The sequence below is a fragment of the Phodopus roborovskii genome, unplaced genomic scaffold, assembly GCF_943737965.1.
Source record: "Phodopus roborovskii unplaced genomic scaffold, PHOROB, whole genome shotgun sequence".
Classification (NCBI taxonomy): domain Eukaryota; kingdom Metazoa; phylum Chordata; class Mammalia; order Rodentia; family Cricetidae; genus Phodopus; species Phodopus roborovskii.
Genome location: NW_026126529.1, coordinates 318,593 through 390,681, shown reverse-complemented (window position 1 = coordinate 390,681; position 72,089 = coordinate 318,593). Strand labels below are relative to the sequence as shown.

The following is a 72,089-nucleotide window of genomic DNA, read 5'->3' as shown; positions in this document are numbered from 1 at the left end:
CATAATTCCCACTGCCGAGGCATCTCTGAAGCATTATAACCATTTTGAAAGCATAATTTCACATATACAGATGATTTTCTCTCCTGAAATTTTAAACAAACCTGAACATAAGGTTTTTAATGCCAACAAACTGCAGAAGATGATCAACTACTAGAGTTTCCAAGGAACAGATAACAAGCACAACATGGGACTGTGATGGTGCCAGACAGTGCTGTGCTGTATAATACTCATTCCAAAAGAAAGGAAAGCTGCAGAAGTTTTTTATTTCAGCATCTTTGGCTCCCTGTGTATATTTCAGTTTCACAAAACACCTCAGGAGTGATGAAAGCTACAGTCCTGCATCAATTCTATCCAGTCAGAGTGCTCTAACTGCATATACAGCTGTCACTTGACACACATACCTGCACTTGATAGGAGCAAATTGTTCTCTCCAATTCTTCTTCGATATCCTTGGCACGCCGTCTACATGGAACAAATAGTTACTCCACTGTGCTGACATATAATAAAGAATAACAGCATGTGGCTACAAGAATATTACTGAGTGTTCTTCCTTATTTAATTATAACCACAAGACTCCTCTTTTGAGAGATGCTGACAGGTATTAAAGACCATCTTCTCCTCCCCTAAGTCTAATGTCAATTAAACTATGTGAGCACTATTACTTGGATGTGCCTAACACAATGTCACAAAAATTTACACAGTACAGAAGGTCTCAAGCAGCCTGTTCAGGGGCTCAGTTACAATCTTACCATGCCTCCATCCTAAGTGCAAAAGTCTCAGGCACATGCAAGCATGCTGATCATCTGGTTTTCATTTTCAGGACTCAAAATCATGAAAGATAAACTCAGATCCTATAAAATTAACAGAGTCCCAGAAAAGGAAATCGTTTTTGTTTGTTTTGTTTTGTTTGTTTGTTTGTTTGTTTACTTCAAGACAGGGTTTCTCTGTAGCCCCAACAGTCCTAGAACTGGCTCTGTAGACCAGGCTGGACTTGAACTCACAGAGATCCACCTGCCTCTGACACCAATGCTCAGCTCAGGAGAGGAACTCTTAAGAGGTAAAAGTATAACTAACTTACTGTCTTTATGAAACAAAAAAGTAATTTGTCCTTTTAGACAAAGCCCAAACTTACCCTTCCTAAGGTTGATAGAAGTGTCTTATGACTCAAGTTGCTGTGGTGATCCTCTAACAGACATTCTAGTGTTTCCTCAGGTCCACTGAGGACTGAACCAAAGACTAGCTAAGCATTTACTAAAATTCTAAGAGTGGCTTGTTCATTTCATGGCAAACTTGCTGAATGCTAATACTGTGTATATTCTTTCCCAGCTGAAAAAATATTCATGAATGAGCTTGAATTAACTGCTCATCATGTCCTTCTTGAAGACAGGGTCTCATGCAGGTCAAGCTAGTTTCAAGCTCACGATTTAGCCAATATTGGTCTTGATCTTGTGACCATTCTTTTCCACCTCCCAGTGCCAACACACACAACATCCATACCTATTTATAAACTTCTTCATGTTAACATAAAATATGCTTATACTTATATGTCAAAATCCCCAAAAAGAAATTTTTCCTTTTTATATTCTCTGAATATCAACAAAATTCCACGAAATTCAAATACAAAGTAATGAAACAAAAATATGCCAATTCACTGAGTAGTTGTGTTAGGACACACAAGCCTTTAGTCCTAGCACTTGGTAGGCATAGGCAGGCAGATCTTTGAGTTCAAGGCAAGTCTGCCTCCAGAAAGAGTTCCGGATGGGTCAGGGATACAGAGACCTTGTCTGAGATCAAACAAAACAACAACGCCATTTTATTTTACTGCTTCCTGATGCCAAGCATCAAAATAAGAAAGAGGATGTCTTACCTATAGGTGTCTAGTTCTTTGTTCACATGGTTGGTTCTCTTGTTGACTTTGAAAATTCTTCCTCTTTTCTCCAATCGACAATTTTCCTCCACTGTTATTTTCCTTAAAAAAAAAAGAGTTTTTCATTCCTTTTAATGTATGTAATCAATATAATCAACTACAATCACAAATAGTGTATCACACAAAGCAATTGCCATACACCACAGCAAAGGCCATGTGCAAAAAAACAAGAAAAAAAAAATTGTGTGTCTCTGATATGAAATTTGGCACTGGGAAAAAGTGTGGTTCCAACAAACCCTCCACTTCTGTGGAACTTCCTGGCTCTGCTCTGAACCCACTGGACCCACCTATCCACTCAGGTACACCTTGATGCTACACTTTGAACCCCACCAACTGGCCTCTGCCAGGGGGAGCAATCTCCAAGAGAACTTGGATTATCCATGGTTGCAGACATCGAACTCCTGACCCAACTACATTCACCAGGACAGCAGCGTAAAGAGAGACAGAAACTCCACCTTCACACACTGGAATAAGTGATGGGAAGACAGAAATAGAAGAAAATGCCCAACAATAGAAAGAAGAGTATGATAAACCAGAATCTAGGGACTTGACACCAAAAAGAACTAAACATATCAAAACAGATGAAGAAGAGTATGACTTAAAAAAAAAAAAAAGTTCTTAAAAATAACACAGGCCCTCAAAGATGCTATGAAAAAAAAATCCCTTAAAGAAATGGAAGAAATCCAGACTAATGTGGTTTGATCAAGCCAGACTGCCTGAAACAGAGTACAAGGTGATCCTACATTCAAAACAGCTGGACAAAGCAGCCTTACAGACTTCTGCCAGGATTTCTGAATCTTCTTCGAATCCCCCGTGACTGCGCCCCTTACCAGCAGGAAGTAGTTTGGAAAGAACGCCCAAATTCCCAAATATTGTGTATATATGTTTGTTTTCATTTAAATGGACTTTGTTATATAAAATAAATTAAGAAAAGAAATGCAAAAAAAAACAAACAATAAATTGGAAGAAATAGAGAAAAAGGACACAGAATATATGAATGAAATAAAAAAAATCTCTTAAAGAAAGTATAGAAAGCAAAGAAAAACAATAAAACAGATGAAGGAAGCAATTCAAACTGTTCAAGACCTGAAAACTGATATAGAGACAATAAATAAATCCCTAATTGAGGGAACGCTTAAAACAGAAAACCTGGGTAAATGATCAGGAACTACAGACACAAGCGTAACCAACAGAATATAAGAGATTGAAGAGAGAATCTCAGGAGTTGAAGATAAACTACAGGAAATAGATTCATTGACCAAAGAAAATCTTAAATCCAACAAAACATAGTAGAAATGTGGGATAACATGAAAAGGCCAAACCAAAGAATAATAGGCAGAGAAGAAGGTGAAGAACCCCAGCTCAAAGATGCAGAAAATATATTCAAAAAAATCATTGAAGAAAACTTTCCCAATCTGAAGAGAACTTTTCCAATTTGAAGAAATTATGCTAATGAAAATACAAGAAGCATACCCAAAACCAAATACACAGGACATAAAACAAAACAAAACAAAACAAAAAAACTCCCCTTGACTCATCATAATCAAAACATCTAACATACAGAATAAATAAAAACTATAAAGGACAAGAAGAACAAAGGCCAGGTAATTTATAATGGCAGACCTATCAATCAAAATATCAAAATTACACCTGACTTCTACATGGTAACTCTCAAGGCCAGAATGTCCTGGATAGATGTTCTACAAGTTCTAAGAGTTCACAGATTCCAGCCAAGGCTACCATACCCAACAAAACTCTCAATCACTGTAGATGGAGAAAACAAGTTATTTAATGACAAAGCCAGATTTTCACAATACATATCCACAAATCCAGCCATGGAGAATGTTCTGGAAGGAAAACTCCAACACAAGGACGTTAACTACAATAACAAACAGCTAGCCAATCGATAACACCCCTTCACCAGAACCCAAATGTAAAAGCATAGGAAATATACACAACAATACCACTGCCAACAACAACAAAATGAAATCTAAAACAAATAAGAATTAACAATTAATGAATGAATGGTCCTTACTTTCCACCAACATTAATGGTCTTAACTTGCATATAAAAAGACACAGTCTAATAGAATTGACCTGAAGACAGAATCTACCCTTTCGGTGTAAAAAAGAAACACATCTAAGCTTCAAAGACAGATACTAACCTAGAGAAAAAGGGTTGGGGAAAGAACTTCCAATCATTTGGGCCCAGGCAGCAAGAAGGTGCAGTTATCCCAATATCTACCAAGTTAGACTTCAAACCAAAATCAACCAAGAAAGATAAAGAAGGCCATTTCATACCCATCATAGGAGAAGTCCATCAGTACAAAGTCTCAATTCTGAACATCTATGCTCCATATACAAAGGCACCCACATATATAAAATAAACACTAATAAAACTGAAAGCTCACATAAACCTCACACATTACCAAACTTTTTATGGGGCTTGTTACACAAGTCACACAAATGCACAAATAAGAAAGAGAACTACAGACCAACATCACTCATGAACATTGATCCAAATATACTATATTAAATACAGGTATATTGAATCCAAATTCACATCAGAGGACTCATCCAACATGATCAAATAGGCTTCATCCCAGGGATGCAGGGATGGCTCAACTTACAAAAATCTATCAATGAGACCCACAATAAAAACAAATGGAGAAGGAATAACAACATTATAATCCCACTAAGATGCTGAAAAGGCCTTTGAAAAAATTGAACATCCTTGGAAAGATCAGGGAAAACAGAAACATACCTAAATATAATAAAAGCAATATATAGTAAACCAACAGCCAACATCATACTGAAAGGACAGAAGCTTAAGGCAATTCCTCTAAAATGAAGAACATGACAAGACTGCCCTCTCTCTACATATCTCTTCAATAATGTACTTGAAGTTCTAGTTAAAGCAATAAGAAAACAAAGGGAGAACAAAGGGATACAAATTTGAAAGGAAGAAGTCAAAATGTCACTATTTGCAGATGATATGATAGTTTCCATAAGTGGTCCGATAAACTCTACCAGGGAACTCCTATGGCTGGAAAACACATTCAGCAAATTACCAGGATACAAGATTAAGTTTAAAAAAAAAAAAAAAAAACCTTATGTCTACTATATACAGACGATGATGTGGCAAAGGAAGAATTCACAGAAATATCTAATGGATCAAAGACCTCAACATAAAACCAGCCACACTTAGAAGAGAAAGTGGGAGGCACTCTTGAACAAATTGGTACAGGAGACAGCTTCCTGAACATAACACCAGTAGCCCAGTCACTGAGATTGGTAATCCATAAATGGGACCTCCTCAAATTGAGAAGCTTCTGTAAGGCAAAGTACACAGTCAGCAAGACCAAATGGCAGTGCACAGACTGGGAAAATTCTTCACCAACCCAACATCTGACAGAGGGATGATCTCTACAATAGACAAATAACTCAAGAAACTAGTTACCAAAACAACAAATGAAGAGAGAATTCTCAATAGAGGAATCAAAAATGGCTGAAAGAGACTTAAGAAAGTGCTTAACAGTCTTTTAGCCAACAGGGAAATGCAAATCAAAACAACTTTGAGTTACCATATTATTCTTGCCAGAATGACTGAACTTAGAAACACCAATGGCAGCTTATGGTGGAAAGAATGTGGGGAAAGGGTAACACTCCTTCACTGCTGGCAGGAGTGCAAATTTGTACAGCCATTTTGGAGATCAGTATTGTGGTTCCTCAGGAAAATCGAAATCAGTTTACCACAAGCCCTGGCAATTCCACCCTTGGGCATATACACATCCATGTTAACAGAGACATCTGATCATCTGTGTTCATAGCAGCATTATTTGAAATAGCAAGAATCTGGAAGCAACCTAGAAGCCCCTCATCTGAAAATTGATAAAGATGTCCATTTACACAATGGAATACTACTACTCTGCTGAAAAAAAAAAAAAAAAAAACAATGGAATCTTGAAATTTGTAGGTACATGGATGGAACTTGAAGAAATCATCCTGATTGAGGTAACCCACTCATAAAAAGAGGAACATGGTATTTACTCACTTATATATGGATTTGAGACATAGAGCAAAGGATTGCCAGCATATAATTCTCACCGCGAGAGAAACTAGTATACAAGGAGGAACCAAAGACAATAATACAAGGTCCCTCACAGAAGGGGAAAGGACAGGATCCCCTGAGCATATTGGGAGTGGGTGGGGTCAGTGAGTGGAGTGTCAGGAGAAAGAGAAGGGGAGGAGCAGAGCACATGTGGGACCAGGAAGATTAAATTGGGAGACTAATACATGAGAGAGAAAAAGAAAGAGAATATAATAGAGGGAGCCATTATAAGTTTGAAGAGAAAATTGACTCAGAGACCTACAAGGATAACCCCAATTATCAATCTGAGCAATCGTAGAAAGTCTACCTTAAATTCCCTTCCCTGATAATGAGATAGATAACTAATTTATATGCCATCATTAAGCCCCCACCTAGTAGCTGATGGCAATACAAGCAGAAACTCACAGCTAAACACTGAGCTGAACTCTTGGAATCCAGTTGTAAAGAGGGATGAGTGATAAGAAAAGTGGTCAAGACCAGGCTACTGAAACCAACAGATACAGCTAACCTGAACAAGGGTCAGCTCATGGCCCCCAGACTGATAGCTGGGAAACCAGCATTGTACTGAATCAGATCCCTGAACGTGGACCTCAGTTAGAAGGCCTGGGCAGTCTAAGGGACCTCTGACAGTTATACCAGGATGTGTCTGTGGTGCATAAAAGGACTTTGGGGAGCACATTCCCCGTGGAGGAATACTCCTTTAGCCTAGAAGCAGGGGGGAAGTTCTAGATACTACTCCAAATGATTAGACAGATTTTGATGTCCCCTCTTGGATGGCATCACCCTCCCTGTAGAGTTGGGGGGGGATGGGATGTGAGGGTGTGAGCGGGCCATTATGGAAGGAGGGAGTGGGAACTAGGATCAAGTTTTATTATAGTAAGTCACTATGTTTGTTAGTAAGAGGGCCAATAACTACAACTATGGCTTGTGTTGTTTTGTTTGGTTTTTATGACAGTGTCTCATAATGTAGACCTGAAAATCACATTTTAAACCAGATTGGCCTCTAATTCACATAGATCCACCCGTGTTTGCTTCTTGAGTGCTTGAAGTAAAGGTTGTAGACCCAATATTTTTAATTGGTAGTCAAAAATAATAAGAGAGTGAGCCCAATCCCCACAGAGGGATAGTCTCTTAGCCTAGACACAAAGGGGAGGACCTAGGCTTTGCCCCAAATGATGTGACAGACTTTGATGATCCACCATTGAAGGCCTCACCCTTTCTATGCAGCAAAAGAAGGATGTGATGGGGTCTTGGGAAGATGGGACGGAGAGAGAACTGGGATTGATATCTAAAATAATATTGTTTCTAATTTAAACTTTTAAAAAGGAAAAAAAGAACAAGAGAATAAATAATCCCAGCACTAGCACTAACCCTGCACTACTTTTTTTCTTTTACTAACGAGTAACAGGTAAATTATTGAACAGTTACTGTGTGCCAGAACTGTTACGAGACATTTCTGTGGGCAATTAAACTAGTCAACAGCCATACAAAACTATTATTTCCATTGCATAAAAATGAAAACAAGGTACAGAGAAAGCAGTCAGATACCATGTAACAATAAGTCTCTGAGAAATGAAGCAACAAGGCATTTCATCACTGTGTGGACATCAGAGTATACTTAAAGAAACAAAGATGGCAAAGAATCAATGGGTGGCATTGTCCTATTTGTGGTCCATTTTGTACCACCATGTTATTATATGACACATGATTGTCACCGGGAGCAGGCTTTGGGAGCATATGGCCTCTTCCTACTTCTAGTTTTATCCGTCTTCTTCAACTTTAAGGGGGTTATGATCTCTCCTCTTCCTGCTCTAAGAACATGCTCCCATGCTCCCCTCACTATCATGGGCTCTCCCTTTGGAACTGTACACCAAAACAAGTTCTCCCATCTACTAGTTGCCTTGACCTGAATAGTTTGGTATTTAGGTGCTTTTGTTTGTTTGTTTGTTTTCTTTTCTGCCATTGTATTTTATCACAGCAACAGAAAAGTAACTAATACAACCTAAATGTTGAAATTTAAACTCTACTGATAGAACTTCGAAGAGAAATCACATATATAAAGCAGTATACTAAACTTCTAGATTCAAATATTTCACTTCTTCCCAATATTAAACTTAAAGAGCTGAACATAATGTATCAGTCATGAAAAAAAAAAAACAAGAAAATAACGTGAATGAAAAAAAGCAATATAGAAAATAAGTTAACCAAAAGTATAGCCTATAGAGGCAAGAACTTATTCTGATATTTATACAGTTTTACAAAGTTTCTATGTCCTACCCTGAAGAACAGCTTGTGGCATAATTCAGCTTGATCTGTGAGTTGATTCAGAGCAGAATATATAATACTATTCAAAATAGACATACTCATTGGGCTTTTTGTCAACTTCTCACAAACTACAGAAACTTGGCAAAAGAGAATCTCTACTGAGAAAAATAACTCCCCAGGACGTGCTTGAGGCAAGCCTGTGGGCATATTCTCCATGACTAATTGATGTAAGAGAGACCCCAGCCAATGCAAGTGGTGCCACCCCTGGGTTATATAAGGAAGCTGATCAATCCATGGAAAGCAACGCAATAAACAGTCCTCCTCCATGGCCTCAATTTCAGTTGTGCCTAGACTTTTCATTATGACCAGTGTGATCAGGACAGCAACAGAAAATAAAGTAATACATTAAATCACAGTGTGAACACATACAAACAGAACACAATGCATATTTTCACCACTACTTTGAAAATGGACAAAAAAAAATGTGTTGCACCTTTGAATTTTTAAGCATTATTCATTAACTTCATTAACTCATTAACCATTAACTGGTAAATTAGCAAATACTGGGGCCACTGGTTCCTGGGGTAATACAGGATTACTTCTCTGTTGATCACTTTTCATGAAACATATGATGTAAAGAATACACAACTTTGAATCCTGTGTATTTTATTTAAAACTCGCCATGGGACTGGAGAGATGGCTCACACCTAAGAGTGCACAAACTGCTCTGGCAGAGGACACAAGTTCAGTAATCAGTAACCACATGGCAGCTCACAAGCATTTGTAACTCAGTTTCAAGAGATCCAACGCCTTCTTCGGGCCTTAGAGAGCACCAGGCACAGGCATTGTGCATAGACATACATACAGGAACTCTCACATACACATAAAATGAAAATAAATATCCATGGGCAGGAGCAATAGTTCAGCCATTAAGAAGAGTACATCCTGCTCTTGCAGAGGACCTGAGCTCAGTTCCCAAGACCCATATCCAGTGACTCATAATAGCATGTTATCTACAATTCCAGGGAGGGCCAACATTTCTGACTTCTACATGCACCAGCACTTATTTTTACAGGTTCACACACACCATACATAATTTAAAAGAGCAAATCACAGTTTTGTTTCTTTATTTTGCTTTGGTTGATAAGATGGGGTTTCTCTATGTAGCTTTGTAGACCAGACTCACAAAGATTCAGCAGCCTCTGCCTCCTGAGTGCTGGGATTAAACGTGTACACCATCCATGCCCAGCATAATAAATCATTTTTTAAAACTAGATAAAATCTACAATGGTGGAAAACATCTGTTCCAAGCACTTGGGAAGTGACAGCAGAAAGATCAGGAGTTAAAAGTCACAGCTGACTGTAATCAGGGTCAAGCCAGCATGGACTACATGAAACAGTCTCGAACAAAATAAAACACATCTTGGTTAACATAAGTTGTGTATTTCCTAAAGTAAATTCCCAACCAACAGCACTGTAAGTTAAGACAAAACAAAGTTAATCTTATACATGGCATTTTTTTCACAAAGTATATTATGGCCTTCTCACCATCAAGAACACGTGACAGCACTCAAGCACATGCTTGGGTTCTATGTGAACAGGTACCTCACCAAATAAACAATTCTAAAAAGAAGAGGTAGTCAGAGAAGACAATTGTTTACAGAATGAGAACTGAAAGAAATTGCTGTGTTAGCCCTCAACCAGGAGTTCTCACACTGGGCCTCTCAGAATCTTCATCATTCTCAGTTTACAAATGGGCGCAAACCGGGGAAAAAAAACAGGCTTTAAGGTTACAAACAAATTTAACAATGGACTTTACATCGCACACACACATACATAAATACATGCACACTTAATGTATGAAGGAATAGGACAGACAAGGGACTTCCAAAGGGCAATAAAAGTCAAAGTGTGCTTGGTTTTATAATGAAAACTCTAAACTATAATTCTTATTAGGAAATCTGCAATTGCAAGATTGGTATCACAAGGGTCTTTTCTCTGCCTTCTCTGGACATGTCAGGGCAATGTCTCATATTGCCATCAATATTTAAATACACTGAGTACAATTTTATTTACTTATTTTCATTTTACATATTAATCCCAGTTCCCCCTTCCTCCCTCCCTGTTTCCCTCTGTTCATACCCCCATGCCCCCCGACCACACTCCTCTCCCACCCCCACTCCACATGTAGGGTGATGTCTTCCAGGAGGGGTCATCTAAATCTGACACATCATTTGGAGTAGGGACTAGGCCTTCTCTCCTGTCTCTAGGTTAAGGGAGTATCCCTCCATGGGGGATGTGCACCCAAAGTCCTTTTGTGCACCAGGTACATATCCTGTTTCCACTGTCAAGGTCCCATAGACTTCCCAGGCCTTCCGGCAGAGACCCATGTTTAGGGAGTCTGAGTCAGTCCAATGCTGGAATCCCAGCTATCAGTCTGGGGGCCTAGTAGCTCCTCCTTTTTTCAGGTTGGCTGTCTCAATGTATATTTGTAGCCTGGTCTTGTCCTCTCTCTCTGCTTCTGAATTCCTGTTTTGCTCAGTGGTTACTTGTGGGTGCCTGCTTCTGTTTCCATCTGCTGCTAGATGATAGCTCTATGATGGTGGATAAGACAGTCCTCAATCTCATTATCAGGGAAGGGCATTTATGGTAGCCCTTCCATTGTTGCTCAAATTGTTACTTGCAGTGAGACTTGAAGGTCTCTGGATATTTCTCTAGGTTCATTTTTCTCTTCAAACATATAATTGCTCCCTCTATTATGTTCCCTCTCTCTTCTCATCTATTCCTCCCCTGACTCAATCTTCCTAGGCCCACATGCTTTCCTCTCCTCCCCTTCTCTTCCTCCTAGCTCCCTCTCCACTCACTGCCCCACCACTCCCCATATGCTCAGGAGATCTTGTCCCTTTCCCCTTCTGTGAGGGAACTTATATGAATCTCTTAGAATCCTCTTTGCATCTTAATTTCTTTGGCAGTGTTAATTATAGGCTGGTGATCCTTTGCTCAGTCTAAAATACATATATGATTGAGTACATACAATTTTATTCTTTTTGTGACTGGGTTACCTCATTCAGGATAGTTTCTTGAAGGTCCATTCACTTTACTGCAAATTTCAAGATTCTATTCTTTTCTTTTCCGGCAGAGTAGTATTCCATTGTGTAAATGTGCTAAATCTTCTTTATCCATTCTTCAGTTGAAGGGCATGTTGGTTGCTTCCAGATTCTTGTGATTACAAACCATGCTTCCATGAACATAGTAGAACAGAAATCTGTGTTGCATGGATGTGGATCAGTTGGGTATATGCCTAAGATGGCGATTGCCGGGGCCTGTGGTAGACTGATTCCCATTTTCCTGAGGAACCGCCTTAATGATCTCCAAAATAACTGTACAACTTTGCACTCTCACCAACAGTGGAGGAGTGTTCCCCTTTCTCCACATCCTGTCCAGCATAAGTTGTTCTTGGTGTTTCTAATTTTAGCCAATCTGGCAGCAGTAAGATGGTATCTCGAAGTTCCTTTATTTGCATTTCCCTGATAGCTAAGGACTGTGAGTACATTCTTTAGTGCCCTTCAGCCTTTTAAATTTCCTCTATTGAGGGTTCTCTATTAAGGTCTGGACCCCATTTTTAATAGGGTTATTTGGTATTTTGTTGACTAGTTTCTTGAGTTCTTTGTATATTTTGGAGATCAGCCCTCTGTCAGATGTAGGATCGGTGAAGATATTTTCCCAGTCTGTGGGCTGCCGTTTGGTCTTGTCAACTGTGTCCTTTGCCTTATAGAAGCTTCTCAGTTGGGGAGGTCCCGTTTATTAATTGTACATCTCAGTGTCTGTGCTACTAGAGTTATGTTCAGGAAGCAGTCTTCTGTACCAGTTTGTTCAAGGGTACTTCCCACTTTCTCTTCTATGAGGTTCTACGAGTTTCAGTGTGGAAGGACATATGATGAGGTCTTTGATCCACTTGGACTTGAGTTTTGTGGATGGCGATAGACATGGGTCTATCTGCAGTCTTTTACCCACCATCATCCAGTTGTGCCAGCACCATTTGTTGAAGATGTTTTCCTCCTCACGGTATATACTTTCAGCTGTTTTGTCCTAAATCAGGTGTCCGTAGCTGTGTGGGTTAATGGCAGAATATTTGATTTAATTTCATTGGTGACCTTGTCTATTTTTGTGCCAATACCAGGCTGTTTTCAGGACTATAGGTCTGTTGTAGAGCTTAAAGTTGAGGATGGTGATGCCTCCTGGAGTTTCTTTATTGTACAGGATTGTTTTAGCTATCCTGATTTTATTTCTTTTTCTGTATAAAGTTGATTATTATCCTTTCAAGGATATTGAAGAATTGATTGAGCACAAATATTGATTGGAAACCCACTATTTTCCTTTCAGTTTAGGCACTGGGAATATAAATAAAAGTACCATACTTCTTACAGAGTTTAAATTAATGTGAAGCGGAGGACATGATGTTTAGAGAACAAAACAAGATGTGACGAGAAATAACGAAACAAAATAAGAGATATTGGTTTAGTTAGGGTACCGAGAAAGCCTTCTTTAAGATGACAGCGGGACCCCACATCTGAATGAAACAAAGATTCAAAAATGCAAGCACATAGAACACCACATAGTGAAAAATAAAAAGAAGGAAAGAAAAAGCTTGAAAGATGAAAGACCTTACCATACAGATGTGCTGGGCACACCAAAAATGAAGAAAGCCAATGGCAATAGATAGCAACAAAGAAAAGAGACATAGAATAGTCTATAGCTTCTCACAAGGTGGGTATGGTAAACTTGGTTCTGAGAATCTTGTTTTAAGTCTGTTTAAAACATTTGAGGGGGTGCAGGAAAGACTGTGACAGTATGCACAATTTATGTTTTAGGAGTTATTCTGAGTTTACAGAGAAAAGACAGTGTAGGAAGATATAAAGACATTCATAGGGCTACTGTAATGAACCAACTACTGCTAATGATGGCTTTAACCAGAGTATTGGTAGATGATAAAAAGCCATCAGATTAAAGGTTAAGAAATTTGACAGAATTTGATGATAAGACAAACAAATATGGGACACAAAAGGGGCACTGAAGGATGACTAGCCGCTGCCCTGTTCACAAATACAATGATACTGCCATTTAGTAACTACAACAAAGAATATTAAGCAAGACTAACTTGCGCAGAAGAAAGGAGTCAGTTTTATATACAATAGGAAGTTCCATCCAAAGACACCGCTCAGATTCCTGGACCCTGTATGTCAGCATGAGTTTAAGGCAATAATCTGATAAATGTTACCAGATACTGAGAAAGGTAGCTTGGGAATTCCAACATATTTACATTTTGTTCATGAAGAAAATCGTCCAAGACAAAATAACATTCTTAAAAATGAATGATGTAGCCAGGTGATGTAGGGCACTCCTTTAAAACTAGCAGTCAGGAAGCAAAGGCAGGTGGATCTCTCTTAGTTCAAGGCCAGCCTGGTCTACAGAGTGAGTTCCAGGATAGGCTGCAAAGCTACACAGACAAATCCTGTCTTGAAAACACAAACAAACACCAAATTAAAAAAAAAAAGACAACATGAATGATTCTATGTAATTGATAACATCCAATAATCAATGTGTAAAGCCTCTAATACATAACATGCATTTAAAGACATTTCACTTGCCATTCACTGGAGTTACCAAACACCTCTCACCTGTGAAGCATCCTTTCATTGTCTTGGTACAGCTCCCTCATCACTGTGATTTTCCTTTGAAGCTTCTGTTTCTCGATTTCAAGTTGTGTATTACCTGACTGCAAAGACACTTGTTCAGACTTGAGACTTCGCATATGCTCTAGACAAAGGTACAAAATCATAAAGAAACTAAAGGAATTAAAGAAATTCTTCAGTTCTTAATAAAGAAATTAAAGGAATTTCATACAATTAAAAACATATTAAAAATATTAAGGATACACAAAGTTGGTCAGATCACTGTGACTTCAAAACCCACCTACTTTATAAAGATACACAGAGAAGCCTGTCTTGAAAACAAAAATCCTTAATCACATGCCTAGTGTTTTTTAAATGTATATGGAATCACTCAGACAATATACAATTAAAAATATGTCTTAAATTTTTAGTGGCTAGAGATGGTAAGGGGAGTGTTTGTTTTTCCAAAGGTCCTGAGTTCAGATCTCAGAAACTACATGGTGGCTCCCACAATCTGTAATGGGGTCTGGTGCCCTCATCTGGCTTGCAGGTGTGCATCCAGTCAGAACATTGTATACATAATAAATAAATAAATCTTAAAGAAAAAAAGATAATTGACAAGATTGGACATGCCCAGGGACATACAGCTATAGACAATTACTATACACAACAGTTCAGTTACTAGTACCATAATAAATCAGTCTTTTTTTCAGTCTAAATTGTTCATGTGCTGTCATTCAAACTAGCTGATAATAAGTGCTCATTTCCACTTTCCTGAGAGACCAAGACTCAAACAAAATGAAGACTGGAAAGAATAATGACTTTTACATTATTTCAACTGCTATACTACTGAATCACCCACAAAATTGGGGAGATAGCTCAGTCAGTAAGGTACTGGCTAAGCAAACATGAGGACCAAAGTTTGGGTCATGAGCACCCATATAAGACCTGTCTGAGTGCTGAAAAGGGAAAAAACAAGATCCCTAGGGCTTACTGAGCAGCACAATCCAGGTTTAATGACAGCTTTCTCAATGAATAAGGGGGAAAGCAAGTGAAGGAAAGCCTGAATATCTACCTTTGTCCTCTATATACATATGAATACAGACACACACAAAATGGATTAACAATTATAAGTGATTGTGAATTCTGTATGAACTAGCACACCATTATTTTTACATATCTCACTTTTCTTTCATTATGATTAATACAACTCTACACAGCTCTAATATTAAAATGAGAACCTCAACTCTGACCTGCTCTAAGGTATCATTCCCAAAACATATGTGAACCAATCGAATACAAGAAAAAAATGCACTATACTTCAAAAGGGCAGTTTCAAAATCATAACAAGGAAAAGTTTAGTAACTATGTGCAATGGGATGTTATTATTCTAAAATGCAAGCTAAATAAACATATGGACCAAAAGAAAAGTTTGTGTCGATACAGTAATAGCAAAGGGAAAATGTACAGGAAATCATGAATAGTTGACTTCTGCAAAAATTGTAAAGCTATATCAGAAAAAAAAATGCCCATCCATGCTGTCTGCCAGATCTAACAAGTCACTTATCAAGAAATCAATGGTCAATACAAGCTGTAATATAATTGAATCATACTAATGCAAAGAAGCCTTAAAAAACAACACAAATTATTTTACCATTATACACTCAAGCTCTTTTTTCTAGTGTCTTACTTTATCTCATTTTAAAACTTTTAAAACTAAGTGTTTGGGAGACGTGGAGGGCAGGGGCTCAGAGGGAAGGGGACTGGGAAAAAGTATAGCTCAATTCAAAAAACGTGTGTGTGTGTGTGTGTGTGTGTGTGTGTGTGTGTGTGTGTGTGTGTGTGTGTCACACCTCAGCCTGCATGCCCAGGTGGGCAAAGGTCAGAGGACAACTAGCAGGGGTCTGTTCTCTCCTTCCACTGGAGACTGAATTCAGACCATCAGGCTCAGAAGAAGGGGCTTTTATGCACTGAACCCAGACACTATAATAGGGCACTGTACAGGCCAGGTGCAGTAATTTTAAGCCTATATAAAGCAGACATGTGAGAAGCTGAGGTAGAAATGTGAGGACTTCAAGAAGCCAGGGGTTACATAGAAACATGCATTTAAAGGAAGAACACACCAAAAAGGCCAGAATCTATGGGAGATGAGAGATGGTTAGAGAAAAATGCTCCCATATGTTAAAAATTAATTATTGAAAAATTTTATGACGCATTAAGGAAAGAATGTTGGGGCTGGAGACATGGCTCAGCAGTTAAGAGCAATGAAGGCTCTTCCACAGAACCTTGGCTCAATTCCGATCACCCACAGGGCAGCTCAAAACTGTCTGTAGCTCCAGTTCCAGGGGATCTGACACTCTCACACAGACATATATGTGAGCAAACTCCCAATAAAGTAAATAAATAAAAAACATTAAATAATTTTTAAAAACACCATGGAAAAAGAAAAGGTGGATTTGGAGGAACGCTCTACACACACAAGAGTTTCCAATATTATTTGGTGGGGGGGATTAAGACTGGCCAAGAGAAGGAGTAAACAATGGAATAACTGGGGAACTAATTGCTTGCTACACTGGTACTTCCTACTAAGATACATGTACGTTAATGTATGCCTCGATAAAGCTGCCTTGAAAACAGAGTGCCTATTCCTCTCTGTATCTTCCACACTGTTACTACTATTCTTCTCAGATAGCAGCATTTTTTTAAATTAGACTAGTGTTTTTTCAGGTCTAATAACAATACAATTACTATAATCAGTGAGTAGGGCAATTTAATCCAATGGTTCAATCTTTTTTAAGCATTTTGCTCATTAAAAGTCTTAAAGGCCTTTGAGACCCATTTGGTCTTTTTCTCATCAGATCTCAACCCTGGTCGTGAAGGTTATAAAGAAGATAAAGTACACTGAAGCTGGCCTCACAACGATGAAGTCTGGTATAGAGCATAGGTCCAGATTCAAATGGTTCTGGCTATCGTTTGGAAGACAGAATAAGTTAAGAATGAAAAGGAAGAAATGTGAAGTTCTGGGCAGCCGTGGCAATGGTTGACTACATATTGACGTTTCTTGTATTCATTGAGAGGATTATTTTGTTGATGTTGATTTCTGGTATGTTTATATTCAGCTGTGTAATCAGTGAAGGGGCTTTGCCTGTGATCATAGGTGTAGAGTTAGAAACAGGCAGGAAAAGCATCAGGCAGGTAAAAATGAAGCTCTACAAGCAGAAGCTTTTGTCTTATGTTGCATCATTTAAGCAAGTGTAACAGGATCAATAAAGCCTGTTTTGAAAAGAAAATATAGATGAGGAGAAATAAAAAAAAAAAAAGATGCCTGTGGTTCCATTCTGAGTTAACCAGCACAGACATTTGAATATGTCCATCCATTCTTTTCAGATATAAAAATATGAATTTATTTCATTAACACAGTGAGATGTGATATACCTTTTACAGCACAAACACAACTGGCAAAAACTATTTTTCAATGTGAACAAAATCAGCAAACTTTTTTAATGCTTTCCATAAAAAATATATTTTTACAGGTGTAAAGCCACTCTTGTGTATGCTAATAAATTATATGAATATATTAAAATAGTAGACATTACAAGCTCAAGTCCTGAAGATCACTTTCTCAATTTTAAAAAATGTAAGGAAAAAATTAAATTTAAAACTTTTTAACATCTAAAACTATATCCAACATTGTACTCCTTGTGGTGGCTTGAGTGAAAATGTCACCCTAGGCTCAGAGGATGTGACACTATTAGGAAGTATTGCTTTGTTGGAGGAAGTTGTCACTGAGGGTGAGCTTTGAGGTTTCAGATGCTCAAGACTGACCCAGTGGCACTCTTCCTGCTGCCTGCAGATCTAGATATAGAACTCCTGGATCTTTCCCCAGCACCATGTCTGCCTGTGTGATCTTCTGCAGTGCAATTACTATGGAATACTACTTTATGGTATACTTATAATTTGCAGGCCCTAGAACTCTGAACTATAAGCCAGATCCAATGAATGTCTTCCTTATAAGAGTTGCCATGGTCAAGGTGTCTCTACATAGCAATAGAAACCCTAACAAAGATGCACCATACTCCACATTCTTACATACTTTTAATAATTTACATAAAAAGAGAAAATGGACTACGTTACCACTGACAGTAAAACTCAGAAGTAATTCATTCTCTTTAAGGAGACATGCTCATCAAGAACCCTTACCTGTAAGATCATCATTTGTTGCATCTATTTCAGATAACTGAGTATAAATTTGGTTTCTGTCTCCTTCTAGGGTTTTTAATGAAGCACTTAACTTCAAAGAAGGAAAAGAAGAAGAAAAGCAATTATCAATTACACAAAAGAAACACACATCCCCAATATACCCCATACTACTGTTCTGCAGTTATTTTCCCCGTGATGATGTTATCATGGACAACATAAAGACATCAGTGCAGCTGCCAAAGCAGCCTTCACCCTATACAATCAGGACTTTTTACACAGATTAACTAAGAACTGACAGAGGGAATAAACCAGAAGAAAACACAGCTATTATTTATTTCTCAAAAGAGTATATAGAACCATTGGAACCAGAAGAAAAGAATGCACATGGGGAATGATTAAATAAAACAATAATATTCTGAAGATATCTTTAATGGAAGAAATGAGTGTACAATTTGAACATTTCTAAATACTATAATTATAAAAATTTCTAAAGTTGATATAAAAAAAGAAATTGATAAGGAAATCCTAGGGGCTGGAGAGATAGTACACTGGCTGCTCTTCCAGTGGACCTGAATTTAAGTCTCTACACGCACATGGCAGCTCACGACTGTCTGTAGCTCCAGTTCCAGGGAATCTCAAACCCTCATAAAAACAAGCATACTGCCAAACCACCAATGCACAGAAAATTAATACATCAAAAGAAAAAGAACATTCTAATCATTTATCATATAACCTTATACAAAAAATTAAAGCAATCTTTAAATTAGTTACTAAGGACACACAGATTTCATGTCTGCTGTAGGTCCTGCTCCTTCTCATCTAGATTTTTACATACTAATACAAACCTCAGTAGCATATATTAGCTTCCTCAAAGCTCCCTTAGGCTGATTACCTACAGTGAAAAATAAAACCATACTTAGTGAACACATCCAAATGAATACATTACTTCTTTATCTAGTCTTGCAACCCCTCTTCTGGCCAAAATTAAATAATTTGAGGCTGAGCTTACTTGCTCTTGACTCTAATTCCAACATTTCACAGCTAAGACAAGGGGATTCCCATGAGTATAAGGCCAGCCTGGACTCCAAGGTGAATTCCAGGCCAGCTTGACCTACAGCAAGATGTTGTCTCAGTAAAAAGAGTAATTAAAATAAAAATAATAATTTATATAAGGTAGAGTGATCTACACTCAGGAAGATAGACAGTGTACTACAGAGACCCAACAAGAACTGAATATTTACCTAAACAGTGTCCATGGACTTAACTATGCTTAGATTCTTATGGCATTACAGCATCCAGGTTAATTAGTCAACCGTGGCTTCAACACTAAAATTATTAATGAACCATGGCTCCAAGTTAAGTACTATTAAACATAAATAGAATATGTTTCTTCTATTATAAAATAAAAATGAAAAATACAAATATTTTATATTACTATACCTTACTATAGTTCCCCTTTTGTTATGGAACTTAAGAGCTGTGTTGTTATAATGGAGAAATATAGGCTATAGAGAAGAACAAAAGAGAAGAAGTCTACAACTCTGAAGAGGTAAAGAAAGATTTACACAAAAGACTAGCTAAATAAGGTGGAAAGGGAGTGTGGTATTTCATGAAGATAGACAAAATGTGCCAAGTCTAAGTATATGAGGAGCTCGATACACATGTGGAATGAAGAGGAAACAAGGAGTCAGTCGCCACAAGTCAGTGCACGTTATTCTCTAAGTCATTGTTCACTTCTACATCCAGATTACCATCATCAGTTACATCTTCCCCAAGCACAGAATTCCAGTCTTTCATCCTTAGCAGGCTCTCCATCAGAGACTGGATATTGAGTAAAAAGAGAAAACAAAAAGAGAAGGTAATGACTCATGATAATAGCTTTACAATTTAGAACTTAACTCATCTGAAATTCAATCCTGAGCCAATGAGATGGCTCGGCAGGTAAAAGCATCTGCCACTTAGACTGATAATCTGAGTTTAATCCCCAGAACCCACATGGTAGGAAAATTGCCTCCCAAAATTTGTCTTCTGAACTCCATACCCACATCATGGAATGCACATACCTGACACATACATACACAAGTAAATTTTTAAATATTATAATTTTTTAAATCAATCCCCATAAATAAATAATCCTTTTGTACCCTAAGTATCTGTCTGCAATTGAGATATGTAAACAGTTGGTTTTATCTTCTAACTCCACATTTAGGGACTATTAATCCTGAAAAACTAACTTGCTGAACATGGTACATCTTTTACCCCACCACTCAGAAGGAATAGGCAGGCAGATCTATGTGAGATGGGAGCCAGCCTGATATAATAAAGTGAGTTCTGGTAAGAAAAAACTACCTCTTGAAACACTGTATGCAAAAATAAATATTATGGATATTATGGTAGGGAGGGATGGAGGAAGGGGAGGTAGTGAGGGAAGGAAGGAATGAAGGAAGGATGAAGAGAAAAAGGAAAAGAAAGAAGAGAAAACAAAATCAAATACAGTGTTTTATAATGGTTCATTCTTGTTAACTACAAAGCAATAAAATATTTTCTTTTGTGTGTATCATACACACATGAGTATGCAGGTGCACATACAGCTGCAAGAGCATGAGGCAAGAAGATGCAAGTGTCTTCTTCCATCATACTCTACCTTACTGCCTGGAGACAGGACCTCTCATGGAATAAGAACTCCACTATCTCAAAAGCATGGCTGCTCAACAGGCTCTAATCTCCACTGTCTCTGTCCCCTGTGCGGGGCTCTCAGGCATGTGCAGCCATGCTCTTCTTATGTGGGTGCTTAGAATTCAAACTCAAGACCTTATGTTTGCAGACCAGGTGCACTAACCCACTAAACCATCTCCCCACTCCCTAAAATACTTTCTTTTGACATTCTTTATATTTTTTTACTAATTTACAGTTGGACTGGAGAGATAGCTGAGCAGTTTGGGACTTGTTACTCTACTAAAGCATCTAAGCTCTTTTCCCAGCACCCACATCAGATGGGTAACTTGTAACTCCAGCTCCAGGACATCCAGTGGTCTCTTCTGGCCTCTGTGGGAAGCATGCAGTGGCCAATAACATATGGAGTGGGATAAATGTTGTGTGGTGTTTCATCTATCTCCGAGACATACAAAAGCTATAAAAAAGATTCATACAAATCTATGAAAACATCATAGACATCTTGGGCACTGCACTCAAATGCACATTCCTATACATGGGCACATACAAATACACACCAACTAAAAAATTAACATCTCTGGCTGGAGAGATGGCTCAGCTGTTAAGAGCAGATATTATCTTGACAAAGGCCCAAATTCAATCTCACTACCCATATCTAGCATTTCTCAACTCCCTGTAACCTCAGCTGCAGGGACTACAAACTTTCTGGTTTCTGAGGGCCAAAAAACTCACATGATTATACCCACAAAAAATTAAACTACAGATTCTTGATTTATACAAGGAAGTAACTAGCTGGAGAGTCCAACTGAGACAAACAAAGACACGTTGTAAAATATTTTGAAGGAGTACTGGAAGACCATCAACTGATTTTTCTGCTGCTGTTGATATTTCTTTTTTTTTTTTTTTTTTTTTTTTTTTTTTTTTTTTTTTTTAAATCCGCCTATATCTGAGAGTCCACCTGAGTTCCTGCCGCCGGCAAGATCCTTGACCCCTAAAGCAGGGCCTCTGCTAAAGAAAGAGGCCTCAGCTGGAGAGTCCCAGTTTCCAGTGAGATCAGACTATCATGCAGAAACTTCCCAAGTTTCAGCTCAGCCTCTGTCCTCCTCCCCCAGCCATTGACTAGAGCCATTGGCTAGTGGCATCTTCTACATTATCCTCAGCCCTGACCCCATCCCTGGGTCCCTGTCTGTGGAGAGACTTCCTATAGAGCTTGGACTACCCAGAGATATAGATATTGACTCACTGACCACAAAATCCCACTGGGGAAGTATCATAGAGAGAGGGGGAGACCCCATCAACACCTACTGGAAGAAGCTATGAGAAGATGGCAATACAAGAAAACACCTAAGAACAGAAAGACAAACATGACACCACCAGAATCTAGGGAATCTACACCAACTAGAATGGAACACAACAACAAAGCAGAGGAAGCAGAAGGGAACGACTTAAAAATTTCTGTCATAAAAATGATAGAGGCCCTCAAAGAAGATGTGAGAAAAATCCCTTAAGGAAATGGAGAAAAAAACAAACAAAAAGTGGAAGAAATGAACAAATTCCTTAAGGAAAGCAAAGAAAGTACTGAAAGCCGCCAAAAAAAAAAAAAAAAAAAAAAAAAAAAATTAAGCAGGTGAATGAAATGGTTCAAGACCGAAAACTAAAATAGAGAAAATAAAGGCAACACAAACTGAAGGAATGCTGGAAATAGAAAAACTGGGCAAAAAATCGGGAACTACAGGCACAAGCATAACCAATAGAATTCAAGAGATCGAAGAGAGAATCTCAGGTACAGAAGATAAACTAGAAGAAATAGATTCATCGACCAATGAAAATCATAAATCCAACAAATCCTTAACAAAAAACATACAGGAAATGTTGGACACCGTGAAAAGACCAAACCTAAGAATAATAGGCATAGAGTAAGGTGAGGAAGCACAGCTCAAGATGGTGAAAGCATATTCAACAAAATCATCGAGGAAAACTTTCCAAATTTGAAGAAGGACATGCCCATGAAAGTACAAGAAGCATACCGAACCCCAAATAGGCTGGACCAAAGAAAAAAGACCCCTCCACATATAATAATCAAAACACCTAGCATAAAGAATAAAGAATATTAAGCGCAGTGAAGGAAAAAGGACAGGTAACATATAAAGGCAGACCTATCAAAAATACACCTGACTTCTCCATGGAAACCCTCAAGGCCAGAAGATCCTGGATAGATGTTCTTTAATATTAAGAGAACACGAATGCCAGTCTTGGCTACTATATCCAGCAAAACTCTCAATCACTATAGATGGAGAAAACAAGATATGTAATGACAAAACCAGATTTTCCCAAAACTTGTCTACAAATCCAGCCGTACAGAAATTATTGGAAGGTAAACTCCAACCCAAAGAAGGTAACTACGCCCACAAAAATGTAGACAACAGATAATCCAACTACACCAGAAACCAAGGGTAAAGAAGAACTAATATATTCACAATATCACTGCCAACAACAAACCTAAATCAAGCAAGCATCAACAATCAATGGTCCTTACTCACGCTCAACATTAATGTCCTTAACGCACCAATAAAAAGACACAGGCTAACAGAATTGATACGAAGACAGAATCCATCCTTCTGCTGCATACAAGAAACACATCTAAGATTCAAAGATAGACATTACCTCAGGGTAAAGGGTTGGGAAAAGATATTCCAATCAAATGGAACCAAGAAGCAAGCAAGCATAGCTATCCTAATATCTAACAAGTTAGACTTCAAACCAAAATTAATCAAACAGGATGAAGACGGTCATTTCGTATTCATCGTAGGGGAAATCCATCAACACAAAGTCTCAGTTCTGAACATCTATGCCCATAATACAAAGGCACCAACATTTGAAAAAGAAACGCTACTAAAACTCAAAGTTCATATAACACCTCACACACTTTCAGTGGGAGACTTCAATATACCACTCTCAACACTAGACAGGACCACCAATCAGAAACTCAACACAGAAACAAAAGAACTAACAGAAGTTATGTCTCAACTGGGATTAACAGACATCTATAGAACATTCCATCCAAAGAAAAAAGAATATACTTTCTTCTCTGCTCCACATAGAACCTTCTCTAAAATCGACCACATACTAGGTGACATAACAAACCTCAACAGATACAAGAGAATAGGAATAGTCCCCTGTATCTTATCAGACCACCATGCTTTAAAATTGGAATTCAACAACAACACAAATAGCAGAAAACCTGCAAACTCAAGGAAACTGAACAATGTGCAATTGTACCACTCCTAGGTCAAAGAGGAAATAAACAAAAAAATTAAGGACTTTCTGATATTCAACGAGAATGAGGACACAACATACCCGAACTTATGGGACACCTTGAAAGCATTGCTATGAGGGATGTTCATTGCACTAAGTGCCCATATGAAGAAAGCAGAGGATAGTCACATAAGAGAATTAACAGCGCAACTGTAAGCCTTAGAACAGAGAGAAGTGAACTCACCCGTAGAAGTAGATGCCAGGAAATAATCAACTTGATGGCTGAAATCAACAAAATAGAAACCAGGAAAACAATACAAAAAAAAAAAAAATCAATGCAACGAAGAGTTGGTTTTCTGAGAAAATCAACAAGATAGACAAACCTTTATCCAAATTAACGAAAAAGCAACCTCGAAAAGCGAGAGAGAATATGCAAATTAACAAAATCAGAAACGAAAAGGGGAATATAACAACAGAGGAAATGCAGATAATTTTCAGGTAATACTTTGAAAATCTGCATTCCACAAAAATTGAAATTCAAAGGAAATGGACAAATTTCTGGATAATTATAACTTACCAAAATTAAATTAAGAACAGAAAAACAACTTAAATAGACCTAAAACCTGCAAAGAAATAGAAGCAGTCATCGAAAGCCTTCCAACCAAAAAAGTCCAGAGCCAGATGGATTCAGTGCAGAATTCTACCAAACACTAAAGGAAGAACTAATACCACTACTCCTCAAACTATTCCACAAAATAGAAACAGAAGGTTCATTGCCAAACTCTGTTTATGAGGCCACAATAACCTTGGTACCCAAGCCTCACAAAGACACAACTAAGAAAGAAAACTACAGACCAATATCCCTGATGAACATCAATGCAAAAATACTCAATAAAATACTGGCAAACTGAATTCAAGAATACATCAGAGAAATCATACTCCGTGACCAAGTAGGCTTCATCCCTGGAATGCAGGATGGTTTATCATACAAAAATCTATCAAGGTGATCCACCATATAAACAAACAGAAAAAGAAAAACCATATGATTATCTCCCTAGATGCTGAAAACTCTTTCTACAAAATTCAACACCCTTTCATGATAAAGGTCTTGGAGAGGTCAGGGATAATAGGAACATACCTAAACATAATAAGAACCATATACAGCAAACCAACTGCCAACATCAAACTGAATGGAGAGAAACTTAAGCCAATTCCTATAAAATCAAGAACAAGACAAAGCTGCCCTCTCTCTCCAACTCTTCAATATCGTACTAGATGTTCTAGCTAATGCTATAAGACAACAAAAGCAGATCAACGGGATCCAATTTGAAAAGGAAGAACTCAAACTGTCTCAATTTGCAGATTATATGATAGTTTATATAAGCAACCCAATACACTCTACCAGGGAACTCCTACAGCTGATAAACACCTTCAGAAAATTAGCAGTATACAAGATAAACTCAAAAGAAATAACAATAGCCCTACTTTTTTTCAGACGACAAAGAGACAGAGAAAGAAATTGAGAAGCATCACCCTTTACAATAGCCACAAGCAACATAAAGAATCTTGGTGTAATGCTTACCAAACAAATAAAAGACCTATATAACAAGAACATTGTGGCTCTAAAGAAAGAAATTAAGAAAGACACCAGAAAATTGAAAGATCTCCCATGCGCTTGAACAGGTGGGATAAACATAGTAAAAATGGCAATCTTACCAAAAGCAATCTACAGATTCAATGCAATCCCCATTAATATCCCCCCACAATTCTTCACTGACCTTGAAATGATAATAATCAACTTTATATGGAAAAACAAAAGACCCAGGATAGCCAAAACAACCATATACAATATAAGAACTTCAGGAGGCATCATCATTCCTGATTTTTAACTCTACTACAGAGCTATAGTTCTGACAACAGCCTGGTATTGGCATAAAAATAGACAGGCAGATCAATGGAATGGAATTGAAAATCCTGATATTAACCCACACACCTAATGAACACCTGATTTTCGACAAAATAGCTAAAATTATACAATGGGGTGCAGACAGCATTTTCAACAAATGGTGCTGGCACAATTGGATGAGGGTGTGTAGAAGACTGCAGATAGACCCATGTCTGTCACAAAACTCAAGCCCAAATTGATCTAAGACCTCAATCCAGCCACACTGAACCTCTTAGAAGAGAAAGTAGGAGGTATCCTTGAACATAACTCCATTGGCACAGACCCTGAGAAAAACAATTAATAAGGGACCTCTTCAAACTTAGAAGCTTATGTAAGGCAAAGGACACAGTGGACAAGACCAAATGGCTGCCAACAGAATGGGAAAAGATTTTTCACCAATCCTGTATCCGACAAAGGGCAAATTTTAGAACTCAAGAACCTAGTCAACATAACACCAAATAACCCTATTAAAAAATGGGTTACAGAATGAAGAAAGAATTCTCAACAGAGGAAATCAAAAAGGCTGAAAGACACTTAAGAAAATGCTCCACATCCTTAGCTATCAGGGAAATGCAAATCAAAACATCTTTGACATACCATCTTACTCCTGCCACAATGGATAAATTAGAAACACCAATGATGACTCATGTTGGAGAGGATGTGGAGGAATGGGAACACTCCTCCACTGCTGGTGGGAGCGCAAACTCATACAGCCATTTTGGAGATCAGTATGGCGGTTCCTCAGGAAAATGGGAATTAGTTTACCACAGGACCCGGCAATACCCCCTCTTGGGCATATACCCAAATGATCCACATCCATGCAAAAAAGACATCTGTTCAACTATGTTCACGGCAGCACTATTTGTAGTAGCAAAAACCTGGAAGCAGCCTAGATGCCCCTCAATTGAAGAATGGTTAATGAAGAAGTGGCACATCTACACAATGGAATACTACTCTGCAGAAAAAAATAATGGTATCTTGAAATTCGCAGGCAAGTTGATGGCACTTGAAGAAACCATACTGAATGAGGTAACCCAGTCACAAAAAGAGGAACACAGTATGTACTCACCCATATGTGGATTTTAGACCTAGATCAAAGGATCACCAGCCTATAATTCACACCACCAGAGGAACTAGGATAGAAGGTGTATTCTAAGAGATTCATATAAAGTCCCTCACAGAACTGGGAAGGGACAAGTCCCCCCAGAGCTCAGGTGAAGTGGGGGGGGGGGCAGCAAATGGAGAGAGAAGTAGGAGAAAACAAGGGGGAGTAAAGGAAAACATGTGCGACCAGGAAGATTGAGCCCGGTTAGGAATAGAAGATGAGAGAGAGAGAGAGAGAGAGAGAGAGAGAGAGAGAGAGAGAGAGAGAGAGAGAGAGAACATAAAAGATGGAGCCAATAATGGTTTGAAGTTAAATTGAACACAAAGAAAGGTCTAGAGAGCTACAAGACTGCTGCCAACTAACAATCTGAGCTTCTGTGGAAAGGCTATCATAAATGCCCTTCCCGAAGAGTGAGATCAACAACAAACTTATCCATGGAGTACTAAACTTGTGCCTGATGGAAACAGGAGCAAACACCCATACATAAACACTGAGTCGAAGTAGAACCCAGATGCAGATGGAGAGGACAAGACCAGGCTGCAGAAACACATAGAGACAGCTTACCTGAATAAGAAGGAGCTAATGGGCCAGCAGACTGATAGCTGGGAAGCCAGCATGGGACTGACTCAGGCCCTCCTGAATATGCCTCTCAGCCAGAAGGACTGAGCAGTCTAAGGGACCTCAGACAGTGGAGCCAGGATGTATCCCTGGTGCACAAAAGGACCTTGCGAACACATCCCCCATGGAGGGATAACTGCCTTAACCTAGAGACAGGAGAGAATCCCTAGTCCCTACTTCACATGACCTGTCAGATCTACATGACCCCAACTGGATGGCATTCCCCTACATATGGAATTGGGGTGGGGGGATAGGAGGGGAGGGTGGATAGAGTGCATGTGAGAGGGCAGAGAGGGAGAGGGAACTGGGATGGACATGTAAAATAATAAATTAAATTAAAAAAATGCTTTGACTCCAAAATTTAAGCTCAAGGACAAGTTACTGGGGAAAAGGATTTCTATTTTTGTTTCCACAGAAAATGAAAAGATGTGGATTCCTTCCAGACTAATGTGGTTTGATAAAGCCAGACTGCCTGAAACAGAGTACCAGGTGATCCTACATTCAAAACAGCTGGACAAAGCATCCTTACAGACTACAGCCAGGATTTCTGCATCTTCTTGGAATTACCTTGTCAGAGCCCCTTACCAGCAGGAAGTAGTTTGGAAAGAGTGATGCCCAAATTCCCAAATATTGTCTAATGTTTGTTTTCATTTAAATGGAATTGGTTATATAAAATAACAAAAAGGTAAAAATCATTATTTTATTTCTTTATTCATGAACACTAGGCTAAAATACTGGTGAACAAAGACATGGAGTGCTAACATATATATTACAAATCTATGTATGCTCTAGAAGCATTTGAAATGTAACAAAAAGACACAATAGCAAATAAAAGCTGTTAAAATTATTTGAATTTACAATTAAGCATAAAATTGTGACCAACTAGTGACTAAACCCAACAAGCCATTACCTTGATCTGATTTTCCTTAACCTTTAGGAGTTGCTCTGCCTGTACGTTGGATACTTCGATTGCTATTTTCTGTTTATTGAGTTGATTCATTTGTTCTTTCATGACTTTAGCTTCTTCTAAATACTGACAGGAAAACAATAACAACGATGTGAAAGATAGCACAATGTTTAGAAGAATTTTTTCAATATCATTAAAAGATACTAAATGTGTTATTAAATGATATTAAAAAAAGATAGGGTTGCTACGTAAATAGGGACTCAGATGTGGTTCCTTTTTATAAAGAACTTTCAAAGCAGAAGACTATAAAATAAGAAATATTCTTCAATTGATTTACAAGGAAAATTTTAATCAAGTACACGATTTTGACACATACTTGTATGAAAAATCTAGTCAATTCTTTCTATCTTTGTACCCTAAATACTCTGCTACATCTCATTACTTTTGTTTGATTGTTTGTTTTGTTTTCCCAATAGAGTTTCTCTGCATTGCTTTGGAGCCTGTCCTAGAACCTACTCTGTAGACCAGGCTGGCCTGGAACTCACAGCAGAGATACACCTGCCTCTGCCTCCCAGGTGTTGGAAAAAAGGTATGTGCCACCAATGCCCAGATATATATATATATATATATACATATATATATATGTATATATATATATATATTCTGATATATATATTCTGCATATATATCTGTATCCTGAAATATATATATACTGCACTGTGATTTCTATTTATATATATATATATATATCCTGATATACATTAGGACTTTGAAGTGAGGATGACTCAGTTTTTATTATAGTAAGGACAATCAACACAGGAGTCCTCACCACAGTGTTTTCTAAAACCTGAGATGATAGAACAAAGATGTGAAAGGAGAAGGCATCAACCCCAAAAGAAAATGGACAAACAGAAGGAACACATGTGAGACAAAACAATCCACAGACAATAGAAGAAACATAAGCCAGTTAGAAAATCCTAAAATAAGATGACTTGACACAATACAGAGAGGCTCATGATGGAAAGCAGCAGTAGTAGAGGGAGGAATGGAAACCAAAAGGGAAGAATTAGGGAACTGGAGAGACAGTAGAGTAGTTAAAAGCACATACTGCTCTTGCAGAGGACCCACACTCAATTCCCTGCACCTGCACTGAGTAGCTCACAGGTGCCTGTAATTCTATATGATCTAATGTCCTCCTCTAGTCCCTACAAATGCCTGAACATATACCCACATACCAACACACAGAAGTATACACATGCTCCTGATATCTCTCCTATTACCTCCCTGTACCTGTCTTCTCTCAAACATGCATATACACATCACATTTTCTGCCACTCATCTCGTTTTTTCTTTTATGCATACATTAGCTGAATGTTTCATCCCTACTGGCAAGCTTCAATAGTGCTGTAAGGTGTTATGCATACAGCAGTCCAAACATATTCATCAATGTCACCTACCTGTGAAGCACACAAGCTGAAATAACAACCCAGCAGCAAGATGTGGCTTATGGTACCACAGTAGCATAAGTGTTATTAAAGTAAGCAACCACTTTCTAATTGGATTTAAGGCCAACCAGCTCAATGAGATGACATGTTGTCCAGCACAGCAATGCACACCTTTCACCTCAGTGCTCAGGAGGCAGATGCAGGGGGAATTCTGTGAGATCAAAGTCATCCTGATCTACATAGGGAGCTCCAGGATAGACAGAATTACTTAGAGAGATTCTTTCTAAAAAAATAAACTGGACCATCCCTGACACTATTAAGGCCTCTAGTCACTACACACAATTACAAATATGTATCCACGTGAACAAATGAATACACACACACACACACACACACACACACACACACACACTCAACGAATCAGGTAGTCGTCAATATCATTATATGGAAGGGCTTTAAAGTTAGTCTCTCCAATATTTCTTGGATTGCTATTTGGTCACAGAAGGCCTTACCCTCCCTGAGAAGCAGAAAGGGGATAGGGTGGGTTTTGGTGGGGGTTATAGGGGTGAATGGGAACATGAGGGAACTGGGATTGACATGTAAAACAACATTTTTTCTAATTTAAATAAAAAGGAAAAAAAACAAAATTTAAATTGTCACAATAAATAGTTCTAGTAACCCACAGTTTCAAGAGTTTCCAGAATGTAAGAATCCAACATATTAATGAAACCCTATGTGACACATCATCACACAATCTCAGAGAGCCAGAGACAACAGAAAGATAATGTTCGAGAAGAAAAAAAAGGGCAGCAAGCAAAGAAGGTCCCATAATCAACACATCATTCAAGTTTCAAAACCAAACATGGAAAGAAGGGAAGACAATGCAGCAATATCAAAATTTTATTTAAAAAAAAATGCAGCACAGCAGAAAGATCTCCTGGTTTGAGGCCTGCATGAGATTATAGTGAGTTCCAGAACAGCCAAGACTATTACACAGAGAAACCCTGTCACACTAACAACAACAAAAGCAGAATCAAAACACCAAGAAGTGCAAATAAGTATCGAAATATCAGAAACATGAAAGAGAACAAGGAGTTAGAGCAATTTCTCAGTGGTTAATACCATGCACTGTTCTCCAAGAGGTCCTGAGTTCAGTTCCCAGCACCTATATCGGGCTCATCACAGCCACTTATAACTCCAAGTACAGGAGATTCAACATCCTTCCCTGGCCTTTGAGAGCACCTTAATCATGAACACAAATGCACACAAATATAACATGCACAAAATTAAAAAAATAATAATTGATTTTAAAATAAAATCTTTTTTAAAAATGGAAAAATAAGACCTTTACAGCTATGCAATTGCCTTTTAAAATTACCTACAGTACCTTATTATCTGAAAGATAAACAAGTTAATTAATCAAAAATGTTCTCTTTTGAAACATGAAACAGAACATTTAAGATAAGGAAACAAGAATCCTTGGCTGCTGAGTGAACTGTAGTATCAGGACAAAAATGCCCAGTAGATCTATAGAACACATTTTTCTTTTTCTTTCTTTGCTCTTTCTCTTTCCTTCCTTTCTTCCTTCCTTCCTTCCTTCCTTCCTTCCTTCTCCCTTCTTTCCTTCTTGGAGACATGGTTTCTCTGGCTATCCAGGATCTCATTCTGTAGACCCGGCTGGGCTCAAAGTCACAGAAATCCACCTGCTTCTGTTCACAGTGCTGGGATAAATAGGTATGTGACACCACTGCCACTCATTACACATTCTTATTGGACTAGGAGAATCTAAGATTCCAAGAAAAATGGCCCCCAGAAGAAAATGAAGGAGTCCAAGAATATCTATGGTTATTTCACGAGACCTGAATTTGGTTCCCCTTACAGACCATGTTGGGGATCTGATGCTTGTGGCCTCCAAAGGTACCTGCACTTGTGTGCACATATCTACAATCAAGTTACACACATGCATATAATTAAAATAAAAAATAGAAGAGGAAAAATCTGGCAGTAGGCACACACATAACTTTGAACCCAGCAATTAGGAGACTGAGTACCTCAGTAAGTTCCAGGTCACCCTGAATTTCAATACAAGACACTCTCAAAAAAATAACAATAATGAAAATAATAGAATTGTAAATGAACAAATTAGCCAAGGTAGTTGAGTGATTGGCATTTCCATTGAGATAGATTACAAATATCCATTACAGGAAGCCAAGTAGTAAAATAAAACGTCGGGCAACTCAGGATATATAGTCAAGTCAGGCAGACTACTATTCAGAGATCCATAATACTGTAAGAAGAAAATGTCACACTAGTAATTTGGGAAGATAGTAAAAGCGTTTCCACAAGAGGAAAAGGACAGTATGTCTATAACAAAGTAAAGGTAAGGACAAACACCATGTCATACCTGTGCACAGTCAAACTCTCACACCACACCCCCACAAACACCCCCCATCTCAATATGCACACTATAGAAAGGAAGGAAAAGAGAGACAGCAAGGGAGGGAAAGGAAGGAAGAAAAGAGACAGAGGGGAAGGGGCCTGGGACCTGGGAAGACAAACAGATTTATGACAACAGCAGCGAGAGCACTGTCTGGGTTAGTGTCTAGGAGAGAGGAGGGTGAGGATAAAAGGTAAGATTTCACTTTACATTACCCAAGAACTCCTCCCTCCTCTAGCACCCCAATTGGTAATCTGTTAACTCTTACTGCAGTCTTTATTGTGAGGAATCCTGTTAGCCGATGTCTCCTGTGAGAGTAAAAATTCTGACTGCCTTCTATCAGGGGAGAAGACAGATGGAAGAACACACTTTTAAATCCTTTATGGGAGTCTGCAGGGGAGACTTCCTGCTCTCATAAGCTTACTCATTCACTACACAACTCCACACATGGTTCATTTGTGAGTACCCACAACATCAAAGGCTATATTCATATCTAAAAAAAATATCTGTAGTCTACAAACCTGACGCACGCTTTCCTGACGTTGAGAATTTTCATTCAAGGTATCTGTTATTACTCCTTTAAGTCGTTCTTTATTTATTTCAAATATTCTTAGTGTGGTTTTGGCCTAAGTAAGAGAAATACACCGTTTATAACAATTAAGCAGAAAGCCCCCTGATTATGTCTTTTCTGAAGAACATAAAATGTAAGCAAAAGCCAAAACATTCCACTATTTATAGCAGAGGCAGTATCAACACTACTTTGATAGACAAAGTCATTTGCCACATGACTTTGAACAAATTATTGAACCTTCCATGTACAATGCAGACCATTTTGTTAACTACTGAAATAGAAAAGAACAATTATTAGTTACAGAATTATTGGTTTATTTAGCGGCTTACTTAAAACACTGCTTTACTGCCTATTTGCCAAACATGGCTTCACTTGCTACCAGGAAGGGAATAACCTGGAGAAATAGCTGAAAGAATGGGTTGTCACCCTTAGCAACCTGCTACTGCCATGTACACTTCAGAAAAATTTGCTTGCTTGCCTGCCCACTTTGTGATTTTAGAAAAGAAACTCTAACTAGAATTGAAGGCTTTCTGGAGGTCTCAGGAGGACAGTCCACTGGTGACCTCTCTCTTCCATGCTCACTAGTGTAGGAGTAGATATTAGAGAAAGACCCCATACTCCTTACACTTTGTCTCCTGACCTAAACTTTATACAGCAGGAAGCAAATCTATTTATTATCGATACATGTTACACAACTTCAAGAGTGCTCAGATACATTCCTAGGTTAAATATATCTAGAGGAAAATGAATTTCAATCAAAGTAACACATTAAAACAGATGCATATTTAAGATTGGCTACATTTCAAATACTAACAATATTTTATTACCTAATGTGATGGCTGTTTGGTTATCAATGATAACTGGAATTAACTAAAACCCAAGGAAGCTGTGAGTACTGTTTCTAAATTAAATAATTTCAAGTGGCAAGACCCACATTTAATCTGGATCTTTTGAGGTGGGAAGATCCACCTATATTCCGGGCTATACCTTCTGGCAGCAGCCTATCTAAAGGACATGGAAGAGGAAGCTTGCTGGTCCTCACCCTCACTGGCATTACAGCCTACTTCTTTGGTATTCCAGTGTATACTGAGTATCAGGTGAGATATCCAGCCTCATGGACTGAGAAAGTGCTGGATTCTTGGACTCTCTGTTGGTAGACTGACATTGCTGGTCTGAGTGGCACACAGCCTGGAAATCGCTTTAATAAATACCCGATATATAGATAGATAGATATTTAGATAGATAGATAGATAGATAGACAGATAGATAGATAGATAGAGACATCTCATAAGTTCTGTTCCTCTAAAAAACTCTGACAAATATACCTAATAATAATATGAAACATAAATGGTCTTCAGAAGTGACAGATTAATTTATTTCAACTTAACTTACTTCAGCTAGCTGTGATTTGACAGACTGTGATTCATCTGCTAGAGACTGGATCATTTTTGAAAGGTGACTCATCTGAAAAGACAGTATCAGTCAGTAAGTATTTAATAAGTCTATTTTGCTCCAAGACAACATGCATTAGTGAAATACATTGTTAATTTACTGTTAATAAAAGGGAGAGGCCAGATAAGGAGGCCTTGTCAGCTTGCATTCCAAGTGCTCACAAGGATTTTAAAAATTATGTAATCACATGATGTCCTTACAAAAGCAATACATGATAGAACTTTTCAGGTTTAAGGTGAACCCACTAATTCGTATGTTAAATAATCTCACACACATCAAGATTTTGCTTAATCCAGAATTTAAAGTAAAATAAATTATATATATATATATATATATATATGTTATATATTTTTCACTATGAATATTCAAGTTATATTCTTTATGGTTACTTCCAACGTAAATATTGAAATTTTCCATTTAAAATAACAAGCGAGCCAAGTGTGGGGGTGCACACTTGTAATCCCAGCTCTTAAGAGGCACAGACAGGAAGGTCATGAGTTTTAGGCCAGCCTCACTCATACATACAGGACTATATTCTAATACTATGTCAATGAATATAAACAATAAGAAAACAGGAATATGCACAAGCCACTCATCATAACATCTAAAAAGTAAAAGTTTGATGGGAGGTGTTGGCACATGCCTTTAATCCCAGAAAACAGGAGGCAGAGGGAGGTGGATCTTTGTGAGTTCCAGGCCAGCCTGGTCTGCATAGTGAGTTTCACAACAGCCAGAGTTATTACATGGAGAAATCCTGTCTTGAAAAAACAAAACATAACAACAAATAAATAAAAGAGGTGAAAAGATCAGATCAGATGTGAAAATTTTTGTTCTCATATTATTCTACATCATTTTTTTTTTTTTGATTTTTCAAGACAGGGTTTTTCTGTGTCACTTTGGAACCTTCCTGGAACTCATTCAGTAGAGCAGGCTGGCCTCAAACTCACAGAGATCTGACTGCCTCTGCCTCCAGAGTGCTAAGATTAAAGGCATTTGTCAAGAATGCCCAGCCTGCATTCCATTTTTTATATACATGAGTTTCTTTACATTTCAGGGCAGGATAGCTTGGAACTGTTGTTTCTTCCTCCCAAGTGCTGGTATTATAAGTTTGTGCCACTATGGTTGGCTCACATATAATATTTTAATCAATATTTAATTTATAGGTAAGATTCATAATTCTCTTGGAATATATAAGACTCACCAATTCCTCTTCTTCATGATGTTTAGCTCTCTCTTCTTCTAGTTTCTTCTCTATAAGTAATATTTCTTCTTCAAGTTTAGATTTATCTCTTTCTAGATTTTTATAAGTTGCCTAAAATAGAAAGCTAACTTTAACAAGCCAAACATAAGAATTTTTAGTTAGGGTAAAAATCAGATGAGTGTAGGGTAAAAATCAGATGAGTATACTCAAATTTATAAACACTTTATACGTTTTTTCATTTCTCAAATATTAAAATAACAACAGGTTTAACAGTTGCCAGCAACTTCTATAAAAAAAAAGTGTAAGTATTTTAGGTGCCCACCAGTTAACCACGGAAAACAATGAATACCCACTGAAGGAATTAAAACAGTTGCATTCCAAAAAAACTTTTATGTAAAAATAAAGAAAAATTAATGAGTTTATTTGGAGTCTAAACTCCCTGCAGATTCTACAAGGGCATTCTAAATCATAAGAAACAGACTTGCTACTCAGGACAGAGGATGACAGAACTGACATACTGGACTGAACACATAATCTAAGGGACAAAGTTTTTTTTCTGTTTTATCATTGGTAGGAGCAGGCTACTTCTATTTACTCTACAGGCTCACAATTCAGTTTTAATAACCGTTCCACTTTCAAAGAGTATTGAGGCACTTCATCACATCATACTCTGTCTGTTAAGACAAGTCATTGTGTCCTCTGAATCAAGAGAGTTAACTGTCCATCTCTCCTAAACTCTCCATTCTGTGAAATCATGGTTATGGACTGAAAACTGGCTGTGATGGAGTGTGTAGACAAGGGTTGATGCACAGAAAGGGATTAAATATTTATCACCATGCCACTCTTTACAATGTAAACCTCAATTCTAATTTTAGTAAATATCTACTACCATGGTAAGAAAAAACAATATGGTCACAACTTACTTGTCTGCTACTATGCCTAAATTTGTGAGAGTTCTATGTCTCTTTCCTGGAGCAAACTATGTCAAAAGTAGGAATTGTCTTTCCAATCCATTCACCAGAGTACAGAATGCAGAATTTCTTTCTTTCTATAAATCTATAGCTTCTGATAAACTGATTTTGTATCCCTCAAAACAAGTTAATGACAAGAGATAAAACTGTTATGTTTTAAAATATTTTATGCCACCTACAACTATTCTGTTTCCACTAACTTTTTTCTGTACATTGTAAGATCCAGATACACAATTTCATATTTCTCTGACATAATTATTTTTGAGGAGACAAGATATTTCTAATAAGAACCTTTTCCCTAGCTTTTACATCATACTTTTTTTTTACCTTCAAACTCTGTACTTCTGTTGATGCCTTGTCAAAGTTGGCCTCCTTTAAGGATGACTCTAAGCCTTCACACTGAATAAAACAAGGGAACACATGAGGAAAAAAATACAAATTTTATCTCAACTTGTATCTAAATAGACACCAAAGAAGGAAACAGAATTTATATCCACCATGTAAAGTACCCTTGGATTTTATGAGCTTAGTTTTGCAATCTAAACACTGTGCTGAGGAAAGCCAGGTCTACAAACAAGCCACAACCACCAGCCTAGGCAACATATGGCAGAACGTTTCCTTTGTGACTACCAAAGTTGCCCCACATCTGCTGGGGCTGAAAACCCTAACAGCAAGTGTGACTAAAGTGGATCTAAAGAAGTGAGTCATCTACTATCCCCTGAACAGATTAATCGCTTCTCCAGTCTGTCAGTAGAACAATATGTGGTAACTGGCTATCAGACATTTATATCATGTGATAAATAAGGCAAGTAAGGAAGATAAAATCTGTGAGTTTCAGACCACCCTGGTCTACAGAGTGAGTTTCAGGACAGCCAGTGATGCACAGAGAAACCCTGTCTCAGCACCTCAGAATTTGTGTTATTTAGAGACAAAGCCTTTAAATACAGCTAGGTTAAAATGAGGGATTTAAGATGACTGCAATGTAATATGGCTGGTATCCTATGTGGAGAGCACTAGGACAGAGAGAGACATAACAAGCAGACAGCAATATCTAAAGTCAAGGGACATATCACAGAGGAAGCAAAGCCTGGCTATATCTTCATGGACTCATTTCAAGAACTGTAAGGAAATTCACTTCTGCTGCTAAAGGTATTTTTGTCACAGTAGCCCTAGCATGCCCAAATGAAAACAGTAAATAAAGTCTCTACATGATAACAAGTAAAAGTACCTTTACATCCTTGATAAGCAAAAAAAAAAAATCTCATGAAACATTACACTACATTAAATTGTAATTCAAATCCTCTACCTTCTAAGACACTGAACAAAACAGAAATGTAAGCCACAGAGTAGAAGAGATTTACAATCCATATATCTGACAAAACTCTTTCTTATATACGACATAAAATAGTAAAAGCAAAGGCCCTAATCTATATGGCATAAACTGAGAAAGATTATGAGTGCATTTAAAAAGGATGGAAATGGGCAAGTGTGATGGCTCAGTAAGTAGTTAAGGAGCTTGCTGCCAAGACTGATAACCTGAGTTCAATCCTAGGGACCCACGTAATAAAAAGAGGAAAGTGACTCCTCCATGTCCTATGATCCTATGATCAACACACAAATGCCTTCTTGGTACACGCCTACACACATAGACACAAATAGACACACACAATAAAAATAAAGTCATCTTTTAACGTGGAAAAGACTTAAAAGACAATTTTACAATATCTAAATGAGCAATAAGCAAATCAAGGTGATCTGACTAATTAGTCAGGGAAGGTAAACACTACACATCACCAGGGTGGCTGCAAAGAGAATGGCTAAGTGATGAAGTTGAGCAGCAACAGAGCTCTGGTCTGAAACAAAGCTCTGATGGCAGGCAATAACCCATGGAGAACAATTAAGCTCCACACTGTGATGGATTGTATTTTCAAACACATCTTACCTCCTTTTGAGCAAGGCACACTTTGTCAATTAGATCACATTTCTTTTTGATTTCCATTGCAAGTTCCACAGCCAGTCTATTCTCTCTTACTGAGCAAGCAAAGAAAAGATTATTATGACTAAAGTGTGAAAACGCTTTAAATTATATACAATCACAAGATCTAAAATCAAAAAAGACTACTTACTCAAATAAAGTCGGCTTTGAATCTGAAACAAAAATTTAACAAAATTACATTAAAACAAATATATCATCAAGCAAATCTATCTGACTTCTACTTCCAGCTTTAAGATGCCAACTTTCTTATGTCCTTATGGTAAATAAATTACCCGAAAGCCTTCTATTTCAAATGAAAACAATGCTATATAGTAAGGTCTCCCATTGTGTGGTATCATGTGTGTTATCATATTAAAGGCTCTGAAACAGTCTTATTCTAAAGAAAACTGTATAATTCCACTTAACTCCATGTTTCCCATGCATATATTGGCTCTAAAACAAAGTATTTTAAGGAGCCACCATTATTAAATCTCCTACGGTTAATAATCAAAATAAAAATATATGAAATATCATTGGACTCTAGACCTTGACTGACTAAAAAAACTCATTAGTATTTTTCTTCTTCATACTTCAGCTTTCGATAAGGAAGGGATAAATCCACCCTTGAGAACAGTGGGGATAGGGTAAAGTGATCAAGGGACGCAGCAAGAACACTCATGCCACCTAGAAAACAGAGACAGAAAACTGGAAGAAAAAAAAATGACAAAAAAACAGTAGGATATATGTAAGCAGAAGGTAAAGAAGAAAAAACCATGAAGATATTAGAAATGAAGTCAGTCAGAAGCACAAAGGCCAACATCTAAAAAGAAGTCTCAGAAAGAAAAGGCTATGTTATGACTCCCTCCTTAAAAACAGTTAGCATAGGAAAAAGCAATATAGGATCCATAGGAAAAAGCAATATAGGATCCAGGAGAGCCATGAAAGTGGCGATTTTTACTCTTAGTTAGGAAGTAGATACACCTGCAAACTTTTTAATATTGTTAAAAACAAACACAGACACCCCAAATTTAAAGAAGAAAAGGGAAAGAAAGGTTGGGGCTTTAGTACTAGTGTGTAGTATCCCTACAATAAAATCCTTTAAAATACACTTACATAAAAATATTTCTGTTAATCTCTGTTCAGTTTTTAAAAACCACCTGTTAGCATAACGCAGAACACTAAGACCTAACTCATTTCCCTGAAATAACAAGTTTCTCCAATTAGATGTTCAATCTAAACACAAAATGAAGGTTAGAGAGAAATGGCTCAGAACATTTGTTAGTCTTGTAGAGGACCAAAATTCAAATGCCATCATCGACATTATAGCTCACAGTCATCAGTAATTCCAGCTCCAGGGCATCCAACAATGGCCCACTAATCACTTCTGTAGACCAGGAACACGTACCACACACACATGCATACAAGCAAAACAGTCATGCACATAAAAGGAAATAAACTTAAAAAACAAAAACAAAAAACTTAGAATGACCATTCACTTACTATAAGTAGTTACTTACTGATCGGTATCCTCTCCAAAGAAATAAGAAAATGGTAAGCAGTCCAATGGCAACCACACATATCAGCGATTCTAATGATGGCTCACTAGGATCAAAGCTTGTTGTCATATCTTCAGGCACTGCTGCCACAACCTTCAAGACAAAGAAAATAAACTTATAAGCATGCTTCTTCAACAGTACTGGTACAAAGACAGGCACAGGTGGCTGTGGCCAACTCTATTCATATTGAATGGGCTACCATAAAATACAAAGCAGAATGCCTCCAAACATGTTTTCTAGTAAATTACAATTGTTCTTATTGAGGGGCTAAGTGTGGTGAAACAGTAGTTTTCAAACAGAAGTTATGGGGAGATTCCACAGAGCATAACTCCAGGAGAGTTAAAGGATAAGGATATAGTATCAAGAAAAGAACATTGTGGAATATTTTATATGTGTTTCATTCTTTTATGTTGCATTTGTTTAACTCTGTAAAGCTGCATTACTTTGCCAGTCTAAAACACCTGATTGGCCTAATGAATAGCTGAACAGACCAATAGCTAGGCAGGAAAAATAGGCAGGGCTGGCTGGCATGCAGAGAGAATAAATAGGAGGAGAGACCTAGAGAAGATCCAGGGACAAGAGGAGGAGGACACCAAGGGCACCAGTCACAGAGTAAGAAGGAAAGCAAGGCACATAGAATAAATAAAGGGAAAAGAGCTCAGAGGCAACACATAAAGAGAAATGGGATAATTTAATTTAGAAAAGCTGGCTAGAAACAGCTGAGATAAGGCCAGCCATTCGTAAGTAAGAATAAATCTCAATGTATTTATTTAGGAGATGGGGACACCGTCCCTACCAAAGATTTTTAAAATCCAGTAAAAAAAAAAAAAAAAAGTATCAATGATCTGGGTTGGGTTCTTTTCCCTGAGTTCAAGTTCATGATTTATCCATATGCACTGGGTTTGAAAAAACATTTCCTGCAGAGGAAAAACACTGATCTGCAGCTTGTCCTCTGAGGAAGGGAGAGTGATAAGAAACTACTGATAGAGCTTCAGAGTTGGGATGTAAACCCTTCCTTCCTGTCTCTTGAGTTAAATTAATGCAGTTTGAGCCCAAAAAAGAAAATGGTTCTTTCAAAAACAACCCTAGAAATGATGGGCTTGACTCTTTCCAGGCATCAACATACACCATCTAGAAACTCCACAGCTGTCTTCTCCTTGGGGTCTGACAAAATGAACAACAAATCCTTAGATAATTACTATCTATAAAACCTGTTTTATGCTAGTACATGACAAGGACCTTTTACAAGCTGCTATCTACAGCTTATTAACTTCTACCAAAAAAAAATACATGCAATAGTATTCTCTTTTTTTATTCCCTGTATCTTTATTTTCCTTTTTACATCTGTGACTCCAGAAAGGATCCAAAGTGTAGGTGCACAGCCTCTGCTCTGGGTTTCATGGAGAGTTCATTTAACCTTGTGTTTTGGATCCTTAAGGTACAGGACTGACCTTACAAGGGCTCAGAAAAGGGTTGAAAATATTTTATCCTGGTCCTCTCTCTCTTTCTCACCTGAGCCACATACAAAAAAAGTGTGATATCATGTTGCAAGGCAATGATACCAACGATTTGCCTCTAGGATCACAAGAATAGATATTCAGGCATGGCAAATATTTCCATTATCTCACTCCAGAGACTATGAATGTATATCCAAGCCCTCCACATACCCTCTAAAATATTCTTCCACACCTCACAGAGTAAGGCCTGCAGTTAATTGCATATTTTACCTCTTCCTGAATCCATCTTCCCTCAGTGCGTTATTCTAGTCTTTATTACCAGACCCCAATACTAACTGATCATAAACAAGTAGACTCCTCTGATAGCAGATAAAAAAGACTAAGACTAAAACTGTTACTAGAAACAAAGATGTGATGGAAAAGGCTAGCTCAGTCTTTAAGATGTAGGATTTTATGCAAGAGAACAATAAAATGAAGTAAATCTGTTGAAGTAAGGATAAAACAAACCGTTCATCAACAGTAGTTAGTTATTTTTAGATCTCACTTTCAGTGAGTCAGCATGAAAAGACAACACGGTAAAAAACACTACAAATAAGTTAGACTATCATACTAGCAAAATACTATGCAATAATAGCAGAAAATACATTCACTCTCAAATGTACATGGAAGATTCTTCAGAAAAAAATCCAGGCATTAAGCTAAAACACACCTCAATGTTTTCTTTGTTTTTTGTTTTGTTTCTTTAAATAATCAAACCACATGGCCAAGCCCAGAGAAATGGCTCAGCAGCTGAAAACATTTGCTGCTCTTGCAGCAATCCATGTCAAGAAGTCCCTAAGTGCCTGCCCATGACTCCAGCTCCTGTGAGATCTGATGCCTTCTTGCCGCTTCCTTGGGCAGCTGAAGCTACAAGCACATACACACACATACACATAGTTTAAAATAGTAAAAATTCAATTAAAAAATTCCCATGTCAAGAAGCATCGTCTCTGATTACAACGGGTTAAAATTAGTTATCAAAAAAACAGGAAGGGCTGGAGAGAGAGCTCAGCAGTTAAGAGCATTTGTCATTCTTGTAGATAAATGACCCATGTTTGTTTCCCAGGATCCACTTGGTGGCTCACCACTATCTATGACTCCATTTCCAGGGAAATATGTCACCCGTTAAGGCATCTTTAAGCACAGCAAACATGTGACGCATGGACATACATGCACGAGCAAAACATCCATGAACATAAAAGGTTTTTTTTAAAAAAAATAATAAAATGCAACATAAAACTTACACAAAACAACTAATTCAGTGTGTAACAGGAAAATTTATAGTCATAAAAGACTTTGTAAAAAAAAATATGTGGGGGCAGGGGCTGGAGAGATCTCACAATGGTTAAAAACATTAGCTAGTTGTCAAGAGGTTCTGAGTTCAGGTCCTAGCATCCACATGGTAGCTCACAACCATCTGCAATGAGGTGCCCTCTTCTGGCCTGCAGGGATATAAGGAGACAGAACACACTATATATAATAAATAAATCTAAATAAAAATTTTAAATATTATTGGGCCAGGAAGATAGCTAAGCAGGTAAAAACTTTGCCACCAATCCTCAGGACCTGTGTTTGACCCCCATCACCAATGTGGTAGAAGGAAAAAAACCGACTCTTGGGGCTTTGGATTTACACACACACACACACACACACACACACACACACACACACACACACACACACCATAAATACACAGAAAGGAATGTAATGCTCAGTTAAAAAAATCAATGTCATAATCCACAGTAAAAGAAATGAAGAAAAAGAAGATCTCAACAGATAGTAATAAAACATGTAAGAAAATCGACCGTCTAATCATCAGGAGACTGCAAACTAGGACTACTTTTCTCAATCTGACAAACAGCACCAATAGAAGACTCATAGCTAACACCATCCTGAAGGGGAGAGAATTGTTCCCTTACAAAATGCAACACACATCCACACAGCCCACTGAACCACAGAAAATCCAGCCAAGTCTGCAAAATCCCTCCGTGTTCCTCACCCCCAACCTTATCAAAAATAAGTGTTGGTAACTGCTAGGTGCCTGTGTATTTTATGTGAAAAGCCAGAGGCTGCTGTTGTAATGTCTTCCTTCTCTACCTCAATTTTTCTAAGGCAGAGTCTCTCACTGAATCTAGAGCTCACACATTCTCTGATAAACTGATGACCAGTGAACCTGGGATTCCTCTATTCACACCCAGCATTTACATTGCCTTAAGGGCTCCTACTCCAGATCATGGCAAGCACTTTCCTTTCCGCACTGAGTCATCTCCCTAGGCCCTGATTGTGGATTCTGAGGGAGATGTGTGTGATCTGAAATCATCTCTCATCTACAATATGCTTCTCTTCCCATAAGGCCCATCTCAGTAACTTAGCTGACAGAGCCAGGAACTTGGGACTATTCCAGATTCTTCACACATCCCACCCCTCTCTGCAGCTAATCAAGAAAGTCACACTCATTTTAGCTCTTATTTCTTCTTGCCCCATTTAGGACCAACTTCTCTATCCTTATCCCTATCAATTCTCCTTCCTGTGTTTTTTCCCATGACATTTGATTCTCATACTATCAGGAATATCTATACATTTTTCTATGGGTCTCACCACTGATGAGCCTGTGCTGGATCTCACACCCCACAGCAATCCTTGAGACCCACTGGTCTACAGTGAGCATCATGTCACATCAGGCCCTTGGCTCACTTATGCTGTGAGCTCCTGTGTATGCTGTTTTCACACCTCATCTACTGAAACTTATTTGCTCAGTCTAAAGACTTTGCCAGCAACCCAAGGAAAAACAATCACTCCCTTCCCTTATTTTGCATGTGTACTTCTATAGGCAATAGACTTCAACTGTGGATTAATTTTGTGTATTTTCTCCCCAAACAGCCAACATGATGAAAATGACCAAAATCCTTATTTCATTTAGAACCTCCATAGAGCATTTTTATTCATGGGCAAATGAACCATGAGCATGGAACTACTTACTTTAAATTCACAGAACATGAAGATAATTAGAACTGGCAGCAGCTCAAAAATCCTCCATGGGCACACCACGGTGGCAGTACGAGGCACCGCCATCCCTGTGCCCACCATGGGGGGGGCCTTGCAGCTGGACAGATGGACAGCAGCAGAGCAGAGCACAGTCAGTGGACACTGGGAAAGGGAAGGCTTCTGGGGCCGGCTGGCACCACTGCCCTCTCCACCTCCTTATCTCAGTTGACGCGTCAACGCTGGCACTCTGACCTCCAGCACCAGAGTCCTGGAGAGCTGGAGCAAGAAAAACTTAAGCACCCAGTGTGGGGCTGCAGGCCTACACTCCGAGGCCTGGGGCACAGCCCCGGAGTGAAAGCTCAGCCCCCTATCCCCAGCTACTATCGCACTCTGTCCTATCAAGTCAAAAAAACAAAACAAAAAGAAAAAAAAAAAAAAAACAAAAAAAAAAAAAAAAAAAAAACACTCCCCTATGGAACACTAAAAGCTGAAGCACCAACTTTGGGGCTACAGCCCTACACTCCGAGGCCTGGCACAGCCCCAGAGTGAAAGCTCAGCCCCCAAGTTACAGCTACTATCATGCTCTGTCCTATCCTCTCCAGTCCAAAAGCCACACTGTAGTAGCTAGGGGGAAACGCTCCTACGCAGAGATGTCGTCCTCCGTCATAATCAGTGTCAGAAAACGGCCTCTGACGTAAGAGACGATGAAGCATTCACACTTCGAACTCACTGTGATCAGCCCAGTTATAGCACTTGACTCCTAAGAAATATCCTTTCTTGACTCGGAATTAATAGCAGGTAGGTAGGTGGGTGGGTGGGTGGGTGGGTGGGTGGGTGGGTGTGTGTGTGTGTGTGTGTGTGTGTGTGTGTGTGTGTGTGTACTAATTCCTGGAGATGGAGACATTCTGCTCAGCACTGCCCTATTTAGCATCCTATTTGTAGGCCTCATGAAATAAGCTGATGCTTTTGTGTATCTCAAATGTAGGACCTGAGAGTCACTGCTCTGAAATGTCTTTTTATTTTTCAGTATCAGATCTCATTTCATTGCTCCATGTGCTTCCAAGTAATGACTGCTTTGAATTTCCTCCAAGAAAACTATGTAGGAACTTGGCAAAGTATGTTGGAAAAGAAAACAAAAACAAACAAACAAATAAAACAGACCATCTAAAGTTTTTAAGCATCAGAAATTTGGTTTGTTTTTCCCTAAATTGGAAGTTAGAGCTGATGTGTCAGTTCATTTCCCCAGTTGTTACCTTCAGGGTGATTGAACAGAAGATCAACTGATAAGTATTAATTGCCCTCAAGGAAGTTCTGGGAGCTACCTGTGTTTGCTGTGCTCACTGAACCACACCAAGTTGCAAAACTAGGTACCACCTGTACTTGCCCAAATTTAGTTTATCACTTTGGGCCATGTGGTTTTAGGACAGAGCTGACTGGAGTTGGGTTTTGGCCCCAACTAAGCTTTCTTACATGGAGAAGAAGCCTGAAACTCCAGTGCATGTGTGCTGTAGGCCAGTAGTGACACTGTTCAAATACACTAAGCAGAAAATGTCAACATGGCATATTGGCAAGGTAGTGAAGAACAGACTGAGATCCTTTATAATTTGGATCTGGTTTCATTCTTGATGACTCATTTTCATAGTTTTCTTAGTAGAATTTTTTTTTTTTTTTTTTTTGTTTTTTGTGTTTGTTTTTTTTTTGTTTGTTTCTTGGAACAGGTTTTTCAGAGGCTGCCTGGGAACCGGCTCTTATACACCAGGCAGGTCTTGGACTCATAGAGATCCGCATACCCCAGCCTCAAAGGCTGGGATTAAAAGCCTGCCACACTCCTGATTGGTTCTTAATAGATTTTCAATAGCTGTTATAATCCTTTAGTTTGGAGATGGAGCCATGATGATATATACCACAAAAAGTTATTCTTTATTAGTACTTTTTGGTATTACCCCGAGGGAGTATTCATTTACGTTAAAATACAAGCTCTGTTGACCTCCATATTTTCTGCTTTGAATTACCATCTCCAATCTGTTACTCCATCCCAAGAATTGCACTACTAACTTCTTTATTGTTTTCACTTCTCAGTGTTCACTTGAACATCTTATTTGAATCAGTTTCCACAAACATCAAGAGCTACACATTGAAGCACATATGACTTTTCAAATCCAGCTCCAATAATTCTTCAAAACTCTTCATAATTCTGTTATTTCCTTGGTGTGTGCTTCAGGATTATTGTGTAGAGGGGGCGTAATATTTGCAAATTGCTTCACAATAGTGTCTCTTATTTAACAAACACTTCTCAAATGTGACGTCAATGTTCACATAAACACAAGAAGATCCTCTTCTTTTTAGATGGTCTCCTGAGTCCTAGGAACACTCCACCTTTGGAATTCTTTCACTGATATACAAAACTTGCGAGCACAGCAAATGTTTAGATATTGTCTTGAAGAATTAAGTGAACTCTTTCTACAACTTTAATTATTTATTTGTCAGTGTCTGTGTGGGCAGGTGAACCCTTGCCATTGTAAACATATGGTCAGAGGCCAAATTAGGATTTGAATTGTTCCCTACTAATTTTGAATTGTGTAAGTCTAGAAGACTTAACTTAGGCCTTTAGCTTTGACAGCAAGCATCTTTACCCACAAGGCTATCTCAAGGCCTAATGAATCAGATCATAAGAATTTGATTTATTATTTTTATTTTATCAGTCAAATGAACAAATTTAAGTGAAATGAAGGAACAATAGAATTATTTTTCCTATTTTACTTGTCTGTTTGGCCGTGTGTGTGTGTGTGTGTGTGTGTGTGTGGTGTGTGTCGCGCTACAGAAAGGATCAAGAACCATGTGTGTTTTAACATGAGCTACACTCACAGCTATGTTTTATTACTTTACTATCTAGGGATGATATTCTTTTCCTTTTTGCACTCTCTGGGATGGTAAATTCCCTACATAGACACTTAGCTATACTCAATATCTGGATTTCTTACCAACCATAATATAAATAGTAAGGGCCTGTAATGGAGGGTGGATGTCAATATAACCATATTCTAACTAGTTTGGAAAAAAAGCCTCAATGTCGGGATCAATATATTTGAAGTTTTTTGGTTAATGTTGCATGTCTTGCATGAATAGAATGAAGTTATACTCTTTTCGTGAGTGACCACTGAGGAGGGTCATTTTGTCAGTGAGATGAAGAAATTTAGACTGCCACATGAGAGAGATTTGCTTTCCATGTGTTGTGAAAGAAAACAAATTTAAAACAACCAGAAATTAACCAAGTGGCAACTAGGGTTTTTTCCTTAACCACTCATGTGTCTGGTGTTCAGATACATGGCTGCCCTTTAATTTGTGGTCCTTCCAAGTGAGTTGAGGGACAACTAAAAAGGAGAAGTTGGATGAGAATAATATTCAGCAGATGACCCCAGGACAGAGAAGTTGCTTTCTTGTGATTAAATCCATAATGACAAACACATCTGTGTAGTTCTGTGCTGTGACTTTGCTGTGTTTACTTCCCCCACCTCCCTGTCAGGGCTAAGTCAGTGTGCTGTAATCTAACAGAGATCAGTTCTCAGCTTTTTTTTGAAATGATCTTTCCAGTCATAAGGAGTTAGTTTTCCTACTAATTCAATAACTACATTCTTCAATAGGATTTTAATTTCAAACCATTGGAATAACTTATTTTTTCTACCTCCATGTGAATGTGGGTTATTAATGAGTTCATTAGACCAAAGATAAATGATAAACAGTTTTTTAGTGAACAACTTATACAGCTAATAGTAAAGAACCCCTGAAACGGTCCTGCTTCAGAAGATGCAGTCTCTGCCCTTCTGATGCTCTCCAAGAACCTGAGAAAATACCCACCCCTACCCCCACTTCTCTCCCTTCAGGTAAAGGTAATTATCTTTATTCATAGTAAGAGGTAAGTATAATTTTAAAAGTGAGTTATATATCAGAAGTAGACATAATCACAGGCATACGGATACACAATCTGTTTGTTCTGTTGGCACTGTAATTTAGAAAATTAAACATGGGTACAAGATAAAGTTCACATTGCTGAAGGCAATTTAACTAGAGCACTTTCTCTGTTGGCTACACTCTTGTCCATAGATCACATGCCATGTCAGGCCTCTCCACTCTTGTGATTAAAGAAAACTCTGATGTAGACTGACCAAAGACTATGTGCCTGAATTAGAACTAGAACTATATCTTAGAAGTACCATACCACTCCAGGTGAGCCATCATCTCCTGAAATACTCTTAGGTGTCAAGAAACTGTCATTCCTCCCTTAAAGCAGAATCCCAAAGACCCAACTGAGTGTTGGTTGAAAGCATGCTGAATCTAGTTCAACAGTCCATTACTCATTGGTAGGTAAGGTACACAGTAAGCAGTGGATTTCTTTCTTTGGGTATTTGTGTGACACGGGCTCTTGTAGCCTAGACTGACCACAAACTTATTGTATAACTCAAGACTTCCTGGAACTTTGGGCCTTCCTGCCTCTACTTCGCCAATTCTGGTATTGCAGGAATGAGCCACTATTTATATCTCGTAGGCTGGTGGTGGGTGTGCATTATTCCTAGAGCTTCCTGCATGTTAGGTAAGTACTCTACTAACTGAGCTGAGTACATGTTTGTGTTGCTGTATTGTTTAACTTTTAAACTCTTCCCAGACTGTTCTCTCTGTTTACAGCTCAGTTTTAAGTATACATATATAAGTATATATTGAAACTATATCAATTACTGAAATTTCAAACATTATTAATTTCACACGATGTGGGGTCTAATGCCATTTTTCCCTCAGTGCACTGAAAAATCTAATAGTTGTTAAGGCAGTAATATTTCAGGAAACTAAATTACTACAACAGCCCAGTTCACAAATAAGAACGCTTGATGCTGAGACAAGTTTCATTTCAGAGTGTGACATTCTGAAGAGTGTGCAAGTAGTCAGGGAATGCTCCAGTGGACAGTCTCCTTAAGTTCCATGCATCTAAACAGAATCTACTTCTGAGATGTGATATGATGAAAGGAAGGTACTGCAAAGATGGGATGGGGTTCTTCTCCTGTAGGTAGATCTGGCTGGGATCATGTTCCTCTGCCTCACTGAGCTTCTGTCCTTCCACAGTAACTTGTATTCACAGAGGTGATTTGTAAGTAGGTTTCTGTGGCTTTTTCAGTGGAATAAGGCAAGTATGTTAGTTAGGTTATGATCACACACTAAACAAGTTTCCCTTGATGCGTTACTACCTATACAGACCAGCTTTCAGTTTCTGCAAACTTTCTTTCAGAGATGCTGATGTTGGGAGATGGGAGTCCTAGAATTCAGCACTGCAGCTAATGTTGGTTAAGTACATCACTACAACTTTGGCTATGTATATGGGAACAGAATTTCTAAGTTTCCAATATCACAAGAGATGTGGAAGCAACTCCCATGTTTGGCTCTCTCAAAATAGTCAGGTCTTTACTTATATCGAGAAAGATCTTCTATCCTTGTACTCTCAGGAAACTGTCAGCTGTCAGTGGTCACTGTTGCTCAGAGATGTCTATGAATGTTTCTTGGAAATGAGCTAATTGGGAGCTACATGAGAAAACTAGCCAAGGAGACATGGAGAAGTGTTGATGTTGGGATGTCGTTTGTTTTTAATGTTACTTCAGTTATAATCTGTGGAGTTTAATATGACCTGCAAATGCTGACAGAAAACTCCAGACTCTTGAACCCTCCTCCAGACCTAATGAATCTAGAATGAGCACCAGAACTTGAATTTTTGGTATATTACCCCCGGATAATAAACCCTTATGATCCTTCTATTGCTTTGAAGTTGCCTTCTCCTACTCCAACCTCCATATATCATGCATTCCTAAAACACATCTGAGATTGGATCAATCTCGTATTAAAAACTCTTTTATTTTTCCACTCTAAGGGATTTCCCCATTCTCTTTAGTAGGCTATACATACTTTGCAACCTTCTGCAACCTTTGAACCTACCTTTGAACCTATAGCTGACTTCACAAGAATAGGCACATCTAAACAGGGAATGAAAACTGACTTCACAAGTTCACCTTTAGCATTCATATGCACATGGTGGTACACATGAGTGCATAGAGTAATCATAAATATTAGAAAGATTTCAGGATATATTTATTTCACAAAAACACATACAGTCAGGTGTGCATAGTGTGTGCACATGCTTGGCAGTCTGTTTATATATATGGACACCTCTTCTATCTTTTTCCCTTTAGGTATTTGAGAAATTCTGCTTCCTACTTGTTTTGCAGACCAAATTGAAAGTTAATCTCCTCTGGACATTTCCATCTGATTGTGTCCATATTCTCCCCCCTCCTTTTAATTGTCATTCTATCAGATGGATGCTGTGCACCCACTTATCATTTATACCAGCAGAGTTCATTGTATTCTGTAATTACAGATGTGGGAGGTTATTACCAAATGGCTACCATTAAACCGTCTAGTATGTACTGTCCATACCCTTTCCACACAGCACCCGTGTGGCTGTAGAGAAAGAGTGAAGAAATGGCACCGTGCTCTTCTGAGGCCTGCTCTGCTACATGTAAACATAATGACTTCCACATCTCTCGTGGACTCTGGAAAGGGCAGCTGCCATTTTGATACTTGTACAGCCTCTGGAATCACCCAGTTTTGAGGAACAGAGTCTATTAGCATGCAGATTTTTAAGCCCAATCCCAGACTCTGGTGACTAGAGATTCCACTAGTACATAATTTTACAAAGAGTCCATCTGGCAGATGTATTCCCAAATTCTGTTATACAAACACCAGGTGAAATGATAAATAGCTATTCCTGTATGTGGAGGGTGTGTCTCATACAGTGACACTATGCAATGATGATGTCGATACCTCAGATCACTGATATTGGCCTCTGGCTTCTCCTTAGGCCCAGGAACTCATAAGCGGTATATTTACGTGTGTGTACAGGAGTATGTACATGTGTCAGCGGAGGGCTGAAATTCACTTTAAAGATCTTCCTCAGCCACTTTATATGTTATTTTTAAGAACATTTCACATTGATCTTGGATGTGACTGATTTCAGTTAGAACAAGGAGATATTGAGCCTCAGGAAATGTTCAGTCTGTGCCTCATGATGTATAGTGTCTCATCAGATTTTTATCAAATTCTTAAAAATTAAACTCGGGTTCTCATATGTATTATATGTATAGCTCTTAGACTAAGCCATTTCCCAAACCTCCTAATGTTCCTTTTTAATAGCAAGGAGAAATAAATATGGGTCTTGCCACTTCTGTTGCTCTCACTGTAGGTAGAAGGAGCATACCTACTCATGCTACCATGAAGCACCAGGATGTTCACACACTGGAGAGGGTGTACTATAAGTATGTCATCATCTAACTGATATACCCAAAATTCTAGCCACTCTGCCAAAGAGACCACCTAGTTAGCCATGGCTAGACTCAAGGCCAGCTGCTCTTCAGAATGTATTGATTGATATTTAAAAGCTCATCTTTGTCCCATATCTTGTGGCACACATTCTGCTGGCCACTTTTGTTCTCCTTCCTCATTGAATGCTTCTCTCAATTGTGTGTCATGTCTATCACTTAGTTCCCCCTGTTTTGTGAGTCAGGAGATTGAGTCAAAGAAGGTAAATTTTCCAGAGTGGTTGTGAGGAACACAGGTTTTGGAATTCATCTCAGAGGACTCCCTAGCTGGTTCTCACAAGCCTCTTCAGGTGCCCCCACCCTATGACTGCATGATACAGTTCCTGCTCAGGTGGTTTTACACAGAACCAGAACACTGCCAGAACAACCACCCAGAACTTAAATGACTTTTCTATGTGTCAAAACATTTTTCTTTTTCTTTATTCTTCTGTCATACATTATATCCCAACCACAGACTCTACCTCTCCCCTTCCCCCAGTCCCCTTTTGCTTATCTCTCCCATAGATCTACTGCCTCTGTTTCCCTCAGAAAAGAGCAGATCTCCCAGTAATATCAACTGAACACATCATAACAAGATGCAATTATACTACCCATAAACACTCACATCAAGAAATAACAAGGTAACCCTGTAGCAACAAGTCGGTTTCACGAGCAGGCAAAAGAGTAATAGACACCTTACTCCAAATTTTAGTATTTCAACAAAAACCCCAGGGTAAACAAATACAGCATATATTGCTAGGGCCTAGCACAGACCCTTGTAGGCTCTGTGGTTACTTTAGTCTCTGTTCTGAGACCCCGTGATTCCTAATAGTTCATTCTGTATGCTGTGTTCTCTTGGTGTCCTTCATCCCTCTGGCTCCTACAATCCTTTCTCCACTCTTCTCCTTGAGGGGAGGGGGGTCCTGAGCTCTGCCTCATATTTAGCTGTAGGTGTCATTTCTGCTCCCATCAGGTGGAGGAAGCCTGTCTGATGGTGATTAGGCTAGGCCTCAATCTATGTGTATAGCAGAATATCACTAGGAGTAATTTCACTCTTATTCCTCCTGACTTCCCTCCCTCCCACCCTCCCACCAACCACCTCCTTTAGTCCATATTTCCTTCTTCACCTTCCAGCATCTGGATCTGGCCATTCAGGCAGGATTGGGGAAGAGCTCCCTCTAGTGGCTCGGGTCTGAAGTGAGAACAGTCATCCATACTCCTACAAGCTCTGGACCACCCACCACTACCCCAGTGCATGTTACAGGCAAGACAGGTTATGGGTATTCAGGGTTTTTCTTTTTTGTTGTTCTTGTTGTTGTTAGTGTTTTGTTTTGTTTTGACTAGGTTGGTGTCTCAGACCTGCTACTGGGAGCCTAGTCTGACTACAGAACATAGCCAGTACAGGCTCCATATAATCCATTACAAGGAGTGTGCACAAGGCTCATGCTCATGAAAGTTTCAACATTGTCTCCTAATCCCCAAACACTCACCTATTCCAGTTCTGCCCCTTGTACTGTTTCCATCAGTCTCTCTCTCAACCTGCTCCCAATCCACCCACAAAATCTATTCTAGTTCACCTTCCCAGGGATATACTTGTGCCATCCCTGCCCTTTATCTAACTGCACTTGGTCTGTGGATTGTACATGGTTATCCTTTATTTAAAAAATAATATCCAGTATGAGTGGGTACATAACATGTTAGTCTTCTGGGTCTGGGCTGCCTTATTTAGGATTTTTTTTTCTTTTTTTTTTTTTTTTTTTTTCTTTTTTTAAGTTTCATCCCATTGCAAGAAAATTTCCTGGTGTCATTTTTTTTTCTTTTTAATAGTCGAGTAATACTCTATTGTAAAACTGACCACATATTTTTATCCACACTTGCAGTGTCAGTGTGATTTTTCATTTAGAGAAATAGGTTCAAATTGGTAAGGAAACTATTTTTCACGAGTAAATATTTCCTTAGTAGTGAGAGAAAGCTTACAGACTATAAATACAGTTACTTTGTTGTTATAATGAAGTGATTTTATTTTACAGGTGAGAAAATTAAGGCCCAGGGTTATTTAAACATTTAAAAGCTAGTGATGCCTAAATGTAATTAACTTACAAAGCAGATATGAAGAAGGCAGAGGAGAAGGAAGAAAAAATGGTTTCCTGGGACGATCAAATAGCTGTAGCATTTAAAGTCTTTGCTGCTTAGTCCTAAAAACCTTAGTTTGATCCCTGAGATTTACATGGTAATATGAGATGAGAAATTTGCATAAGTTACCCTCCCACTACCACATGTACACTATAATGTATACAAATATACACACACTAAATTAATTAATATATTTAGAAATCAGTGTCTTCCTTACTGGGGAGAACTGTTCTGCCTATGAATTATTTGGCTTTTAAGCAGGAGGATGTGATTTGATCTCTGGAACCATGCTAGAGATGGTTGTGTAGGCATACTTGTGTATTCTTGTAATAAAGGCAGAGGTTTGGGGTTCACTGGTCAGTTAGCCTAGCCCAATTGATGAGCTTCAAGCCAAAGAGACATTGACTCAAAAGGCATGGAAGACATTCTTAAAGATGATACCTGACATTGTACTGTACTCTCCACAGTCAAACACTCACATGCACAATAGTGCACACATTCTTGGCTTGCTGGTTCATTAAGCTGTTTCTATGGATAGAGAGTTCTCCTCTGACCTTACAGGAACCCAGAAATGTAGAAGTTCTGCAGGGAAAAGGAACATGGAAGGTATTAGTTCAGGCTTTGGGTACTATGGCTAACTACAACTGATGGAATGATTCTGAGGAGTTTAATATGGTAGCAAACTCTCCCCCAATCTCTGACGCTCAGTGAAGGATAATACATTTGTCCCTGCTATCATTACTGCAGTAGCCTAGAGACTACTGGAAATCAGCATTTCCAAATGAGAAGTGGACAGCCTTTCCTGCCCAAACCAGCCTCCTCAACTGCCTGTGTATTACCTGTCAAAGTCCAAAAACTTGACATTATGACTGACACACCACTGTCCTTCATTACCTGGCTTGGGATTTTTGACTTTTGAAGATAAATCAGGAGTGTCCTCAAACTCATATCACTACACTAACTCAGGTTTTCTAGGTTATTTTTACAGGGCTACCGAATATTCAGTATGCTCAAGTCAGCTAGAGAGCTTTGAGGAAATGCCATTTAGTTCCCATGAATACCCAGAGTGTCATAGCTACAGCAAGGTGAATTTCTAACTCATAGTGGCCTCCATCAACCACTTGAGAAGGAACTTGTCAGTTGCGATTATTTCTGCTCCCTTATATATGTGCCATATATAGAAATCTTGGATTCAATTGGATTATTGCTAATTAAAGCTCCTGCCACATGTGCTTAGAATTACTAACAGTCACTATAGGAATACTGTTCTGTCCACTACAATGAGGGTAATGTGTTCATTATTATGTAGACCCTTTGTCATTTATCCACTGCGGCAAGTGCCTCTGCCAGGTACTCTGCTTCTGTTGGATGTTGTGGGATGAGTGTTTGCATAGGGTCTATTTCCTTCCTTTTTTGTTGTTTATTATTGTCCAAACTCTGGTCCTCCTGATGGTACAGGAAATACTTTATTCTGAGCTATCTTGCCAGCTCCTCCTCTAGCAATCCCAACCACAGATTTACATAATACCTGCTGTAAAGTGGGGTTGATGTTTGGATGGTTACTGTTCTCCTTTAATGCCCTCCATTCACCTGACCCAACTTTCAATTTTGCCCCTATGACCTGTGAGGTATTATGCTTTACTCTGACCAGGGTTTAATTCTATGTGGCTATGCCTTGCTATTTCCCTCCCTTGCTTTCCACACTGTTGTCCATTTTTTCTGGGTTCTGCAGTTTCTCCAGGTTATATAGTCACCAAAACATGTAGTGATGTTTAATGGCACCTAAATGTAGTGAATAAAAGAAATGATTCTACTTATAAAAAAATGAGGTGCTAGCTTGTTGTTGTTTTGTTTTGTTTTTGGGGGGGGGTTGTTTTGTTTTCATATACTTATTTTCTTCCCTGGACCTATATAATTTCCCTAATAATAATAAAGTCTTTTTAAAAGTCATCATAGAATTTACATTTAATAATTACATCACAACTAGGATTTTATGCCTGCATTGATTCAAATACATTTTTATTCCCAGAAAAAAACTTAATGTGGCAAAGTTATATGAATAAATATTTAAAGGAAATTCATTTATTTATTTAAAAAGTTTGTAAAATTGGATAATGTTTCTTTCTCAGCATGGTTTTTAATGTTTAAGCAATGAATCCACATGGCTGTTTTCCCCTTTTTCTTATTTTACCATGTCTCTCCTCTCTTTCCCCTATCCCTCCCCCTCTCTTTACCCATATTCTTCCCCCTGTATTTCCTTCTCCTCCCTCCCTCCTTCTCTACTGTAGAGAGCTGCGAAGTGCCAGGCCTTAAAGATGGCACTGGCTTCCGCCTTCCACCTTCCCGATGGTGAGCTCTCTCTGTGGTAACCAAGTCCTTATTCGGCTAAGCCTGTTCAGCTTGCTTGCTTCCATATAAGAGCAGCCTATCTGCAGGATGCACATGGCATTTCCCTGATGTTAGAAGAAGAAGCTTGTTCAAGGATCCTGATTAAACTGCTAGAAGAAGATCTCCCCTGAGTTGCGTATTCCTTGATGGTCGAGGGTGGGCACAACACTCTACTTTTTTCTTTGTATTTTGTCCTGTCTAGTCTGAAGTGTCCTGAATACCCAACAAACTCTACTCTGGGCTTTATGGACTGATGAAGTGGGTTCTGACCGGACTCTTCCTGCCAACCTAGAGAGAGTAATTGTCCTAGACACTGACATCACATTTGCAACCGACATAGCAGAGCTCCTGACCATGATCTGTGTGTGTGTGTGTGTGTGTGTTTGTGTATGTGTGTGTGTGTGTGTGTTTGTATACATGTATATACCATAGTATGCATGCGAGCATCAGAAAAATTTTGAGGTCAATTCTCTCCTTCCACTTTCAATAGCAGGGGTTGAACTCAGATGACTAGGTTTGCAAGTCAAGCAGTTTAACTCATTGAGCCATTTTCTCAGCCAGTGTTAGTTTGCTTTTAATGTTGATGTTGGGATTGACTTTAGAGCCTTCTATGTGGCAGGCAAGTACATGCCATTGAGCGATAGTCTGGATATGAGCTTAATGATAGTGTCAATAAGAAATCACAAAAATGAAAGTCAGCTCTAATTTCAAAGTAGTTAAGCAAAACTAAATATTGCTTTACTTTAGAAACTGAAGAGACCGAATGCATGTTCATAGAAAAACCAAGTTTAGGAGACTTCATAGTTAGCAAATAATTATGTATAATTTTTAAATGTAGATCACAGTTCCCTCTCCTTCCCTCCCTCCCTTCCTCCTACCTTTCCTCCCTCTTACACTCTCTGCCCCCTCATGTGCACCTTGACCAACCTCCAATCCCATTCCCCCACCCCAATTCCACAGGTAGTGCAATGCCATCCAGGTGCGGTCCTGTAGTTCTGTCAAGTCGTTTGAAGTAGGGACTAGGAGTTCTCTTCTGTCTCTAGGTTCAGTCAGTATCCATCCATGGGGGATGTGTCCACAAGGTCTATTTGTGCACTAGGAATACACCCTGGTTCCACTGACTGAGGTCCCTTAGACTGCTCAATCCTTCTAGCTGAGACCCATATTCAGGGGGGCCTGAGTCAGTCCCATGCTAGATTCCCAGCTATCAGTCTGGGAGCCCATTAGATCCTCCTTGTTCAGGTCAGCAGTTCTATGTGTTTCTGCAACCTGCTCTTGTCCTCCCCCTCTGCATCTGGATTCTAGTGCAACTCAGTGTTTAGTTATGGGTGTTTGCTTCTGTTTCTGACAGGTACTAGATGATGGGTCCATGATGGTGGATAAGTTAGTTGTTGATCTCACTATCTGGGAAGAGCATTTATGGTTGCCTTTCCACGGTTGCTCAAATTGTTAGTTGGGGGTCAGTCTTATAGATCCCTAGACCTTTGTTTAGTTTCAGTTTTCTCTTCAACCAATAATGGCTCCCTGTTTTATGTTTTTTTTTTCTCTATCTCTCTCTGTGTGGGTCTCTCTGTCTCTCTCTCTCTTTCTTCTGTCTTCAATTCCTACCTTTACTCAATCTTCCTTGTCGCACATGTTTCCTCTCCTCCCCTTCTCTTTCTCCAACATCTCTCTCCATTCACTGCCCCCCCACTTCCCATGTGCTCTGGGGGACTCGTCCCTTCCCCCTTATGTGAAGGAGTTTATATGAATCTCTTAGAATACTCCTTGTATCCTAGTTACTCTGTTGGTGTGAATTATAGGCTGCTGATCCTATGCTCTAGGTCTAAAATCCATATATGAGCAAGTACATACCATGTTCTTATTTTTGTGACTGGGTTAACTCATTCAGGATGGTTTCTTTCAGGACCATCCACTAGCCTACAAGTTTCAAGATTCCATTTTTTTTTTTTTTGCAGAGTAGTATTCCATTGTGTAGATGTGCCACAACTTCTTCATCCATTCTTCAGTTGAGGGGCATCTAGGTTGCTTCCAGGTTCTTGCTATTACAAATAATGCTGCTATGATTTAGTTGAGCACATGTCTTTGTTGCATGGATGCGGATCATTTGGCTATATGCCTAAGAGAGGGATTTCTGGGTCATGTGGTTAACTAATACCTATTTTTTGAGGAACCGCCATACTGATCTGCAAAATGGCTGTACGAGTGCAGATGATCAAATGTTGATATGCTTTTTCTATGTATATTTTTAAATTTTAATTTTTCCTCGTATTGATAAATTATTATGATTTTTTTATTTTTTCACATATACTTTATTCTGGTTGTGGTTTCCCCTCCTTGTGCTTTTACCAATTCCTTGCCATCTACACTTTCATCGAGATCTACCACCTTATCATCTCTCTTAGAAAGAAAACAGTCTTCTGAGGGATAATAATTAAATTAAAAATATCACAAGATAGAACAGAAACTGTCATATTTGAATAGGACAATAAAATCAAACGTAAGGAAGAGAGCACAAGAAAATGCTCAGGTGACAAAGGTGCATAGACTCAATTGGTCACACACTCAGGGATTTCATACAAAAGGGAAACCATAGCAAATAGAAAAAGTATAAAAATAGAAAACAAACAAATAACAGCCCTGGATACAGGGCTGTTATGAGAAAAGAATCATCCACTGAGTTTGTTTCCTCTTGGTCAACTAGTGCTTGGCATTAAGTGTGGTTTCTCTAGTGGGATTCCCTTGGAGAACACCAAACCTTCAGTTACAAGTGTTCATCAATTGTTGGTAGTGGCTGGATTAGTGATGGGATGGGATAGGGAAGGTGTCTATTTCACTTTTCAGCTCGACTCTATCAATCAGACATTGTGTAGGCTGTGTGCATGCTGCCATAGTCTCTGTGGTTCACATATGAGTCCATTGTCTTGATTTAGAGGCCTTGTATCATTGGTGTTCTCCCTCCCTCTGCTCTGGCTTTGACATTATGTGCCCCTCTTTTTCTGCCGGGTTCCCTGAGCCCTGGGATTTGATATCATATTCAGCGCTAAGTGTTACAAGATCTCACACTCTCTGCACATTTGGGTTTGTTCCCATATGCTTCAGGAAAAAATTTCTCTGATAATAGCTGAGAAAGGCACTGATCAATGAGTAGAACGAATTGTCCCCAGTAGTCATTTTGTCATGTTCTTTCAGGAGAACAATAGTGTTTGCTTTTACCCTCAGTCTCTGGGCTGTCTAGTCTCAGATTCCTGGTTACTCAGGCAGTACCACATATGGGTTCCACCTTGTGAGGAGGACCTTAAGTCAAATCAGATATAGTTTAGATTAGTTACCCCCACAAATTTTGTACCACCATTGTACTTACATTGTTTGAAGGCAAGACACCATTATTGATCAAATGGTTTGTAGCCGGGTTGATGTCTATATTTCTCATTGGGTAGTTTGCAGAATATATTCAGTACTTTCATGCACCAAAGTCATTAGCTCATTGGGGTGAAGGCTCTATGGTGGCAGTAGCTCTATGTGTAAATATTCAGTAGGGTCCAGCTGTCATGATGGGAAGAGCAACCTATAGTCTTGACAACAGTCTGGGTTGTGTGTGGCTTCCCATGGGGCCAACAGCACAGTTAGATGTAACACATTCATGGTAATGGAGGCTTCATTTGTTGAGAATATATAGCCATTCTTTGGCTTCATGTATTTTAGGATGTTTCTTCTGTTTTGTGCTTCTATACTGCCCTTCATATGGTCTTTGATTTTACTGTATCCTTTTGTATCTCTCCATTGTCACTTTTTTTTCATCCCCACTTGATCCCTTCCATTCCAGTTCCCAAATGTTGATATAGATATGTAGAGATATGCACATACGAAGCTGCTGCTGCTTCCTCTTCGTCCTTCAACTCCTCCTCTTCCTCCTCTCCCTCCTTGTCTTCTTCTTTTTTGTAACAAATGATGCCTTTATTGCTGAGAACATCTGGGAGGTAGTAAAAAAGACTATGGGTTTTGGAAAGTTTGAACCATTTTCTTGGTTTGCTGTCAGTAGTACTATGCATTAATATTTTAAGCATGTATGTAAAGCTGGATTTGTAGCTTTCTCTTCTAGTCTGGTTAGGTTTTTATTATATCTGTAAATGTGTGAGGTACATGAACACAAGTGTACAGATAGACACACCTGTTCATACACACATGGAGTTCACAACAGGACATCAATTGATTTCAACAATATTCTCCTTTATTGTCTTGAAAATGGATCTTTTTTGAATATGAAAACTGCCTTTTTTTAGGATATGTGGCCAGAGCTCACCACATCTGTCTCTCTGCTTCTCAATGCTGAAGTATATGCATTTATGCCTGGCTTTTTAAGTGGGTGCTGAGGATTATTAATCATCTTCGTTTTGGACCAAATACTCTTACCCACTGAGCCATTTCACAAGACCCTCTTCTTAAATGTTATTTGAGCCAGCGGTCATTACTTCACAGTATATGAAACTATCTAAGGTCAAGTCATGAGCCTGATATGTGCATTTGAGGGTGTATACATGAGAGAAATATCACATTAACACAGACTGTTGACTATTTTAATATCACTTTCCTAGAGGTCTTCTTGATCTCTGCTTTTTCAATTTCTCCCACATTCTGTCCAAATACATTGGGAGAGAAATTTGGTAGTAAGGCTCCTACTTTTAATTTAATTTTTAGTTCTATTCTTATTTGAGTAATACTTGGTCTTTCCTGTTGAAAATCTCTCTGCCTCTACTCTTTGTTGTTTGGAGGGAGAAATCGCATTCCAGGAGCTTAGACCACAGTATACTCATTAATCTTGGGATATACCTATTGGTTTCTCTTTCCTCTCATAACAGAGAGTAAATTCCTTCTCTACCCTATTCATTCCTTGGTCATTGTTGGGGCTTGATAGTTCTCTACTAATTGAACAAAATACTTAGAAAGCATGAGGATCAAATAGTAATCTCTGGGATGCTCCTTTATCAAGATGAAATCATATTTATGTGAGTCAGTAATGACAATAAGGAAGAGATCATTTGACAGAACTAAGAAAACAGAAAACGTGTGTGTCTCTCCTTCTTTTATTTCTTAGCTTGTCAGAATCCATCTTTGTACTTCTTGAATAAGCTTTCATGGGTACAGATTTTTGCTCAAAACCAAACTCTGAACAGGTATGTTCCTTGACTCCTGTCTGCTGCTCTTCTCAAATAATACTGTAACTTTTGTTTTCTCCTCCTTTCAAAGCCACTTTGAACTCATCTGGGGACAGTTTGTCTTTAAGTAAGTATGATTTCATCTCTGCTTTTATGCTCATGTTCATTGTTTAATTGTGCATTTATTCTGCAATAATTACTGCATCCCTACTGGGTGCCAGGCTCAGGAAATAAATCAGTGAGTATTAAAGAGACAATGAGAGTTGTCATCTGTTGTGGTGGGAAGAAGAGAAGTCAAGTAAAGAGTCTTGAAGAAATGTCTGTGTGCCTTGTTAGCCTACATCTTCTCTTTTGGAAGAGAAAACTTAGGGCTTCCATGTCTTTTTCTCTGTCTATGTAGAAAGCCAGTCATCAGTTGTCCATGAGGAAGTTGAAGAGATTCCTGTTTCCTCTTGCCAGATGCCATCCCTGGGTTACGCTTCTACTGAATTAAGTGAATAAAGAGGACATTGGAGTATTCCATGAATATTGCCTCAGACATGATCTTCAGTCTTACCCTCGCCCCCCCCCCCTTTTACTCATTTCACTGACAAACCTATGCCGTGGTAATTCCCATATTACCCTGCAAAGAATATATCCCATCCCCACATCAGGAGTTTGGAATTTCCTTCAGAGAAGTGAATCTCGGCAAATACACTGGAACATGAGTCCTCCAACAACAGAGCAGTAAGTAGAGTTCTGATTCTCCTAAGCAGAAGACCTTAACCCTGTAGATACAGCAGGCTGCACCTCATGAAGGCCTTTGCTGGAGGGTTTTATAAAGCATTGATGCTTAGCAACAGAATCAGACACTACATTTACATATGTGTACATAGTCTTCCACAGGCTTGTGTCTTGAAATCCACCCCAGCTGATAATACTTTTTGAGGAGATGCTGGAAATTAGAGAAGGTGAGGTTTTGCTGGGGAATTCAGTTACTGGGAACATGGCTTGCAAATATTCACGCTACCCCAGGACCTACTTGGCTCTCTCTACTTGGCCACCAGGAAGTAAGTTCTACCTTGCTCTTTCCTCTATGCCATGATTTTCTGTCTCATTGTAAACTCATAGAAAGGGCATTAAGTGACTACAAACTGAAACTTTTGAAAATGAAACAAAGTAAATCTTTCCTTCTTTAAATTTATATATGTCAAACATTTGCAATGTAAAACTAAGTAGCAAACAGATGATGGATAAAACATTGAACATCCCATTCAAAAATATTCTAATTACCAAAGAGCTTTTTGACAGCTTCAAACGTTGTGGGAATATAAGGAGGGAATTTATATGTAGGTACAGACTCAAGTAATAATTTAATAAGTCAAACATGTAATGTTTTAGATGGTGATTAGTACTGTAGAGAAAATGACAGAAAGGAAGAAGAGATTCCCATGTGAATGGGTAATAAACATGCAGACAATTGGGTAATAAGGGTTCATACAGAATATCTGGTGCATAACAAAAAGTTGAAGAACTAGGCAGAACTAGTGAACAAGTAGGTGTGACTAGAGAAGACTAGGCTTCAGTACTTCTGAGCATCAGAAACATCAGATACAACCTGCTATGTATAGATAGGAAGAGGACAGATCGCAGAATGGATTTGAATGAGCCCAGGAGAGAACTAGAGGCTTTGCAAATTCATGTCATGGTACCTTGATAGGACAATATAATGTTTCCTTTGCTTTCAGTAGTTTGGGGCTCTGTGAGTAGACTGGCAGAGGTATGACATAATCCATTTTCTGTTTGTAGTGGATCATCCTTCATGTGCATAGGTTAATAGAATGAAACAAGAAAAACATCAAAGTCATCTTAGTGAGTAATATGTGAGTTTTAACCAGTTATAGTATGTGGAAAGTTAGAAGCTTTCATTTATGGCGCGTCCAGGAGGTCAAGTCTTCTAGAAATTCTAGGGAGTCAGAAAATAAGGTGAAAGATGGTCCAAGGTGGTTATGTCAGTATGGTGACATTGTTATACTGGGTTGTGAGAAAGAGGCCAGAGAGAAGGGCAGAACTTGGTTCTGAACCCTGATCATTTTGAATGGCTAACTCAACATCGGCATGGAGAGGTAAGGAGGTGGACAGAGAGCTGATTATCTATAAAGCAAGGGGAATTTACTATTCTCTATTAAGTACTTTTCTTTGAGAAACCAAACTAGAAGCTTTATAGGTATTAAAGCTGAATCAACTGGGCCTGAAAGAGATTAAATTGCTGTTCTTGTCCAGACAATAATTACTTTGCAAAGCTGACTGAAATATCTTTAGCTTTAGAGCCTAGGTTCTACCATTTTGTGTTACATCTATATGATTCCCATTTGGACAGAGAAAGTAGCACCTACCAATTTGAGGGTGAGGTCTATATAGTGTACTTGGGGTCCTGAAGCCTGAGGTAACTGCTTATATAAGTTCTGAATGCAAAAGTTACAGGAAGATGTTTTGAGGATATAGTTGTTTATCCATGACTTGAGGTTTTTAGAAGAAAGTCTTTGTGAATAATGAAGATGGCATTCTGGTCAACAAGAAAAATGCCTCTTCTTGAAAAGGAGCTTATTTTCCTTGGGTACAAGGTGACCTTCAAACAAATGTGGCCAACCTCAAGCATATATTGTCACTGCTCAGTTTATCCTCATGTGATACTTGTTTTTCAGGTCACTTGGTGTCTATATGGGGGCCTGACTGACTTACTGGAGTGGACCAGAGATTACTTTGGACTAAGCACTTAACTAAAAACATTCCATCGGAAAACTCATTCCTCACAGCCTAGCATCAAGTGGTTACTGCTATATCCACTATTCAATTCAACCATTTTGGAGGTGATACTCACTGAGGTACAATATAAAACACAATGTCTAGTTTCTCAATGAGAATTCCAACTCACATAGCTTACCTTAAATTGCATACCTAATATGAAGAGTAGTAAAAAATACTGCATGAAGGGAGCTACATCTGGAGATGCCAAAGGAAAGAACTCCAAGGGACATGTTAGCTGGTTTGTACTGGTCAGAGCCGTGGTGATACATTTGTCCTGATCCTGCATGTATAGGTGCAGAAAAGATACAAAGACATCTGACAGAGGGCTGATCTCCAAAATATACAAAGAACTCAAGAAACTAGTCAACAAAACACCAAATAACCCTATTAAAAATGTGATACAGAAATGAATGGAGAACTCTCAAACAGGCAGTTCCTCAGGAAAATAGGAATCAGTCTACCACAGGATCCGACAATCCAACTCTTAGGCATATATACAAATGATACACATCCATACAACAAAGACATCTGTTCCACTATGTTCATTGCAGCCTTATTTGTAATTGCAAAAATCTGGAAGCAACCTAGATGCCCCTCAACTGAAGAATGGATAAAGACGATGTGGCACATTTACACAATGAAATCCTACTCTGAGGAAAAAAACATGGAATCTTGAAATTCCCAGGCAAGTGGATGGAACTTGAAGAAAGCATCATGAATGAGGTAACCCATTCACAAATAGGGGAACATGGTATGTACTTGCTCATATACGGATTTTAGACATAGATCAAGTGGATGGAACTTGAGTCACAGACAAGTGGATGGAACTTGAAAAAATCATCCTGAATGAGGTAACCTATTAATCAAAAGAGGAACATGGTATGTACTCGCTCGTACATGGATTTTAGACATAGAGCAAATGATCATCAGCCTATAATTCACACTGCCAAAGGAACTAGTATACAAGGAGGATTCTAAGAGATTCATATGAGGATCCTCACAGATGGGAAAGGGACTAGAAAGACTGAGTCAAAGGTCAATAGATAAGAGAAACGAGAGAGACAGGGAGAGAGAGAGAGAGAAGCAGGAGCCATTATAGTTTCAAAGAGAAAACTGAACCTGGAGAAATGTCCAGACGTCCTACAGTGACCCCAACTAACAATTTGAGCACCAGTGGAAAGGCTACCATAAATGCCTTTCCCTGATAATGAGATCGAAGTCTAACTTATCCAACATCATGGATTGTTCATATAATAGCTGATGGAAACAGAGTCAAACACCCACAACTAAACACTGAGTCAAACACGAATCCAGATGCAGAGAGGGAGGACAGGACCAGGCTACAGAAACACATAGAGAAAGTTGACCCTAAGAAGGAGGAGTTAATGGGCCCAACACTGATACTTAGAAATCCAGCATTGGACTGACTCAGACCCCCTGAACATGAGTCTCAGTTAGAAGGCCTGGGCAGTCAAAGGGAACTCGGACATTGGAACCAGGATATATCCCTTGTAAACAAAAGGACTTTGGGAGCACAATCCTCATGGAGGGATATTCCCTTAACATAGAGACAGGAGAGAAGGCCTAGTCTCTATGCCAAATGATTTGACAGATTTAGATGACCCCTCCTGGAAGGCATCACGCTACATGTAGATTGGGGAGGGGATGGGAGGGAAGAATGGTCATGGGGCATGGGACGGCAGGAGAGAGGGAAAGAGGGTGGGAGGGAGAGGGAACTGGAATAGATATGTAATATAAAAATAATTAAAAATGGAAAAACATCTATGAATGAAAAAAATAAATTTAAATGTTTGAAACTTATACTTTCTTAATATGATTTACTCTAATACCTATAGTAGATACACATCTTTCCCAGTTCAATGGATAGTGAGTGATTGTTGAAGAAGTCCCGAGAGATTCAATCAACAAATGTGAAAGGCGTAAATAAAGTAACTAGTTAAGAACAAGACCCAAATTATTTTATTGCTAGTAATTACATATCTATTGCCATTTTCCTGCCTAATAGCCTTCACTGCTAAACCAGATTATGTAAATGACATAACAACAATGAGAAGTTGTATATGGAGAAGAGTAAGATTGTAATACAGCCAGATACAAGAAAACCTTACTATGGCAGCAAAGCTAACCTTCAACACATACATCAGGTCAGATGGGATACCTGGAAATATAACACAAGATACGGCTGGAGCAATGGTTAATTGCCACACCAACTCTTGTGGAGTCTCTGTGACATGGTGAAAATCATGATTTCAGTTTAATAGCTATAGTGTGTGTCTGTGTGTGTGTGTGTGTGTGTGTGTGTGTGTGTGTGTGTGTATCTTTAACAGCTTCAGTGGGTAGTAATAGTTGAAGAGGTCCTGACAGATTGAATCTACTGAGTGAAAACTGATCACATGAGGCAACAATTATGAACAAGAACACAAATTATTTTACTGGTAGACTTTTACATATCCATTAACATTTGCCTGCCTAATATCCTTGACTGCTAAAGAGGATATACATAAATGTCTTAAAAACAATGAGAAGTTAGACATGGAACAGAGTACAGTTTAATTCTAGCCAGATATCAGAAACCCTTACTAAGGCACAAAAAATTAGCATCAGCACATAAAATCGATGACATCCCTGATATATGAGAGATGGTTCCCATGGTTAAGCACAACTCCTATGGCTTTATTTCCATAGGACCTATGCTTAATTCCCAACAACTACACAGCAGCTCACAGCCATCTGTAAAACCAATTCAAGGGGGTCTGATGCCATGCATTGTCCTTCTCAGTCATCATGCATACATGTGATATACAGAAATAACATGTTAGAATTGACAGAGTCATAGGATACAAGTGAAAGAGAGTAGTTAACAGGAAGGCACAGCTCCCAGGAGAGAGAAATGCCTTGCAGTGAACTGCAATGTGGATGCTGGGAACCAAGCCCAAATCATCTGGTCTAGAGTAGCAGCCAGTCTTAACCACTGAGCCACCATCTCTTCAGCCACAGACAATTCCCTCTGGAACAGCTGAATTATCTGTACTGGTAAAAGGTCCTAATTTATGCAACCATGATAATGGGATACTGCCTATTTTTATTACTCTCAATGTGAAACAAAACATTTATTCAATTAAAATTCATATTAAATTTACAGTTAACTTTACATTTGTCTACAACTAGAAGTTTCTACACAACACAGGTATATAGACATAACCTTTTGAGATTAAGATATCCACAACTATAAGGTTACACATATAATAGCATAATAATTATGTATGAGGTAATAATGAAAAGCAAAGATACCATACAGAATGAAATAACATGGAAATAATTTACTCATAAGATACATATTTAAATCATCCTTACTTACAAAATATTATCCAGAATTTACAATTGCATTAAGATTCCATTTGAGCAACAAAAGAATCAAATAAGCAACAGCAGTTGCTAAAACTGAAAATGAGAAGAAATGACTGCCAAGGAAACATCCAGGTCTCCTTGTGTTTCAGGAGGTTCCAGTGCAGAATGGAGGTTCAGGTGCAGTTTGTTTGGCATGGGGACTCAAGTCTAGATCGAACTCATTTCTATTTTCAGGATGTGAGAGGAGTTGAAAACTCTGCTTTTGGTGAAGGGTAGAATGGAATATCCCTTGGTTCCTACATTTTTCCCCATGTTCCTAGATATGTGTAAAGGAAAATGGAAGTTGAACCCCAGTACTGCACACTTTTTAAAATACTAGCTCCAAATATCACACCACAATATTTAATCTTACAAATAAATCTTGACATTGAAAAATGGACATGGTAGCTACACAGATATATGAGTACATCACCAATACTTTCAGGTGTGTTTGTCCTATCTTGGCAGCTACCCAGATAACAATACACTGGAGACTGAATGTAAAACAGTGCTTCCATGTAGTAAAATACTTAAAGTTAATGTTCAGATCAGTGACCCCGACCTGATATCCTACAAGAAACATTTCCTGTAATTCCACCTAGGACAACCGAGCTGCTTCTTGTCCAGTATTGCAAACATGATATACTGTGTAAAACTTATGATTTCAAAGGGGAATGTATGCTGTAAAATCAATAAAATACTTTTATTTTAAAATATAAAATATAAGCATAGGAAGGAATTTCAAGGAATTCAACAAATAACTATATATGATCTTAGATTTTAAATATGTTCATGTGGGAACTACTATATAGGAGACATACTAAACACTTGTCAGTAATCTTAAGACAAAAATATAAGTAATTACTTTAAATAATGACCTCTATATACTTCTACAAAATGAAATACACAAAATGTTAACCTAAAAACTCACTAAAGCTGGGCATTGGTGGCACAAGCCATTAATCCCAGCACTTGGAACAGAGCCATGTGGATCTCTATGCATTCCAGACAAACCTAGTCTACAAAGTGAGTTCTAGGACAAGCTCCAAAGATATGGAAAAACTCAGCATTGGGGAAAAACTAAAAATAAACCTGGTAGAAAATATACTGATTTTCAGACCTATCATACTACATTTATAATTCAAATTTCCCTAAGTTGGGTCAAGATGAATGCTTGACTTCTTTTGTTGCTATGTTGTAATTTGTGAGCCATATAAATCCTTTCCTCCTCACATTGGTTCTGGCCAGTGATTCTCACAGTAACAGTAACCAAACTTGAAAAGCAGAGATAAATGTTGACACATACATAGACTTTAAATCATCCTACCTGGAAATGGTTGAAATGGTGGGTTAGCTAAATTGCATGGTGGAAAACAATGTCTTGGATCTCTGTAGAGGTTTTCTGGGGGATATGGGGGTGGGAGGAAGAACCCAGCTCTTGGAGTAAGGTAGGTAGAAAGCCCCATGGTTCATATTCATTTCTCCCTGTTTGAAGACATGGGTAAAGGATAGTGCATGCTGAAACCAAATACTGTACACTTTTTCATCCTCTAGGTCAAGACCCTATTCTGATATCCAAACACTCACACCACAGTATTTTGACTCCAAAACAAATCTTGACATTGAAAAGTACACTTCTTAACTACGTAGGATCAATGAGAACTTCACCATCAGATTCACCTGTGCTTGTCCTAACTTGACAGGTAAGCATACTGACCTCATCTACAGATTGAGTTCAAGGACAGGCTCAAAATCCATAGAGAAAACCTAACGTGGGAAAAGCAAAACCAAAAACAAAATGCTCTGGTAAATTCACTGATTTTCTGACCTATTAAATGCAGTAAAAATTCAAAATTCCTTAAGAAGAAACAAGGTGAATCCTTGACTTCCTTTGTTGCTGAACTGTAACTTGAGCAATACAAACACCCCCCTCAAGTTGGTTGTGGCCAGCGTTTAGCACAGTAACAGGAACCACACTTGATGGAAAGCACAGGCAAACATTGACACATACAAGTACCTCTAAAATAGCCTACTTGGCATTGGAGGATATGGTGGGCCAATGAACTCTCTTGTACGAAAATATCCCCATAGATTTTCTTGAGGATTAAAGAGTGAGGGAAAGAACCCAGCTCTTGGAGGAAAATGAGATGGAAAGCCCCTTAGTGCATACACATTTCTCCCTGTTCAAAGAGACGGTGAAGTAAAGTGGAAGGAGATAATCCTGTACTGCACACTTAATAACCACTAACTCCAGGCCCTATTTTATAAAAAGTAAAATGACTAATTTATGGAACCAAGTTTATAGGACATTGGAAGGTTTTATTGTAATCAATGGCAAACAAGTCTTTAATTCAATTAAAATGTATTTGATTACACATACAGTTAACTTTACACTTGTCTACCACAAGATGTTTTTTACACATTTCTAGTCTAAAGACACAGCAGTTTGAGTTTAAGATATCCACAATTATAAGATTACATGAATAAAACTACAAAGATTATGGATGTGCTGATAATAAAAGTAAAAGCTACTATCCATAATAACATATATAGAAATAATTTACTCATAAGATAAATATATACATCATTTATCTTTACAAACTACTATCCTGAAAATATAATCACATTAAGCTTCTATTTCAACAATAACAGAATCATTAGGAACCACAGCTGCTAAAATTGAAAATGAGAAGAAATGACTGCCGTGGAAAGTACCAAATCTCCTTGTGTTTCAGGAGGTCCCAGTGCAGGCTAGAGGTTCAGGTGCAGGTTGTTGGAAAGGGGGAATCACATCTGGAGAGAGCTCTTTTCTACTTTAGCGTATGAGAGTCAGGAAAACCTGGGTTCTTGGGGGAAGGTCAGATGGAAAGTCCATTGGTTGGTACACATTACCCCCTGTTGCAAGATATGGGTAGAAGACAGTGGAAGTTGAACCCTGTACCATACACGTCTTAACACACTAGCTCCAGCCCCAATTCTGTTTTCCAAACACTCATACTAGGATCCAAAGCTATAGGGAAACCCTGCCTTGGGGAGAAGAAAACAAGACCACAACAACAAAAAAAAAATTCTGCTTGTAAATTTACTGATCTTCTGGCCTATCACACCAAAGTACAATTTCAAAATACCCTAAGGTGTATCAAGGTGAAGCCTTGATTTCATTTGTTGCTGGACTGTAACCTGTTAGCCTCCACAACTTTTTCCCTCTCAATATGGTACTAGCCAATGTTTATCTCAGTAACAGGAAACAAACTTGAAGGAAAGCACAGATAAATATTGACACACACATGGACTTTTTAAGCAATGCCTACCTGGCATTGGAGGAAACTATGGGCCTCCAAAATCCCATGGTGGGACATACTATCCAGGACCTCCACTGATGTTTCCTGGAGGAGGAGGTGGTGTGATCTGGCCTCTTGAATTCCATGGAAAGGCAGGTCCTTTAGGGACTCTAGGGCCTCTAACCTTTGGAACCATTGGAGGAGTCATGCCAGAGTCAGCTGCTTTGCATTCAGAATGACCAGAGGTGGGCAAAGTTGCCTTCTGAAACAAAATGACAATCAGCAGTCAGTAAAGCTGCACCATGCACAGTTCTATTCGTGGGAGTGTCAGGCAGTGAGGAAAGTGGTCCATGACATTCCAGAAAACCTGGGAATAAGCTAATTTTTCCACACCAGTGTAGGAGCTGATTATTCCCTATTTTAAGTACTCCTTAGAGCTCAATAGAAATCTTTAAGCATGTTAGTAACACTCTGCCTGTTGCATGCTCAAACACAAGTACAGTTAGGGCATATCAAAACAGGCATTTCGTAAAATAAACATAAAACAGGAGGTGGGGCCACAGGCCTTTAACCCAGAACTCCAATGGCAGTGAGAGGTGGACCTCTGTCAGCTCCAAGCCAACCTGGTCAATAGAGTGAGTTCCAGGACTGGCTCCATTGCTACTACGAAATGCTATCTCTGGAAGGATAGAATTCGGCTTCAGATCCCTTGAAATTGAAGTTAAGAATGGTTGTGAGCCATCACTCAGGTGCTGTGTGAATCAAACCCAAGTTCTCTA

General features: G+C 38.6%; 1 protein-coding gene and 1 non-coding gene across 2 annotated transcripts; both read right to left on the bottom strand.

Moving 5' to 3' along the window:
* Window positions 1-13,976: 13,976 nt before the first annotated feature.
* Window positions 13,977-44,847, bottom strand: LOC127232523 (melanoma inhibitory activity protein 2-like). Its single transcript, XM_051198649.1, is given in 14 exon segments — window positions 13,977-14,119; window positions 18,175-18,265; window positions 19,020-19,066; window positions 19,207-19,285; window positions 19,885-19,995; window positions 28,681-28,803; window positions 33,081-33,185; window positions 34,523-34,594; window positions 35,784-35,907; window positions 37,071-37,153; window positions 38,697-38,781; window positions 38,877-38,902; window positions 40,247-40,378; window positions 44,761-44,847. Coding segments are annotated over 14 exon segments (1,239 nt in total). The 5' UTR covers window positions 44,779-44,847.
* On the bottom strand, window positions 41,628-41,749 carry LOC127232527 (small nucleolar RNA SNORA26). The gene has a single exon (XR_007835393.1). It is a non-coding gene; the product is annotated as a small nucleolar RNA SNORA26 (small nucleolar RNA).
* Window positions 44,848-72,089: the final 27,242 nt, after the last annotated feature.